This window comes from Glycine max, chromosome 19 (genome assembly GCF_000004515.6).
Source record: "Glycine max cultivar Williams 82 chromosome 19, Glycine_max_v4.0, whole genome shotgun sequence".
Classification (NCBI taxonomy): Eukaryota; Viridiplantae; Streptophyta; class Magnoliopsida; order Fabales; family Fabaceae; genus Glycine; species Glycine max.
Window position 1 is genome coordinate 30,385,435 of NC_038255.2, and position 72,089 is coordinate 30,457,523.

Below are 72,089 nucleotides of genomic sequence, written 5' to 3' on the forward strand. Positions count from 1 at the left end.
GTAGAAATCCTATTGTTTATAATTTTATTTCTAGAATAATTTTCTTTCTTAAAGTCTGAAAATTCTATTTTCAAAATAGTTTATACACAAGTCTTGCAAAAATTCTTGTAGCATAAACTACAGTGAGTCCTTAATGTTTTGTGGGGATATCGTTTACAGAAATAACATTCTTTATGATCTGGTCCTGTGTGGAATTGTATTTCATGTTCACAATCATTTATTTCTATTTTGAACATTAGGTTACATCCCAAATCATCAAGGATTTCTCCACAATGGTTATATTTGTCATCCACTGGGTATAGATTTGTATATTCATTTCTAGTGAATTCGTTTAATATTTTATAGTCTTTGTTAGACTCTTCTTCTTCAGAAGTATAATCGGACCATCTAAATATTGAATATATTTCAGAATCAGTAGAAACTGTTTTGTCTATAGGAATGAGGTTCATCCTACAACTTCAATATGGGTTTGCCATTGGTTGTTTTGGTTTCTAGAGGAATCAAAGACTTTAGGTAGCAAAAATTGGATTCCATCAGATGATAAGGCTGTTACTAATGGATTAGTATTTATCTTGTATCTGGGGGATATTTGATCACTTTTCCTTCCAATGAAAGTAATATCTAAGTGTAAATTATGTCCCTCAAAATTTCTTCCAAATCCTATCCTCTGAATTTCTAGGTTTATGTTTTGTATGAAATCACTAAGATTCATTGTGTAATTGGGGACAATATAAATTAGGGAGACTTTTTGGTTTAAATCTACTTCTATCATCCCTATTATGGCTTGGGAATTGTTATCTCTAAACCTTTGATCAAAGAGTACTACAAAGGCTTTGGCTCCTACGAAGGATCTTGTTAGAGATCTTATGCCTTTGGCAATTAGTCCTAGGTGTACATATCTTCTATTTGTATTCAGGAGTTGTCATCCAATTTGTTCTGAGATTAATCTGATAATCTCGTGTCTTCCATCGGGGAGATGAAAATCATTTATCCTTCTGTATCTGTATAAACTAATTCTATCTGAAGCAAACCAGTTTAGGTTGCATAATTGTCTAGGATTAAGAGAATCTATCCTAGAGTTTGATCCAATGTCAATATTAGATTTTATATCTACTATTTGTTCCAGTTGTCTGGTCCTGGAGTTTGTTCTTCTAAAATTTTTATCTAAGAGTCCAGGATGTTGGTTTATGGATTCAGTAACAGGATTATGTCCTGAAACTGTTTGAGATGTTCCTGTAAAAGGTATGGTCCTCATTTTCTAGGTTTTGTCAAAACAAATTTAGTTGAGGTCTGACTTGTTGTCTTTCCTAAATCAAGTTTAGAAAGTTGTGTTGTGATTTTATCTAGTTCGTTTGTAGAAAAACGAATTTGTTGTTCTTTTGATTTAAGAATATTAAAAATTTCGTTAACTTTATTTTCTAAATTTTGTATTTTTTTAAACAACAAATTTTGTGTTTTTGCTAGACTATCTAGAGTTTCAGATATGTTCTCTAAAGATTTGATAGAGACTTTATTAGCAGTACTATTATTGTTAGTTATATCGCGATGTCTATCCAGAGCTAATATAAGCTCTGATACCAGTATCGTATGTTATGGTAAAACAAAGGAAGTAAAATTAGATAGAAGGTAAAACAAAGGAAGTAAAATCAGACATAACAGATTGAACAGATCAATTTAAATGTAATAACATTAATTGCGTTTCAACTAATTGCATATCTAAGAAAAGGTAAAATTAATAGGATCAGGGACGCCTTTAAAAATAATTAATTAGAGCAAGGACGCCTTTTGTGCGGAAAAAAAAGATATAATTTCATTAGGTAAATATAAAGGTTTATTTTGTTTAAATTATATTATTTTAGAAACTAAAAACAATAAACTGATTTTTGAATGCTTTTAAACATAAAGTAAAAATCATTAAGTAAAAAATCAAATATTTTTTTTATCATATAGGTAGTACGACATATCCACTAGTTTTTTTTTAAAGAGATGAAATCAAATACTACTCAAACCAATGACTTATTAAAAAAATATTTGATATTTTATTTAAAATTTTAAAAAGTATTTAGGACTTTATTTTTATAATAATTAGGATTTCAGTATTAATATGAGAAACATTTATACTCTTAAGTAGTATGTAGCATTGTCATTATAACTGGGTTAGAAACATTTTATGTTCCACAAGCATGAACACTTTGAATTTTTTTTAGATGGGACAAATCTAACATATAGGTAAGTGAGGAGTCGAATGCAACTTAATATCAGGGGTCTAAGTGGATTAGACTTAATTCATGAATCTGTCTAATCTAATCTAACTCAATTAATTTTGTGTGTATTGGATTGGATTGGTTTTAGTTTAATGAATCTAATTAAAATTAAATTAGGTGATGGGTTTGAAGTTTTGAATCTGAAAATTAATCTCAATCCAACTTGTATACAATTAAATTACTAATATAAAAACTCTAAACCAAGCATGTCTCATTCTCAAGATAATACATGTTTATCTTAAAGTAATGCATTGTTTTGAAGTTTATCTTTTTTTGGTTTATTTTATGGTAATTTTTATGAATGATATCGCGAGTATATATTTGTGGTTTATTTATTTATTTATTGTTTATCAAATGAATAGTATAATATTTTATGAATATTGGTTTTTAAAGATATCCTTGTTATTTTTGAATTTGAAGATTTAAAAAAATTCAAGACTTAAAGAAGTGATTTTTTTTAATGGCTCAATCTGATAACAAATTCAATTCATTCCAATTAAAGTTGAATTGAATTTAATTGGATTAACAAAATAAAAATGATAAACTCAATTCAATCTAAACCAATTAAATTTAATTGAATTACATAAAAAAATAGACAAAACTCAATCCAATCAAAATCAGCTACCCCTTAATATACATAATTATATTTTTCTAATATCTCTAAAATGTACCTCTAACTAATTATTATTTTAATAAAAGAATATAATTTCTTAGAGTAAATAATGACAATACCTATATAATAATGTTTTGTTTCAAAAAATTATATATTCAATCATCATATATCACATCCTATACATCACTTCGGCATGTCAAGTTTGACTATATGGAGAAAATATATTCTCTGATCGACAATGTTTACTCCTATATCTTAATTTAATGCTTAACTACAAAAAAGACTCAAAATGCAAAGGGCGCAAACTTGTATTATTGCAAAGAAACTTATTTGAGATTTGAAAAAATGAATTGTGCGAGGACCTATTAAACAATTGTCATTCATAATTAAACACCCGGTTGGCTATATAAAGCTTTTGGACACTTTGTGTGAAACGGATAACATCTATATAATTGACTAGTAAAACTTGGAAACAGCTTAAATCACTTTGAAAAAAATATTCTTTAAGCATGAAGATTCTCTTTATTAATATAATTTGTCTAACAAAATCGTAACAATAAAAATTACAGATCCACTAATCGCATGATATATTATACTAACCTTTGAATTATATTATATTACGGTTAATTTTTATACTAAAAACATTTATTATTTGTATAATGTATAATATTAATAGTTTAAACTTGCAATATCTATATTAATAACTAAGATTTCATTCAATAAAAATGATAGGAAATTAATCCAACACTAAGACGTTACAAAATTAAGTTCATGTTAAGAAAGATATTTCAGTTAATTTTTAATTTTTTTTATTTGTTGAAAAACTTGTTTGACTGTTCGGTAAATAAGTTTTTTTTATAGCGTTTTAAATACTTGAAGTAGTATTTTTTAATGCTAGTTTCTAGCTTTTATATTTTCTTCCATTTTCATCTTCAATATATTTATCTAATTTTCTAGTTATCATTTTTAAATAAATTATAAATTTTTTTTGTCATTTTACACTTTTCAACTGTTTGAACAATTGGTTTTACCGAACACATATAATTTAATAAGCTAGTTTCAACTACAAGCTAGCTTTACAGCTGTCAATTAGCTTTTTAGGTAGTTTTGTTGAACATATAAAATGCGAAAGTGAACTTACCCAATTGTTAATTGTAAAAATTGCATCTATTCCTTGAAAGGAAAATATTTTCAAAATAGCAAAATAATTTTCACTAAATGATTCTATTAAAATATAAATGTTTAAAGATGAGAAATAAAATCCATTTTCAATTATGAGTTCTTTTTTGTTAAACAAGCAAGTTCCTAATTTTTAACTTATCATAGAATTGTCTAATATTTAATGCAAATTACGATTATAATTTTGATAAACATATCCATTTTTCTTGCAATAGTATAATAGTTCATAGGATTAGTAATAAGGCAATTTTGATAAAATTGTTTTCGATTCAATGATTGGTTTTTTAAATAATTTCGATAATAATACGAAGTAGGGATTGGAAAACTATAGTTTTGAGAAGAAATGGGGATTGGAAAAAGTCAAGGGTTTAAAAATGTGCAATAAAATTAACATACATGAATTTATAAAAGATGAAAATTGAATACATACACGATGACCTATTAAACCTTTAGCCAATTTTCATTAGTAGGCGTTGTTGGTATTTGAGAAATTAAGTGATTGTGCTTCAACCCCCTGAAAATTGACAATCAACAATTTTATTTATAGACGTCTAACACTAACAGTCAAATTACATGATTTCAACGTGTACAAAGATATTCATAAATACATTGATATGATACTAATAAACTATCTTCGCATAACTTTTCCACAACCGTGCCAACTGGTATTTTGATTTGTTGAAAATATTTTGCTCTCTAGCGTTTTTCAATCACACGTGCATGAATGAAATTATCAAAATCAGCCCTCTCAATCAAAATTATTCACTTCGATTACACAGTCCCATTTCTCAAACTTTTGCCCATATTCCAATCGCTTTTGAAGGGATTCTCTTACTCATCTCAAGCCAAGTATATTGAAATTTGATTTTTATAACTTAATCAAATTTTACATAGCATAGGTAACAGATGCCCCCCAAAAATAATGTATTCAAGTAATATCTTCCCAAAATGAAATATTTTTGTAACAAATACTTAGATATTACTTTAATATCTTGTCTAATCAACATTTAATGTGTTGCAAACATCATCTAATCATGGTTGCGATTTTTATGCTAACCGATAAGAGATGATTACCTATTTCACAACTATAACTGCCTACCCTAATAATGTGTCATAAGATTATATCATCGGTTTAAAAGATATTTATTTTATTCAAATTTTGAAAATTTTTAATCTTTTAAACTCTATATATATAACCTAAACGTCAATTGCACTTCCACTACCTCCTTGCTATCCCTAATTTGCAAAATTGAGCTCTCTCCCCCTCATGACTACTCTTCCCTTTTCCTTCATCTTCCTATCAATAATGGTTGCTTCCTCTCACGCACCAACCTCATAGAGCAAGACGCTTATGCTAACACATGGAGGAGCACACCATTGCCAACACTGATGGTGTCTTTAACAAAATTAAACCAAGGCCTTGAGTTACTCTCAATTCCTAGGCATGCAAAAGAATGCAAGAAAGTATGGGAAACTCAGGTACTACTTTCAACTTTCTTGAATTCAAAAGAAATTTGCTTTGCAAGTCCATACTTCCCTGAGTTAGATTATGAAGTCATCAATTCTTGGTTCCCCACTTATGAAGACGAGTACCCTATAGTTCATAAGGAGACCATTAGGAGTGATTTCTTAAAGGAGAAAAGTGGGATTTTCAGGGCCTCTACTCCAAAGGATATGAAGACCTTCTTTAGTTGGCTTGCTGGGGTAGATGCCAAAAAAATCCCAACATTGGAAGAACATAGGCATCTACAACTTATCTAATTAAGCAAATATGATATTGTAAGTTTGCATATGCCTATGTTGATTGCCTCATTCCTTTTCTGGAATCACATTTTACATGCATTGGAACTCCCTTGTGGTCCAATTAGTTTAACTTTGTTAGATATAACTGCAATTAATGGCCTTAAACCCTTAGGCAAAACTTATGCTCTAGGTCTATTCAAAGATCAAATTGAAAGAAGCCAAATAGACATAGATTTTAGTGCTAAGTCTTATGGGGCTTTTATTAAGAAGAATGTGAAAGATACTAAAGAGATTTCTGATGCAGAACACACAGCCTTTCTGATGTATTGGGTGTCTTCACACCTTTTCTGTACATGTTCTCTTCAAATTGCCATGTATAGTTGTAACTTGGCACAACCTCTTCACTTTTGAGAGGATATATGCCTTAGTAAATTTCTATTAGCGTTAGTTTATAAGGTTATGGAAGAAGTTGTTGAAATTATGGACACTCCTAAAAAAATGAAGCCTATAGTTGGACCTTTGGGGATTGTTAAATTATGGTTAAATGCCATCTTAGCCAACCACATAACCCCTGAAATAGATATTCCTACTCACTTCAAACTTAAAATCAAAGGGGCTCGACTGACTTATTTGACTCCAAGCAAAGAATTTTGTACATATGAATGCTACACCAAGTATATCAAAGCTTTCTTGAATTTTGCTCAGTTTGATAACACCTTGGCTCTATTTTGGACTGCAAATTCGGTAGGCCCTGAATGGCTAAACTTAAGATTCCCTCTTGACACTCCTAGCCAACAAGCTAAATTAGTCAAAATCTGGAGTAGTTTTCTCAGTTGGGGCATCATTTATATTGGAACCACTTCGAAAGACCTCAAATTCTATCTATATCAACCTCATATTTTCACAAGGCAGTTTGGTTTGTGCCAACTTCCTCCAATTCCCATATACAAGAAAAGGATTCACTACTACAAAATTACCTTTCTACATCGGTTAAAAGCGCCTTTCTACATTAGTTATCACGCGTCATTGTAATCAACATCGTTGAAACACCTACATGTTTCTACATCGATTGCCCGACCGTCTTAGAATGGTGCGGTTCAAAGACGGGTCTCGAGGAACACCCGTCATAGAATTCTAACCATTCTACATCGGTTGTCCTAATAACCGATGTAGAATGCCCGGAATTCTACATCGGTCATGGCCATGAAAACGTCGTAGAATGCTATCCCATGGTAAAGTAGTCTACATCGGTTGTCCTAATAACCGATGTAGAATTATTAAATTTTTTTTAAAAAAATTCCTTTTTGTTCATGAATGGCAATAACAACGCAAATATAATTGGAACATTCATTTAATGATTCCTCAAAATCCAAACACAGATTTCTCTTAAACCTTGTCCTTCAATTCAAATATTCAACATTCTCTTAAAAATAATTTGGACTAAAAGCCAATCTAAACACGAAAATTAAAGTTAATAGAACATCACAAGCTCATCCAATCCAAGTTGGCAAAAGCAAAAACCCTGCATAAGACCCTCCCAAGAAACAATCTTTCACTAGTTTACATTAAACTCATAGCATAAAAAAGCCTTAGCTTTGAACAATGTAACATTCCAATTTTTGTAATCTAAATTAAAAGGATTGTTATTTATAAATAAATAGAGTTTTAGAAAAATGATGAGATTTTATAAATAAATAAATAAGGAGATACAATTATTAATTAAAATAATGATTTGAGAGAAAATAAAAAGGGTATTTCATTTATTTGTTTGATAGAAAATAAAATAGAGTTTGTTTATATAAAATAAATAAATATAGAGAAAATAATAGGCTGAATACCCTAGGTATAAATAGTTATGTTAAGTCAGGTGTCTCTTTTTGGCCTCATTTTCGTTTTCCCCCTTCTCCTCTCAAAACCTTTTCTTTTTCCCGCAGCCCACCAAACCTATCTCAGAAAAATGAAGATCTCGGACTCGTTCACCGTTGGATCGTCATAAAATTTGAGTACCACGTTCGCAACCCAATTTCTAACATTTTCACCGTTGGGAATTTTAAAAACATATCTAAGATTAGAGGAAAACCCTTCGCATTGTAGCATTTTAATTTCCCGCAAAAACCCAAAACTGTCTCGGTAAAACTACGATCCCGGTTTCGTTAACCGTTGGATTCTCATGAAATTTGGATATGCTGTTCGAAATTCAATTGTGCATACTTTCACCGTTGGGATTTTCGAGATAATATTAGTGGAGGGAGAAAAAGGAATCGCATGAAGACAGTACAAGTGGAGGTTTCGATTTCTTCTCCGTCTCTCTGACGTTCGGGAATTCTATCGGAGCAGTCGGAGGAATAATTGAAGGAATCTCAGGGAACCGCTAGAGATGTTACTATCGCTGGCTGAAGACACGTGAGTCCGCTCAGAGGTAAGCGATGAGTTATTCACAATTGGGGGTTAGTGAGAACATGTGTAGGGATCCTTAGAGAACTAAATTTGGGTTTATTTTAGGATGTTTAGTGAATTATAATTTTTCTTTATGATTATGAATGCAATATTATTGTGTTCTATGTACCAATTGATGTCCTGATGAGAATTGATTGATAAACTTGAGTGCTCTTAATGTCTTTGTGTTTAACCCATGATTTTGATTAATTGATTTTGATACAATTGTGAGAAACTATTTTAGAGGCTTTACATCCCATGTTGTGATAAAATCTTTTGTATAAATTGTTATGTTGAGGTTATGAAATGATGATTCAAACTGTGAGTATGTGATAAATTGAACATATGACGGATGATGAAATACATGTGTATTGAGATGAGATGTGTGTATGGAGTTGTGAACTATGAACTGTGCAATCACACAATTGTAAGACCCTTTAAGGGCGACGAGTATTGTGATGGGATCCACTGTGGGAACCCGACGAGTTAAAATGATTTTGAAAACAATTGAGTAAATGTGTGTATTGCATAGTTCATAGATAAAGTGTATATGATTCATGAGGTGTGATAACATGTTAAATTGATATTATACCATTGTGATTGAGATTAAGTGTATGTGATAAATTGAGTATGTATATGATTGAGATATATATGTGCATTGAAGTGTTGTGTGCATTGAGTTGTGAACTATGAATTGTACAATCACACGATCATAAGTCCCTTCAAGGGTGACGAGTTAATGCTAAGTCCCTTTTAGGGTGACGAGTTGATGCTAAGTCCCTTTTAGGGCGACGAGTTGATGTTAAGTCCCTTTATGGGCGACGAGTTAATGATAAGACCCTTAAAGGGCGACGGGTTAAAATTATTTTTGAGAACAATTGAGGAGTTGTGTGTTTTGTATAGTTCATAGATAAAGTCTGTGTGCTAAAATGTTTTCTGGGTTGGACCTGAATCAGGAGGGAGAGGCCCTGACGGACTCTTCGGAGTGTAGGCCTTGGGGTCACACGGTTTGAGTGCTCCTTTAAGCCTATGTTGATCTCATATGGTTAGAGCATTCTCGCAAAACACTGTGACCCTAACTGGTCTCCCTATGATATTACCTAGTGAGAGTGACTTGATTTATTATTGTGTGGTTTGTCTTGTCATGTACTCCTAGGCGCCCGCCGAGGTTTTTCACTGACATGGTACCACATTGCATATAGGCTTGAGTCTTAGCATATCTGTCGCATACACTTGCTAATTGTTTATTATGAAATTGATGTGTTATTATGTCTTGATCGGAGTGTGTGATTCTTGTGTATTGTGATTGATGATTGAAAGGTGTGATTGATGGATGAAAAATGTGATTGATGAATGACAAAGTGATGAAATAATGTGAGATATGATAAGTAAATTGTATTTGGCTACTATATGTTGTGTTGTTTCTCTCTAGTAGTTAGAAATGTGATAACTCACTCCCGGTTTGTTGTTTGTGTTTGGATCATGTAATGATCTTGAACTTTGTGTTCGGGGGAGCAGATGAATAGGTGGATGACTATGAAGAACCTCATGCTAGAGGACACAGGAACACCATGCTCTGATAGGATGTGACATTAGGATATAAGTTCTATATTAATTGTATGAAACTTAGATGACCTTCTTTGTGTCGAGATGACTTTATTATTTATTTGGACAAGTTTGAATATGATGTAGAAGAAAGTGAATGTGAGCCTTTTACCCATTTAAAAAGCTTGTATTTAAAAATGTTTTAAAAATACTTTTAATTAATATTTGAATTTTTATTCCTTTATTAATATATATGTGAGGGGTAGGGTGTCACAAACAACATGCAACAATAAAACATAACATAATCTCAAACTGTAGAGAAACACCAACAACCAAAAGAACAAGTTAAACACACAACACCATAGAACAAGTCATTGAAGTGGTACACCAATAAAAATCTAAACAGAGAAATAAATCATTTTTACTATAGCAGATAGTGCATCATCAAACCTCTTTTTTTTCAACCTATTTCAGAACATTTTATTTAGTAGCTTAATTCAATATTAACAATAAATATAATGTTGTCTAACAGTGTCTAGTGTTACTGGGAGAAAGATAAAGATAAAGTTTGCAAAATTGTTAATGATTGTAAATAAAATTGGTTTGTTGCAACTTGTAAATTAGTGATCTGGTCATTAGAGTTGAAACTATAGTATAAAGTCACCAACACTAGTTAATCACATCAAAATTAGAAAGACACTGATAAAACTGGCATCATAACAGTACCTAACACACTTAGGCTTTAAACAACAATTTAATCTTTAACTACTCTATACGAACCTCAATTTTTTCAAGTGCATTTGTTGGTTCTGGAGGTGGGGTCCATAGCTTGGACTGCCCTTTGGGTGCAAAAGTCAATCCCAACTTGTCTCTCTACTCTAAGTGATTGTCCTTTCTCCTGACCGGATCATCTCCATAAAACAAACTGCGTTATGCCACTTTAGGACCAAGTTTACACAAAATAGGATAAACTTAAAACATAGCACAAGACTAGATTCATATTAAACATCAGATATCAGTAGGCTTAAAAAGTTTTGTTAATGTTGAAGTTGAATGTCATTCAAATTTAGGAAACAAACAAAAAAAGCACCAATGGTACCTCAACAAGTGCAGTCAATCCGAGTAATTTGCATATCTTAATCATGTATTTGATGTCAAGATCAGGTAAAACAACAGCAATTAAAAGGACTACATCTGCACCTTTAGTTCGAGCATAGTAGAGTTGCCATGCATCTATGATGAATTCTTTGCACAACAAAGGGCACTGCATATTCACAAAACATTTGATGGTATAATAAATTCAATATCCGGGACTATGCAATTCTCAAAACAAACCTTTATGCCAGTCTTTCTTATTGCCTCAACATTTTCAAAGCTTCCCTGGACCAATATTAAGTTAACGTTAATTTTGTTGCAATATCACCTAGTACTGAATCAGCCAAATATTATCTAGCAGTACACACATAACAAATTCCAGGTTTTTTGGTTTATCTTAAAATACTTTTCATCTGTCAAAGGGGTAGAAAATTAATTCAAAGAAGCAAAATGCTTAAGATGCAAAGAAGAAATTGATATGCATCATAAAACAATTTAAGACATATCTCTACAAACATGACTCAGATCAAGCACTTATTCTATAACAAGAAGATTCAGGAAGCCAAATAAAATTGAATAGACTAATTTTAACCAACTAGATACAATAGGTTGTCAATCAGGAAGCCAAATAAAATTGAAATATTTTTTTATAAGCAAAGTAATTTATGGATATAAGAATGCTTGCAATGAGAACAAGAGGTGCCCAAAACAATACTCAATACAAAAAATGATGCTACATAATATAAAGCTCAACAGCAAGCTAGCCTAAAACAGAACTTCAAGTATATGGAATATCTACATGTGGAAGTTCCCAATCATCAATATCATCATCAGCAGCATCTTTTTTCTTCTTTACAGAACCGTGTTTATTCTGTGCTCAAGCTCTTGATTGTGGCTTCTTGACATAACATCAATCAGAAAAATTAAATAAAACTAAATAAATATGGGAAATATAAAGTTGGTTGCGTGATTGAAAAAGAAAGGAAGGAAAAAAGATCGTAGGTCCGAACCCTTTTCCCGCAGAAACAAAAATATCAAACTAATTTGTCAATAAAAAAAATATAAATTCATTTTTATTTTGATAGGGAAAGGAAAGTAAACAACCTCTTTCGGTTCCTTATAGAAGCTTCGCAGGCCTTCCTCTTGATCTTATCATGTTTGTTCTCAAAGAACCTTCTGCGTTTGCACTCCTAAAGCACACCGGCTTTGAGGACCTCCTTCTTAAAGCGGTTGATGATTCTATCCTCGGGCTCGTCCTTGCCCACCACGATTTGCACATTGAAGTGAAGAATGTTGGAAAGGGAGAGTGCAGGGTATAATATACTCTTAACTGAGGAATCCTTATCGATTCCAATTGCACGCGCAGATGCTGATGTTGTGATGGCAACCGCTGAAAACCGTGACAAGGTTTTGGGAAATTGATCTTCTCTCTCAGCGCCATCTTCTGCTTCTCCATCGTCTGCGGCAACACCTCCCTGTCTCCTTCAACCAGGCCATCAGTGCAATGACGTCGTTCTTCACCGTGATTTTTATGTTTTTGATCACATGCAAGAAGGAGACTGGGGAGGTTTACCTCGCGCTGTTGTCGATGGTGTTTGGTATCGTCGTGGCGAGCAACAGTGAAGCGGAGAAGACATCACCGCCTCTCTCTCTGGCGCGATGGAGACAACGAAGGGCTTGGGAGCGACGTTAGGGTTGTTGTTGGCTGCATTTTGTATAATATATTTATTTCAAAGGGAAAACCGAAATAAATAAAATAATTAAAGATTTTATAACTTCAAGCAAAGGCGGTTTTTAAAAACCGTAGTAGGTAGGTCAACTAACAAAGACGATTTTTATAAAACCGCCTTCGTAACGTTCACATCGAAGGCGGTTGTATAAAAACCATTGTAACTGGATTAAAAAAGTTTGCTTTATTTTCAAAAATGCCACCGTATCATTTAGTACATTGGTTTTTTATAACTGATGTAGATACAGCGACGTGAAAAGGCACTTTTCTAATGGTGATTAGACCTAATCAACTTTTGGGAGGAGAATCATTAATCCCTAAAGTCATCAGAAATGGGATCCCAAAAGTGAAGCTGCATTTTCAACCCTCTTCTTTCGAGAATTGTTATCTAAGCACGCAAGATTTCCACTCACAGTGGCCAAATTATTATTCTAAAAGACCCATTTCGATTGAGATTTTCTCAGATAAACTAATTAAATCTCATGGTTTTGTGTAGGACATAAGCAAACAGAGTAAAGGTAAACACGAATTATCTGTCAAAATTACCTTCACTACCCAAAAGGATTTTTACCACCACAATGTAGAAATTGAAACTAAACAATTAAATGGTAAATTTTGTATTTTACTATGTTAAGGCACTTAAAACACCCTTTACTGAATATTTTAAAAGTTTTCAATTTCAATTTTGAGTTGTTCCCTTCAAGGAGAAAATGAGGATTGGGACGATGACGATCAGGGGTCCTCAAAGAAATTTTTCGAAAAAGAAAAACTCCTTCTTTAAGCAACACTAGACAATAGGTATTTTGAATTCTTTAGTACTCTTGGCTTTATTTTTTATGACTTTTCTAAACATGATTGACCCTTTTGTAGGGATCGAAGAAAACTAGTAAAGCAAAGACTAATGACCAAGTTAGACTTCCACCAAAACCACCTAAATTTCAAGAATCATCCAAGGTTCAAAACTTTCTGTCTAACTTAATTTATTTCCATGATTTTCATAATTTAACCAATTTCCTTGTCCTTTTAGTGTACTACCTCTCAACCATTAAAGATTAATGTCTCGAAAGGATTGGATAATTTTGATGAGGACATACCTGTCAGTTCCTCCTTCAAAGCCACCTCTTTCACTACAACAAAGCAAAAGGTATTCCAAGAAACTTTGAAGAAAATTCATTTCACAAGATCTATATCTAGAGAGTTTCTTGAAACATATCTTTTGAAGGGAATACTGAGGGATAGATCCTGGCTTTCTACCTTACAGGCTAACAAAATAGTGGATCTTTCATCATCTCAAGATCCTTCTCTAAACTGGTGATGACGAGGTAAATTTCTATGCATTCATAAATTCTTTCCATTGCTAAGTTCTTTTTGAGAATTATAAGATTGAACTCATTACCTTTCGATAGGAAAAAAAATCAAGATACCTCTGTCGTTAGTTCAAGTGCTAAAAGCATAAAAAAGGAAACAATTGGTAAACGCTTCAAACTCAATTTTTTTAACTCTTTCAATTTGAATTTCAAGAAATCAAAATTAATAAATGTATTTCTATCCAAATAGATTCAAATATACCAGCTTCAACAACTTATGCCCACAACGCTGGAGAAACAGAAGGCCCGAAAGGACAAGATGCTCAAAGTCATAGTGTGTCTTCCCCCTCAAAGGCAATGTCAATTCTAGATCTCATAATCGAGGAAAATGCCATCAAGGTGGATTCAACTCTTGACCAACTTCTAAATATTGGAATTGAACAGAACACTCCAGCTATTGAGGAGCAAGTTGGGATCAAAGTTCCTGTTTATATTTCTGCTCCCATTCCAGTCATTGAAACAAATAAACCTATACTTGAACAAAGCATGTAATAACAAAGATCCCTCATTTTCTTTAATTTATATCAACAATGAAGCTGAATTATTTTTCTTTAATTGCAGATGTTGTCGAAGAATCACCCATGATGGATGCAAAGGATCTTCAAAGGGAAACAGATCCATTGGATGTTGACCCTTTCGCTTTTATTAACATCTAGTCTTCCGATTTGGTGCCATCAAAAGCTTCTGAATCTATCTACAACAAGCCATTCATACATTTCAATGAAGCTGTTGCAAATTTTCAAAGACTAGCATTCTATCAATCTCTCAAAGATTCCCTCTCTAATCCAGATTATAAGTCTTAACTTCAGCAATCCATAAATGAAGTTTTTAAATTTAATGACTTAGTGGTTGATGAAATACGTAAGGAAATTGAATATTTCCTTAATATCTTCAGCAATGCCTTCCTAGCTCATCAACTACATAGTCAGCATACTGCTTATATTACTGAGATAGAATCTTCAACAGAACAGGGTCGAAACAAGATGATCTAGGCCAGAGAAGGATTCCAAAAAGCCAAAGAAAAGATTATGTTGATTCAAAGGCCAATCAAGAAAACTGAAGAAGCTGAAGCAGAGTTGATGAACAAAGAATAAGAACTTATGGTGCTCCTTAGGCCAATTCAAGAAGAACTTCATTCTACTCACCTCAAGCTTCAAGAGTTTCGATCTGGCAAGAAGATTAATGAGTAGAACAAAGATTCTTTATATTCAACTACTAAAGAAATAATGCAAGAGTTGAAAGGCCCTCTTGAGAAGTGCAGGCAACTCGAGCATGCTCAAAAGGAGTCAATGAATGCACTGTATGGTTCAAAGCATTCAATGAACTGAAATGAAGTCATTTTATTCGACCCACCGAATCTTCTTTTGTTGTATATTCTTGAACAGATTTTCAATTTGTTGATATATTTTGGCATTCATGTAATTTCCTTTTGAAAAATTTGCACTTTAATTATCTAAGTTATGGGAATGTTTATTTCAGTTATCATTGGTCTATATATTTTTAAGTATTTTCCATTTATCGAACCAATGTAATTGTTTGTGTTTACTTCTCGAATTGCATAAGCATTTCCAAATAAAACCTTTTCAATAACATAGGGTTCATCCCAATTTGGTGACCACTTACCAAGAACTTTTGAGTTCTTGTCCATGGGTAATATAACTTTCCAAATTAAATCTCCAATTCGAAAAGATTTTTTTCTTAACCTTTTTGTTATAATGTTTTGCCACCTTTTCTTTTTGACGAATAATATTTTCTAAAGCAACTAAATGTTCTTTGTCTAAAACATTCAACTCATCATGCATCATATCTCAATAGTCTTAGACAGGAGTCTCATTTTGTCTCTGAATTCAAATCGAACTTAAATTTATTTCAATAGGAAAAACTGCATCATGCCCATAAACCAACTTAAACGGGGTAACACCAGTAGCCCCTTTTGGTGAATTTAAATAGGCCCAAAGAACTTGGTTTAAACTTTCATGCCAACTTCTAGGTTTTTGGCTAACATGTTTTTGATTAAGCTTATTAAAATCTTATTTATTGCTTCAACTTGGCCATTGTCTTGAGCATAATAATGGGTAGAGATTACTAACTTAATCTTTCAAGAATTGGCATATTGAACCACTTTTCGACCAATAAAAATAGTACCTTAATTTGTTGTTAGTGTTTTAGGGATACCAAATTGAAAACTAATGTTTTGTTCTATGAAATTAATTATATCCCCTTGATCAACATTTTTTAAGGGGATTGCCTCTATGCACTTTGTAAAATAATCAACAGCAACTAAAACGTACCTATGCCCTTTCGAAGAAGGTGGATGGATTTCACCTATTAAATCTAATGCCCATCCTCAAAAGGCCAAGGTTTTATTGTCGAATGTAACCCACTTTCTGGAACTTGTTGTATGAGACCATGTTTTTCGCACTCTTCACATGATTTCGCATAATTAATGCAATCCTTCAAAATAGTTGGCCAATAATATCCTTGTCGAAATAGCATTCACTTCATCTTTTCACCAGTTTGGTGAGAACCACAAATTTCTTCATGGGTTTCAGCTAAAGCTATATAAGCTTTTGATTCCCTCAAACATTTTAATAAGACTACATCCAAACTCTTTTTATACAACTCATCTCCAAGTATGACATAATTGACAACTTTATAGTTTGTCTTTCGATCAACAGATAGATTGGGATTTTGAAGATATTATACCAAAGGTTTTCTCTAATCTTGAGTTGTCACCAAATCAATATTTAAAATTTCTACTTCTTCATGCAATTTTTCTTTGACAATTATCAATACTTCGATATTTTGTTAACTCAGCTTATAACCAGATGCAATTTGAGCCAAATGATTAGGCTCTTTATTTTGTTCCCCAAACACATTTTGAATTCAACCTCTTCGAATTGAGCCAATAACTTAGATGCATATGAAAAATACTTTGGTAAATTACTTTTAATGCATTTAAATTTATGAGTTAATTGATTGATGACTAACTCAGAATCTCCTCTAATTAGAACATGTTTTGCACCTAAATTCAGTAATGTTTCCAAACCAATTATTAAAATCTCATATTATGCTTCATTGTTGGAACACATGTTGTATTTCGAATAGGATCTTCACAGGTGTATTACTTGGAGAAATCAAAACAACACCAATTCCTACCCCCTTACATGTTTCAATCCATCAAAATATAATACCTAAGGTTTAATTCCTATATAGCATTCTAATATTTCAATGTTCGAATGATCAACCAAAAAATTTTCTACAACTTGGCCTTTAATAGATTTTAATGACACAAAAGTAAGAGAAAATTTAGTTAATGAAAGGGTTTATTTCCCTATTCCATTGTGCAGAATAGATTTAGACAACATAAATTTAATAACATTGTTATAAGAAAGTACTTGACATTGAAAGATTTTATATAATACTGAGTTTAGTACAAGAATAATACAAGCATAAGCACAATTTTTCTATTACATTATATCTAATTTCAACATCATTAAGAATTCGACTTAGATAATAAACAACATGTTTTATGCCATTATCATCATCTTGCACTAGCATGCTTTCATTAGTTGAATTTGATGCTGCAATGTAGAATCTCAAGTATTTTCCTTTCGCGGGAGGCACTAGAATTGGTGGATTCGCAAGATATCTCTTATTGTCATTAAAAGCTTCTTGGTGTTCCTTTTCCCATCGAAATTCAACTTTATTCTTTAATCATAGTAAAGGTGAAACCACTTTAGTTTTTCCTGACAGATTAGAAATGGATGTTCTAAGAAAATTCACCTTACCTAATAATGATTGAAGTTGTTTTTCTCTACTTCAATTCCCTTTTGATGGATAATGAAACCCAAGAAATCACATGCAGATACACCAAAAGCACATTTTAATTGATCCATCTTTAGTCTATGTGGTCAAGATGATTATCTTTCGATTTTGATTTTACAACAACATCATCTATATAAACATGCATGAATTTTCTAATCAAATCAAGAAAGATAAGATTCGTTGCTCTTTGATATGTTGCACTAGCATTTTTCAAACCAAATGATATTATTATCCATTCATATGTTCCTAATGCCCATGGGCATCGAAAAGCAGTTTTAAATATATCATTTTCAACAATGTATATTTGATTATATCCTAAATAACCGTCTAATAAACTTAAAATTTCATTGTCTGTTGTTGAATCAATTAACATATCAGCAATTGGCATGGGGTATTCATCTTTAGGGATTGTTTCCTTTAAATCTCTAAAATCTATACATACATGCATTTTCCCATTCTTTTTAATCACAAGAACAATATTAGAGATTCAATCAACATATTTTGTAGTTCGAATAAACTTGGCCTTCAGTAGCCTTTCGATTTCTGCTTTGATAGCCTCTAAAACAATAGGAGCAAATCTTCTTAGTACTTGTTTCACTGTTTTTTCCCTTCACAAATAGGCAATCTATGCTCCAATGGTTCTCTACTGAGTCCAAGCATATCTTCATATTCTCATGTGAAACAAACCTTTAACTTATGTCATAGTGAAATTATTTTTTCTCGAAGCCCAAAATCTAACTTACTTACGTAAGTAGGCTTTCAATTTTCTTCCGTCCCCAGGTTAATCTCTTCTAAAGGATCCTGAGATTCCATCTTTTTCAACGTTGAGGACATTGATTTCTCAAAGCCTAAAGGTGAATTATCGTAAATACAATCCAAGTTCAAATTCTCACCTTTTCGCTAAGAAACATCTTGCGATTTCTCTTTTACTTCGATGACATCAATATCCACCATTCTCTTTTATTCCTTGATGGCATTAATATCCATCATTCTCTTTTCTACCTCGATGGCATCAGTATCCATCATGTTCTCTTCTATGGCCATAGTAGCCATTGTTTTGCTTTTGACGATCGTAGTAGCCGTTTTTTCTGATTTTGATGGCCGTAGTAGCCGTGTTTTCTTTTTCGACAACTGCAGTAGCTGGTTTCTCATTTTCGACGATTGTAGTAGCCATTTGCTTTTATTTTCAGCTATGTAAGCCGATAAGCGAGCCACGAATCTCGCATATGCTTCTTATGAAGTCATGATTCTTCAACTTTGGTCGTTTTCTCAACAACCTTCTTAATCAACAGAAAACCTATATTCGCATCCCAGCAAAAGAATTTTCCCTTTTTGTCACCTGATTTGTTGTTCACATAGAATGAATCTTCAATTTCGAACGAAGCAGTCCTCACCATTGCTTGATCGCCTTCACTTGCAAAGGCAATGTAAATTTCATATGATGATTAATTTGCTTCAACCATCTTGAGTTTGCAATCTTCATTCCAAAAGAACAGCTTTTGATGAATTATCGAAGGAACAACACCAACTCCATAAATCCATTCCCTTCCCGACAACATATTGAAATTGTGTTGTGACCAAATTACCAAAAACATTGTAGGACTCCTTCTATTTCCTACTGAAACATCCAAGCAAATCGCTTCCTCAGAATCTGAAGGTTTTCCATAAAAGTCAGATACCACTATATTGTGAAGAATTGAATCCTCAATTGTCCTTCCAAACCTGCACAGCATAGACCTTGGCAAGATATTAAATGCATCCCCTCCATAGACCAAGATCTTATTAATAATTTGGTCCTCCACCATAGCAATCAAATGGAGTGGCTTCATATGGCATCTCATATCCTTAGTGGGTAGATTGAAAATTGCAGCATTTTGATGTGGTGTGAAACAAGAGACTTGTGTAACCCAAACAACCTTGGGACTCAGAAAAGGATCATCAAAATAATCCTCTCTTGTATAATCGCTCAAAATATTCATGTTCTGATAATCTTTTGTGTATTCCACAGGTAAGATCGAGATGACTCCACATATGGCTTCCAATGAGTCCTCAAACCTAAACTCGAAAGAGTCCGCTATCATTTCTTTTTGAATCCAGGATGTGGACCTTCACTAATTCTATCAAAGACTAAAGGTCTTGCAACATTTTTATGTTGCATTGCCAATATCACATCTCTCCTCATCCTTTAATGCCTTCTCCATGGGTTTTTGACATATTTCAATTCACCCAAGGAGGATTTTGATAGCTATAATATCCCTTCCTCGAACCTTCAGTTGTTCCTCCCCTTCGAAGTGCCAAACTACTCCCTTCAAACTCCTTAAAACGTGAACTGGATCCTTCGTTCCGTGGTTAAAACCACTTGTTTGTTGGAACATTTTCTTTAGGGACGCACGACTTCCTCTGAGACACACTATAGGGACTTACTTTGATTTTCTTTTTCCTTAACCTCTACTTACTGTACTTTCTTGAAACTCTTTTGAATTTTCGAAGCCTCGAATGCTTTAGCCGCCGACGTATCAAACATGGCGCTACAACAAGGACATAGCATAACCTATTTCACATATTTTTGTTTTTTCGATAGAAAATCAACCAGTGATTCTCCTGTAAGTGGAAAAACTGACTCTTCCTCTTTTTCAAACTCCTCTAGGGCTTGATTTATCTCCTCTTCAGACAGAGGGGTGCTTACTTTCAATGTCCAAATCAAGGCCCCAATCATCTTGATTTGCATGGGCTCTACATAGTTAGCTTGAATGTGAAATGGGTCAGTGTCCACTTTCATTGGTTTTTCCTCGAACTTCAGTCTCCCTTCATCAATAGTTGTTTGGACCATGTCTCTAAAATGTAAACAATTGTTAGTCCAATGTCCAAAAATATTATGAAATTTGCAATATCTTTTTCCTTTTCTTTTTTCAAAAGTAGGTATTTTATTATCATCACTAAGGACAATTTGTTTGTCTTTCAACAATACATCAAATATTTTACTTGCCTTAATAATATCAAAATTATATTTCAAGTTAGGCAATTTTTGTTTTTCATCTAACTTTAGCATTTGACAAGTATAAGGAGGTTCAGCCTATAATTCTTCCACATATTTCATCTCATCCTCCTCCTGATTAACAAATATGCAATTTTCTCCCTTCTAATTTTGTCAAATCTTTTACGCCTTTTTTCATATTTTATTTTCTCAATTATCCTTATTCTTGTTACTAATTGTGCCACATCTTTAACCTGTTGATTCACCAACTTCTTTCAAATTGAAAAATTTAAACCTACAACTACTATCCTGACTAGTTCATATTCAAGAATTTGAGTATGGCATCGAGCCTCCATTTGTTGAAATCTATTTAAATAATATTCAATTGTTTCATTACTGAAACATTTAGTAGTTTTCATATCTATGAGACTAACCTTAGTCTCTCCACTAAAGAAATGTTCATGGAACACTCTTTTGAGTTGTGCCCAAGCATACATCGAATTTGGAGGCAATGTGGTGAACCAAGTAAAATCATTTTTCATTAAAGAACTAGGAAAAATTTTCATTTTTAGGAATTCATCAATGGTTAAATCACCACATTTTGTTTGAAAATAGGCTACATATTTTACAATAGATTCTTGTAATTCTACCGCAAATGTCAAAAACTTAGGCACCTTATAACATCTTGGCAACTCAGATTGTAAAATATAATCAGGGAAAACAAAAACAAAGTAAGGTGGTTGTGCATTTCCTACTTTGAAGCCATGTTTATTCAAAACCTCTTCAATCATTTGATTGATCTGAGGATTTTGAATTACTTTGAGGCCTAAACCTTTTTTTGGACCATTTTGTCCTTAAAGCATTTGATTTCATTGCATATTGGCTAAGACTTCATCTGCATTCTGATTTCTATTAACCAAAACTAGATTTGATTGTTATCTATCATTCACTATTCGAGCTAGGATATTAACATTGTTTTTAGGATTATTATTATTAATATGTCCCTTTTGTATTGGTATTTCCCGAATTACATGTCTATTCTCAAGTTGGTTTCTAAGAATGGCCAAAGCATCTCCTATTCGAGTTAAGATACCATTCATTTGCTGATAACTTTTGTTGGTAGTTCTTAACATAGGATTTAAGATCGAGGCCATATGATTCGTTAAAGTGTTAACTATTTCATGATTACTATGGTTTATTTGTTGTCAAAACACTATTGATGTTTCATTGGAAACACCTATAGAGATCATGCTTCTATCTCCTGTTATCCTATCCTCAATGGAAACTCTTATATTTTTTAATTGGTCACCATCATAAGAATGACTATTGCCACCAAGTTCTAAAAGTCTGTTAGTTCATCTAGTGACCACAATTGGTGGTACTGGATTTTGACTCTGAGGCATAGGAAGACTCAATTGTGGCATGTTCATTTCATTACACACCGGTGGCATACCCCATGGTCTTGTGGTAGAAAATGGTGGAGTGTTTGTAGTTGAGATTACATTATTTTGTGGCAACGAAGTTTCAATGACACTTGTCTAAACTTGTGAGCGCATCACGTCTTCACCACTTACATGTATAGGGTCATTGTTTGCATGACTAGTACCTACAACCATTTCATTATTCACCCCAGAAGGTATATTTGTTTGATTTTGTTCATTGCTACCACTACTATTGGTAGAAGTGTTTGCAACTTTATTATTACTATTGTTGTTATTATATGGTTTCTTTGACTATTGTTTGTCATTCTACCACTTCTTAACAACATGCAATTCTCATTAAGATTTGTTCTTAAGATTGAATTTTTGGCAAACTATTCCCATTAGGCGTGTCAATTTGTTGATCATGAAAATTGTATTTATTCCTTGAAAGGAAAATATTTTCAAAATAGCAAAAGAATTTTCATTAAATGATTATATTAACAAATAAGTGTTTAAAGATGAGACCTAGAATCCATTTTTGATTATGAGTTCTTTTTGGTTAAACAAGAAAGTTCATAGTTTACAACTTATCAGAGAATTGTCTAATATTTAATGCAAAGTATGATTATAATTTCAATAAACATATCCATTTTTGTTATAATAGTATAATAGTTCATAGGATTAATAATAAGGAAATTTTGATAAAAATTGTTTTCGATTCAATGATTAGTTTTTTAAAGATTTCGATAATAATAATAGTAATAAGTAGGCATTGGAAAAGTAAAGTTTTGAGAAGAAATGAAGATTGTAAAAGGTCAAGGGTTTAGAATTGTGCAATAAAATAAACAAACATGAATTCACAAAACATGGAAATTAAATACATACATGATGACTTGCTGAACCGTTAGCCAATTTTTTATGGTTGGCGTTGTTAGTGTTTGAGGAATTAAGTGATTGTGTTTCAACCCCCCAAAAATTGGCAGTAAATAGTTTTATTTATAGACTTCTAATATTAACGATCAAATTACATGATATCAACACGTGTATAAAGATATTCTTAAATACATTGATTTGATACTAATAATTGTTTTCACATAACTTTTTTGCAACAACGCCAACTGATACTTCGATTTGTCAAAAAATATTTTGCTCTCTAGCGCTTTCCAATCACATATGCATGAATGAAATTATCAAAATCAGCAATCTCAATCAAAATTATTCACTTCGGTCTCGTTTCTCGAACTTTTGCTTATATTCCAATTGCTTTTAAAGGGATTCTCTTACTTATCTTGAGTCAAGTATATTGAAATTAAATAATAAAATTTTTATTATTGTTGTATTGAATTTTTATTATAATATTTTGAATATATAAATCCAAAAATATATATTAAATATTTAAAATATTCAGTACATATTAATAGAATAATGAATAATATTTAATCTTGTAAAGTAATGAAAGGTCAAAATACTAAACTTTAAAATTGGAGGAATCGCCTTTTAAAAAAAAAAAGAACTAGAGTAATTGAATTCGTAACTCTACGCCTGATTGTTTTATCGTTGAACAAACACAAACTAACAGTCCGACTTTGAAAGAGAGGTGAAGTTTTCCTTTCCATCTACTATGCATAAGATGTGTGCTGAAATAAATTACAATCATCTACAATACTCTTTCCCGAAAATATAAGTAACAAAAAAATCAAGAGCAAATTACACCCGCATCCTTGTGTTTTTCTCAAATTGCACCCTATACCCCTCCTTTTTTTACATTACTTTTACCCCCTTTTGTTAACATCGTTAACTAATGTCAATTGAAATTTGTGAGCAGAAGAAATTCCTCTAACATCTTTATACTCAATGACAAATCAATGTTTTTAACTGCTCCTGCATTTGTGGTTTTAACTGTTTTCTTTGAAATATTTCTTTTTTATGGCTAGATGTTTAACATAATATCTCAATCAAGAGTTGCATCTTCTTCAAGTGTTAACAATGAATGGACCTTTCATAAGGCAATAACAATTTTTCCTTTAATAGTTAACTCTTAATTCATTATTGCTAACACTTGAAAAAGATGCAACTCTTGATTGAGAGATTATGTCAAACACCTAGCCATCAAAAAGAAATATTCCAAAGAAAGTAGCTAAAAACACAAATACAGGAGCAAAACACTAAAATTTGAAGCAAAGGATCATATCCAATCAATAAGCATTGTTGGGAACACATCCAACAAAAGCCTATCAACCAAACAACGCAATATGCACCAAAAAATTGAACGAAGAAGAAGAAGAAAAGTGTTAACACATGCGTACAAACAAGGTGGGTTTACGTCCAATTAGAGAAAAAAGAAAAAGAAGGAAGAGTGTTAAAATATTTTCAAGTTGAAAATGATGTCATGTCTTTTATGGAGTTAAGAGGAAGAAGATAAGAGTATTTTAAACATAAATTTTCATATTAAAAGTCATGTGACCAATATGTGGTTATTTTTTATTAAATTATTAAATGGTGTTTAAGAGGAAAGGAGTCTAGATGTAATATGAACTAAACAATTAAAGAATTTTTTGTAGGGTGCAAAAAAATAGGGATGTCAGGTGCAATTAAAAAAAAACATAAGGAGTGCGAGTATAATTTACTCAAAAATCAATGTGTTAAATTAGTAAGTAAATTTTAATTAATTCTCTCATATCTAATGACAGTATCTCTGAAATATTTTCATTTAATTATAAATTTATTTTTAATAGCTTTTTTTTCATATGTAATTCATGTAAAGGATATTTTAAAAAATGAATTAACTTTTTTTATTGAGACTATCAATATTAAATAATGTTGATTAATTTTTTTTATAGGTGTTAATTAATTTTTTTTCCTTATATTTCAAAATCCGGAAGAGGAGTAATATTTAAGGAAATATGTGCGACAGCCACCAAACTAATAAGTGAATTAATAAGGATATAATAAATTTATGAGAAAAAACATGTTTTAGGTTCTTCAAGTTTTGATTAAAATTGCAGTCAAAAGTTTTGATTACAATTGATTTTATTCCTTATATTTTAAAAATAATGATTTTGGCTTTTGTACTTTTTGAATGTGGTATATTTGATTTTTTGTTAGGTCCTAAAAACAGAATCAAGGATGAAATCTACCATATTTTAGCAATATCAGGCCTAATTTTTTTTTAAAAAAAATACATAGAAACTAAAATCAATTTTACTAAATTTTAAGGAAGCTAAAACTCATTTTACTCCAAAATTAAGTGCTGTGCATTAAAAAAAAATGCGTGGATAAGCATCACTCACGTGGACCTACCATGTGACAAGTAGCAAATTTGTTTTTTTTTTTAAAGGACTAGTACAAAATTGTTAAAAACTAAAGAAAAGGGTACAAGCCCCTTTCTGAACTTGCATTTGACATTTAAAATTTGTTAATAAGATATATTTAATTTTAAAAAAAGTATTTTTTTTTTTTTTTTACTTATTAGACCACTTGTATCCTCTACAAGTTCATTAGAGACAATCTTTCTGGAACTGAATAGATCATTATAAATTATACGGTTCTCCCTTAGTATTTGTTTAGGATTCAGGGTTTAAATTATGAAAATTATATATAAATTAGAACATGAAATTTATCCACTAATAATAAAAAGAATATGAACATTATTTTAATCCAACATTTTGTTCATTTTATTAAAAATTATCAAATTAAAATATTTCTTAGAAAAAAAATTGTACCTTTTAACACTTTATTCGTAAGCATACCCTTAAACTTATGTGACAATAAATAAAATAACCTAAAAAATAAAATCCCTTGCTAGTCTAGCCAAAAAACAAAACCAGATTTTTTTAGTTCAGGAATTGCCTCGTAGGTAGCTTCACCTTCTTATTAAGAAGGTATATGCAAGAAGGAATTAATTGGAGAAAATGGGCCATAGGGGAATTGAAGCTGGAGTTGGGCCTGGGCCTTCTATTGTAACTGATAAAATACATTGGTTGGGGCTGTTGCTTCCTGCACTCTTTCCAGAATTTTTTTTTTTTTTTAGCTTCCAGATTTGGCCATTCCAGAAGCCGAAATCTGTAATCAATCCAGAATAAAATTTTACATTTCAGATTTGGAGGTGCAGGAAACAACAGCCAGTAGGTTGGTTGATTGGGGGCACAGGGAATAAAAAGGGAAATTGTATAGTAAATGGGGGTAATCAGAAAATTAGTGGAAAAATAGGAGTCTACAGGTCTCTGGAATACCAGTGTTTATTGATAATTGAATCCAATTTTTCCCATAATTTTCGTATCCCTAATTTTCAATTGTAAAATTCTCATTCTCACAATAAACAAGTTTCTGTTTTCTTCTAGTTGTTTCTCTCTGATCCACTCTACCATTCAACTATATAACTTGTAAATGCAATCTATGGTTAAAAAAAATAAAAGACAGAAATATTAATAAGCAAACAACACTACCGCGATGCTTGCATCAAAGAAATTTTCTACAGCTATGATGTAACATTGAAACAACACATACAACCGCTCTGAGACGGTTGCATTCACCAAGAGAATCTTATCCAACATTTTCAAACATTATCTACAAATTCATGTAAAGCAGAAGGAAGAAAAGGAAGCAAGGGTGAGGAAGAGAAAAGGCAACTATGATGTGTTCTTGTGGACATTGCCATGATACATTGAACTAAGATGTAATGTCAACCCACAAGAATAGTGACCTCAATGAGCCATTTATATGTATGAATGTAAAGAGAGCCCAAGTGAAGCTCCTTTGCTGCAACAATATGATCACTGGACGTCTAAGAAAGTGAAATCACATTTTTAGCCACTTTGGTTTAACAACCTTTTTCTCAGCAGGTTTGCGTTCTTCGACGGGATGGGGATGAGTTGCCACTGCAGGTTCTGGTTCTGACTGTACTACAGGCTCAGATTGCTGGCCTTGATCAATTGCATCGTGCAAATCCTTCAAAGACAATATCTCTTCTTGGAGGTAAGGACTAGTATGGTCACCCACTGTGCTATCACCTACACAACACATTAAATAAGACAGGAAAATATAAGAGAGCTGGTCGTCACTAAATCCCAAACAAGGTGAGAGATAACTTATCACAACCTCTTTAACAGTGTCTAATTAATTAAAAATACACATCAATGGTATTGTATTATATTATGTGAAAAATAAGTGAAGCTACTGTCATTTATATATTGATCAATGCTATACACGTAACTGCATTTGCTTGATTAAGTAGTACAATGTTAATGATAGATTTGAAGGGATACACATGTTCACAACAATATAGATGCATCAACAGTGCCAAAAGAGAACATATAAATATAAAAACTGAATTTCTGCAGATCGGTTGCAAAATAAAATAACAAGAGTACAACTGCACACTTGAAGGATTTGAACATTAAATGGGCTTCAAAACCGACCATACAAATACTCAAAAAAGTCTTCAAAAAAAAAGGTCTCATGGAGAAATAGTGGAATTTATATAAATATCAAGCAGGTCAATTCGACTGTATCACATAACATGAAAAATTGGGAAGTGGGGGGGGGGGGGGGGGGGGAATTTTTGGGAAAATACTATCCCACAAACCCCCAAAGGGGGAAAAAATCCAACCCCAAAACATGGAGGGGTGATATTATAATCACATGATAAATTAGTTATGTCACAACATTAATTCTCCAGATATTTTTGTCATCAAATTAGTTATGTGAAGATATAAAACAGTTGCCAAGTATGTCCTTTTTAATTGCTACTTCAGTCTCCATTAGAACAAATATGAAGACATTTTAGATAGTTAACGGACTAATTTGGAAACAATTCTGGCACTAATCTTTGGAGGATTTAGGTATTTACTTCTGCAAAAAGGATTCTTATGACAGAACTTACCTTTTGGGACATTGTATGAGAAGTACACAATGGCACCAGGACAAAAGCCAGCAGTGTAAAAATCCCGAGACATGTCATTGATCACCTTCTTAGGCGGAGTAGTGTCTGCATTATAAAAGTACATGTGATTTATTTTTCAAATCATACCCAAAGAAACCCTCTATTGGTTAGTAATTTATAATCCTTCTCAAGAGAAGTTGAGATTCATCATGGACCATGCTTACTAATGTATGAGTTAAGGGAATTTGAATTATACTATAAAAAGTCGGTACAAATTCTAAACACCATAACATGCTTACATATATAAAATGGTTGCTCTGGCTGTGCAATAACTTTAGTGAGGAGATCAATTAAACTCTGGATTGTTTCGGATGGGTGGAAGGTAACCTCCAACGTGTGATTATCGGGGAAGCGAACTCTAATTACAGCCTGCAAGCAATCATAGTATATAATTAGCAAAATATTGTCCATATTTAGGTCGATTTGTTTTCTGATTGTTCCTAATTATTTTCATAAATAGGTTGATTCTAAATTTCTAGTCCCTATTCATGAGACTGATTATCTCATGTATATATATTAATTAAATATTGTAATGTTATCATGGAAACACAACAACAGACACTATTCACTATTTTCAGTCTCAACTGCAACTATAATAATAATATTAAGAACAACAAAGAGAAGGAGCCAGACATTACTTTGGTTATTCTTGACCTACGAGCTGCCTCTTCTGCTTCTCGGATTTTTCGAGTCTTCAAGAATTTATCTAAGTAAATTGAATACATTTAAATTTCAATGTCATGGAGTGATAATTTTGTCGAAGTATTCTAACAGTTAAAAAAAACTAATTCTGTTTAGCATCACCCTTTCAGTGAGTATTATCACCCATCAGTTGTAAATAAATAAATAAAACACATATATACAATTGCATTTAAAAAGCCAAAACGTGGGAGAAAATAATATATTTAGTAGAGGACAGTATAAACAGTGTAGAGTATGATATGGCACTTCTAAATGCTGCAAACAAATGGTTAATTGACATTGGCCATTGACTAAATAATCGTTTTTGTCCTCGTTATTTAACTTTTTGTTTTCTCAACCTCATTAGATTATCAGTTTTTAAAATAAATAAAAAATAACAACATATTTTTATGACTGGTAATGAGCGGAACGGAAAGGAAATGAGGGGAAGAGGATAAAATCCCCCTGTTTGAGAATTTAAAATAGATTGGAGGGCAAAAGAATGGAAACGAAACAATTCTCCATAATTTCCCCGCAAAGATAAAAATATCACTTCCCCATAATTGGGGTGGAATGGGGGGAACACACAAGGACAATGGAATTCGGTTTTGTTGCTTTATTAATCTTCCAAACAAGCAGAATGGTAACTTTGTCCCATTCCTACACTTCCCATCCAAGCCTATTCCCTCTTGTTATGTTTGTCCAATAAATGAAAAAAAATCTGAACAAAGAGTAAAATGGAGAAAGTGTACATCAATGCAGATGCATAAGTTTATATGACTTGTAATCTTATTTAGGTAATTGTTCAAATTAGAAAATTTGGCATATTCCCCATATGAAACAGGGCCTGAAAATAGGTGACAATGTGGTTAATAAATTTTACTCCTTTGCTCATGGAATGATTAGTATCATCATTACCTTCCTTTTTAGTAGCCAAAAGCCTGTAATAATCTTCAGCAGTAAACTCATAGAAGTCATCAGTCTCCTCTCCTACATACCAACAAGAAATATAAGTTTAATCAGGATATTTGAGAGAAAAACAATATCAACAATTGAAATTTTACAAGCAAACATTTTCAAGGGCCTTGGAATTGTCTAAGATAAGGTGCTATTACCATTGGATAATGCAGCCTTTGAAGATAAAGAAACAACTGATGTTTCAAAAACATGGATCTCTCGTCCAAATCTTTCTTTCACAGCAGCAAGCTTGGCCTGGTTCAACAAAATATAAGGGTAAACGAAAGATCATTGAATAAATAGTTCATTGAAGTGCAGAAGCAGTAAACCTGAACTAGGAAAAGTTGGTAGCAGTACAAATAAATAAATTAATAATACATATGCATTAGAGAAAAATCCAATGTCTCATGGAAGATCAAAGATAACAATCATTTCAGAGGACAGAGAGAGGACTTCCTATTTCGATTTAACAAGTCCAAATATCCAAGAGTGTTTGCATCTCAAATGAAAGGCTCAACAAGCCCATTTGTAGTTTCAGACTGTTATTAAAATTGAAAAATCACGATTAGATACATCATACATGCAATTCTCCCAGCGATGTGCTGAATTGAACCTTGAATTGCAATAAATTTCTGCATCACACAACTCAGTTCGCAACTGGGTCAGACATGTAACCATGTCAGGTCATGCATATCCAGCTTCTGAAAAACACTAAAAATACATACAAAATAATTGGGCCAAAAGGGAGGGAAACAGCCACTCTAAACTCTCCAATGTGATCCACACGAAACATTTTAGAAAGAAACCCTATTTTTCTTTTCTGTCCTCTGCATCTCCCCAGTCCCCACACACTACAGTGGTACATGTGCTTCATATATTCTGTCTCCAACTATTTTATTTCTGGTAGCATTCAATATTGGAGGTTTTTCTAGTTGTGGTTCCTTACCTCTGTTTTGGTATTTCTATACTTCTTGTTTTTCCTCTTTGTTGCTGTCTTTATACTCATGTTGGGCTTTGTGCAGTTAAGCATCTTGGGTGAAAAATGGGTCACACAAAAAAGGAAGAGACTAATATTACTTTATTAACTATATAGTGAGCAATTTGACTTCACAATGCTAATATATAGATGTTTTGATATGTTTCTTCCATGTTAAAATGCTCTCAGATTTATGTATTTTAGTTATTTATCATGAATTGGTGCTTTTATATGACTTTGATAGCATGTATATATTATTTTTAATTACTGATCATGAATCTTACAATTGACAATATGGTACATTTTGCAATTCAAAAAGTAGGTCTTCTAATTCACTATTTGATTCGCAGTTTGAAAACCATCATTTCAAAAACCAAATACAAAAGGAAAAGATAAGCAGAGCTTGTTCAGTCAGCCCTGGCTCCAAGAACAGAAAGCTGAGCATGACACAAATTAAAAACAAGCTTCAGCCAGACCAAAGAACTCCATGAGAAAGCTCCAATACAGATAACAAAGAAGTCGCATCGAAATCGGAACAGAGAACACAAACAGATAGAAGAGATGAGTTTGAACAAGATTGAAAAGTTGGAAGAATCGGATTCAAATGGTGTCACATGAGAGAAGACTTTGGTTTTTTTTTTTTAACTCAGATCACAAAACCTGACTCCGAACCCATTTGCAACAACAGTGTTTGACTCAGAAAATTGCAGATCTCACGATCTTGTAAGATCGACTATCTCAGTGCTGTTAGACCAAATCACAATCTTAACTCCAATCCAGCACAGAGATGGCTGCAAAAATCATGAAATCATGCAATCTCACACAGTCTATGTTGCAATTTTGATAACACTGATAATGAGAATTATGATAACAATAATGCACATTCTGCACTCAGGAAATCTTTGTAAATTTAACTACACAATGCCACTCATAGACATCATTTGAAAAGAGCCAGTTTGAATTCCAGCATTTATTATTTAAGCATGAATCAAATTATGGATGAGATAGCCATCACTCATCACTGATGAATCAAGAAAAGGAGTAAATTTTAAAGTTAGTTGTGGGGAGAGGTTTTGGAATCAACCGATTTCTCATTGTGTAGGAATAAGACAGAATATACAAAATACAAATTCACTAAGACGCAAGATAACAACATCTCATAGGTGATAACAGGAGATCACGCCATATCACAAGTTACACTTACACAGCTTAGGTATCTTGCAACCCATATTACAAAGTGATGGGAAGATTGATGAGAATGTCAAACATAGATTTAAAAGGGGTAGGGGAAAACCCTTTATGAAAAGTTGAACAAAGGGAAGATAGTCAGTCTTGTTAAAAGGGATAGAGAAAGACTACTGAAAACACTGTGAAACTTCAATGAAGACCTTGATTTAAATGGTTTTTACAGAAACTTTAGTACTACCTTCGTTCCTATATACAAAAAACAAATGGGAACATTTTTTTGTTCCTAAATATAAGAAACATATGACCAACTTTAAATGCAGTAATTGCTAATTTCCTTCTATACCCTTATTTATTGTAAAGACTACTAATGAGATAAGTCATACTCATTGGTGGAAAAAGTTATCCCTTAAAAAATGAGTAGTGTCATTAAATGCAACCACCACTTAAACCATTTGATTCAATGGGTACTTTTGGAATAAAATTCAAATTTATGATATTAGTAATTAAAGTTAACCAAATTAACTACTTTTATTGGTCTTGATGAACTGGTATTCATTTCTTATATATAGGAATGGAGGTAGTATTTGATAGGACCCAATGACTTTTATAGATCCATGTAGGCAACCCTGCTTAGTGGGATTGTTTCTGTTGTTAATGGGCATGAAATATCAATCAGTGTTGAAAGTGCATAGTCTAATTAGTAACCTCTAGAATACCTTCTTGCAATTAAGAGTAAAATAATTATAAGACAAGGTTGATTGAACAGTGAAAGAATCTAGAAAAGGTTGTGGATTAATCTACCATACTAACAATCAAATTCTGAGAAAAGGGTAGCAAAAGAAACACAACTAATATTTTCCAATTTGCCCACAACATGAAGAACAGAACTAGATGCTCTAAATCATAATATAGTCATTCAAGATGGGAGTTGTCCCAAACAATATCTAAATGATAATTTGAGATGAATTAGACGAGCTAAATATCATTAACAGACTAGTTCTATATTAAACCAGACGCTAGCACCACAAAATTAAAACTTTACAACACCCATGTCAATGACAAATCATATTGCACACGGAATGGGTATATATAATGCACTTTCTTCCCGCTTTTGAGTAGCACAAATTAATTGTTTAGTTCTTGTGTTTTTCATCCTTAAAATTTGAATATTTGCTTTTTTATTGGGTACCTAGTTAGTACATATCAATGTCAATTAAAAAAACACTGGGAAAACATAAAGACAACGCTAAGAACAAAAATTCTTTGCTTTCCAAGGAAGTCAAAAACCCAATAATGAAAAAAGAAAACTTGCAAGAAACCCACAACAGGAATCTTCAAATAATCAAGAGAAAAGGAAAATATAAACCAAACCCAGATCGGAAACGAAGATGAAAAGATTAACAAAGGGATGGGGATAAATCAAAAGACCCAGAAATCGCACTAAAAACAAAAATATTAAAACAAGAAAAAAGAACAAGAATTAGTGTAGTGCCAGAAGAGAGAAACCTTAGCAGTTTCAGCATCCATGTCGGTGGAACAAAAGCTGGTGACCCTTCTCCGCTTCGAAGTTAGTGGGAAGGAACCACTCACGACCATCAGACGAGAAACGAAACACTCTTCTTAATTCTGTTCAGCCTCGTATCAATTTTTGTATCTTCTCTGCGCTGTTTCACTCTCACACACACATACCTTTTATACTACTCTCTTTGGAGCATCATTTAATTTTTAATTTTTTTACCGTTTTATAATTTTTAATTTTTTACCGTTTTATAATTTTGCTATTCTTTGTCTCCATTTATTTTTTATTTACTTTATGATCAAATGTATATTTTAATTTCATATGTTAAAAAAGATGTAATAATATTATTAAAACATATTATTATTATTATTATGTTACAAAAAAATTGGCAATATTATTTTATATTAATGCTAAATAGAAGTAAAAATAATAATTTTTAACTAAAATATGTTAAATAAAATTTAATAAAAATAAATTCATTTTTAAAATTATATAGTATATATAATAATGCTGTAAGTTTAATTAATAAATTTAAATTTGGTTTGATTTGAATTTAATGTTATATTTAATCTAACTAAACCAAAAAAATATTTTTATTTTATGTTTGATACTTTTTGTCTAAAAATCAAACTAAACCACACTACAAATACATATTTATGCAAGGTAAGGGTTGCAAGTGATTCTTGGAGTTGCTAACCTACTTTTGTTTTACATCTATTATATAATATTATTTATATTATTCATTATAGATTTATTTTTTTTATTTTACTTGGAAGATGAGTATTTGTTTAAAGGGTGAGGTTGGGGGAGTGAGAACCTGTTTTAGAGCATTTAAATTTATTTATGGTTTAAATATGTTTTTAGGCTTTCAAGCTTTGGTAATAATTTTTTAATCTTAAAAATATTTGTTTTTTATTAGTTCTTTAAATTTTTGAAAAATTGATTTTAGTCTCTTTCATTATTTGTATAAGTGGTGTTATAATTTGTGATGATTTGTTACTATCAATTTTTTAATTTAGTTTTTTTTAAATGATTTATGATAATTCAAAATAGTATATAAAATATCGTGACAATTCTACATCTATATATATTTTTTTAAAACCAACCTAAAAAATGACTATCAAACCATATGAGCTAAATATGTTGGTGATTTAAAATAATTAGAAATAATTTTTTAAAAGAAAATTTTTAAATAAATTTTGACATTTATAAATCATCACAAATTGTGAAATCATAAATACCTTGAATAAAGAAGAACTAAAAGTAACTTTTCAAAAAATTGAGAGACTAATAAAAGCAAATAATTTTTTTAAGTACTAAAAAATAATTATCCAAATTTAAAGAATTAAAAATATATTCAATCCATTTATTTTATTTTTAAATTGACATTAATTTTTTTTCTTTTTCTATTTTTTCCTTTAACCTTTCCTCCTCCTCCTCCCTCCGTTGAACACCACTATCTCTGCCGACCGTCGGCTGCCGCAACCTACGTCCTCTCCCTCAGTTGGGCGTTGGGCGTTGGCGTGGTCCTCCTCTTGTCCCTTTTCTGAAAGGGGCCTCTTATCCAAACAATAATGGGCCAGGCCCATCACGTTCGCGCCCGCTTTCATTTACACACAGGAAAAGCCAACTTGTGTTGTTTCCTTAGTTCTCCTCTCTTCTTTCTGGAGTTCTCGCCATTCATCACCCCCACCAATCTCCTCCTCCTCCGTACACATGGTTTGTTTCACTCCCATGCTATTTTTGCATGTGTTTCAATTTTAACATTTTCAATTTTCGATTTGGGGTTTCTTATTTTTGTGAAAGTTTGATTCCAGGCCACGCTTGCCGATTCTTTTCTCGCCGACCTCGATGAACTCTCTGATAACGAGGCTGAAATTCCCGTCAGTATATAATAACCTTCTTCATTTTTCCCTCTTTTTTTAAATTTTATTTATTTAACCTGCAAATTTTGAAGGAAAAATGGTTTTGTTACGAAGAAGGTGGTTGGCTCTAATTTTGTTTTGTTTCAGGAGGATAACGATGTGGATGCCGCAGACATGGAAGAGGATGTCGATGGCGACCTTGCCGACCTAGAAAACCTAAACTATGATGACTTGGACAGTGTTTCCAAGTTGCAGAAAACCCAGAGGTACACTGATGTTATCCAGGTTAGTTACTCATCACGTTCTTGTAAGCCGTTTTAAATTGTGGCCACGTTGTTGTCGTTGCCATTGTTGTGTTATTTATTGACTTTGGTAGAATCTAGAATCTGTCTGACTAAGCTGGGTAGTAGTTGCAACCAGAGTTTTAAAATGCTGTCGCGGTTGCAGTTTCAATGTGATCCTTGATGTTGTGGGAAATTGTGGGCAAATGTGGTCAATGTCATTGTGTGCAATTGCGGTCACAGTGACTCCAAAAAACTTGGTTTTGTGGATGAAATCGTGGTTTTATTTTAAAAACCTTGGTTGCAACAAGAGGTCCCTCTCATTGTTTTATGTTGTGACAATGTTGTTTTTTGTCTTTTGAGTTTCATTTTTTCTGATATCTAGAGTGTTTTATTTATTCAGACATATATATTGACATGGGTGTGTTAATAAGGGCAAATGTTATTTTTTATGGCAGAAAGTGGAAGAGGCACTTAATAAAAAGGAGTCTGAGGTCTTGTTTCAGGTAGTGGATATAGAAGATGATCCTGAATACCAACTGATTGTGGATTGCAATGCACTGTCAGTTGATATTGAAAATGAAATTGTTATTATTCACAACTTTATTCGTGATAAGTATCGGTTGAAATTTCCGGAGCTTGAGTCACTGGTGCATCACCCGATTGATTATGCTCGTGTTGTTAAGAAGATAGGAAATGAAATGGATCTGACTCTTGTGGATTTAGAAGGGCTTTTACCCTCGGCTATTATTATGGTTGTCTCTGTTACAGCATCAACTACAACTGGAAAGCCTCTCCCAGAAGAAGTGCTTAGTAAGACAGTTGAGGCCTGTGATCGAGCTCTTGATCTTGACTCAGCAAAGAAGAAAGTTCTTGATTTCGTTGAGAGTAGAATGGGCTACATTGCACCTAATCTTTCTGCTATAGTTGGGAGTGCTGTTGCAGCTAAACTCATGGGGACAGCTGGTGGTCTAGCATCTCTTGCAAAGATGCCTGCTTGTAATGTTCAGCTTCTTGGTGCCAAGAAAAAGAATCTTGCTGGGTTCTCCACAGCAACATCTCAATTTCGTGTAGGTTACCTTGAGCAAACAGAAATATTTCAGACTACTCCTCCTTCTCTAAGGATGCGAGCATGCCGACTCCTGGCTGCAAAGTCTACACTTGCAGCCCGAGTAGATTCAATACGTGGGGATCCATCTGGAAAGACTGGAAGGGCTTTCAAGGATGAGATTCACAAAAAAATTGAGAAGTGGCAGGAGCCCCCTCCTGCTAAGCAACCAAAACCGCTTCCAGTTCCAGATTCTGAGCCTAAAAAGAAGAGAGGTGGTCGTCGTCTTAGGAAGATGAAGGAAAGGTTAGCATTCTTTAAACTTATTTGTACTGTATTTTTTAGTTGCAGGGTTGAGGGTATGTTTTCTTTATGCCTTTTGCTTTTGTTTTTTTTTTTCATGACCTGTTGATTCTTTTGTCAGGTATGCAATAACAGACATGAGGAAGTTAGCCAATAGGATGCAATTTGGAGTCCCAGAAGAGAGTTCATTAGGTAATTTTACCAGATTTCACTTGTCCTGGTCTGATTTACATTTCGCAATTCATTTTTTTGCTGCGTGCATTCATATTTATTATTGTGAATATGCAGTAATAATAATTATTATTGTGATTTATATTTATTATATTAAAAATATAGGGAATTAGGAATTGGATGGATGGGGAAAAAGAGAATATACAGTAGTGAGAATTTGAATAATTATGATGTTGTGAGAGTGATACAAAACTATGTTATGAACCAATAAGCTGGACCACATGAGGAATGTGAAGGATTAGAGGGGTAAAAGGAATGCGATGTTCTGTTAGGATGTTAGTAAAGAAGAGGAGTGGAGAATCTCTGATATGTAGTTCCGCTAGTTATCTTCTGTGATTTGTTTTATCTGTATTACACATCAGAGATTCCATTGATCTTTATATTTACTCTGATATTGAATCAGCACAGAAGATAACTAGCTGTTTCTATTTTTGTTCTGGTAATTCTGGTCTGTTTCTTAACAATTATTGCTCCTACTATACTAATAATTGATGCACCAAATATACATGAGCGAAATTAACGATGCAAAGGTTAAGAAATTCTGATATTTTATATTCAAGTGGAAATTATCAAAATGTTTCAAACGGGTGGAATGTAAAGGCAGCCAAAGGCAGCCAACCCTAGGTTGGGCTGCCTTTACAAATGAAAAATAGTGAAAAATAAGATGAAAATTAGAAACATGTTGAAATAGCAATTTTTGGTTTTGGAAGTACAAGTATAAAAACTAGTACAATAGGACAATAGGTAGGATATTCTGCTTCTAAATTATAATAGTCCATGTCTATAATCCAGGTCAAATTACAAGGGTAGTAAGAGGGTAAAGCAATTACAAGCCTAGTCAAATTGCTCTTCTAACATAATAAGTTCCTTAAGTATGAAATCCTTGGGAAACTTAAATGTAAAAATGTCAATCTCCTTATTTTCTTATATTTTTATGCTTTTGAATTATAGGAGATGGTCTGGGTGAGGGCTATGGAATGCTTGGTCAGGCTGGCAGTGGCAAGCTTCGTGTGTCTGTTGGTCAAAGCAAACTTGCAGCAAAAGTTGCTAAAAAGTAAGTGCTTCTTGTTGCTTTTAGTCAATTAGTTCTATATATCTTATTGTTTTCTAGTTATTTGATTGTGTTGCAAGATGCTAAATTATCATTCTTGTCTATATCATATTATTTATCTTACTGATCAGAATGACAATTCTGATGGACTATTTTCATTTGTCAGATTCAAGGAAAAGAATTATGGTAGCAGTGGTGCTACCTCTGGTTTGACATCAAGTCTTGCATTCACACCAGTGCAGGTTAGTGCACTTTGTTTCTGTAGATTTTCTCCTGCTCTTTAGGACCATAATTAGTATAAAAGTTGTCAATTTTGCACAAGATGGTTATGGGAAGCTGTGAATGGAACCATTGTAAAAGCATGAGAAGCTAAAAAGGAAATTTAGCGACAGAAACCAGTGGGTTACTTCCCTACTGCTATTGCTACAGATTTATAAGACAGCTACAAGGTGGGCAAGAAGATATATAGGTGTTTGACTATTACTGGAGCTGGGAGAGAGGATTGTTATAAACTTTGCATTGACATGCATATTTCTAGTTTTCTTAGGTTGCATAAACACAGTCTGTACCTCTTGTGTATTTCTCATCACTTCATTTATTTTTATTCCTCCCCATTTTTTGGCAGCATATTTTTAGCTGGATAACCTCTTAATTTAATGGAAATCATTATTAATTTGATATGGTGAACTCCTGTTATGAACATCAAAGATAAAAGCACAGAATACAGAAGGAGGAAGAAGCTTAAGATAGTGGGGGAGGAATTTCCTTATAATTTTGCATATCCCTTCTGTTAATACACCTCCAGTATATATAGTCATATGCGTTTGCTACAAGACAAAAGCTAATAACAGAATCTCTAAGGCACTAATAGAGAGCACTATAGGACTAACAGAATTACATAAGCATAGAGCACTACTGCTCATAACAGAATAGAGCACTGCTGCAGAAACCCACTAATGGAATTGGTGCCAAAATCACTAAACATAATCTTTCAAGTGTTGAGTCATTATCTTCCTCTTCCTATCAACTCCTGTCCTTTGCTCCTCTGTTTATCTTTCAGTAAGTCGGTGGGGATGTAGTTGAACCAATTTTTTCATATGGGATGTATCTGTGTGAGAACGGAGGATCATGTGTGGATGGGTTAGATAACATTGTAAGTTTAATAGAAAAAGCTCTTTGATATGGCAGAAAATCAGACACTACAAAAACTGAAAATGGAAAATTGCAGAACCTGCTAGCTTCCTGCCAAATCCCACTCCTCAACTGAAATCTTGCATACCCCTCTCATCTCATTGCTCCTCTATTATATTCCCCTTTTCTCTAACAGAATGCCATTATCACTTTCTCCTCTCCCTTGCTGCTACAAGACTAGGAAGTTACAAGAAAATACCCAATGCATGTTCCTTTCTCATGTGAATCATTAACACCCTGTGTTTCTGTTCATTTTCATTCATTCAATCAATGGAAACTGGGTTTGTTGCACCATATTACGGGTTAATTGATAAAACAGTTCACATTGCCCTTGCTGCACCTTCATTGAGAGTATGACATATAGTAGTCAATAGCGTGCTATAGTGGTGTTGTGGAGTATAACAGAGTGGTTTTCAGTAGCTTCCATAGTGGCTGCAATTGTGGCACTATAGCAGCACAACTGTGATGAGTTTTAGAAACCTTGTTCAATTTTTTATTCATGCAACATGCATTTCTCTCACCTGTCTCAACAGACCATCAACTCTCAGTTCTTGCCAGTGCTGTTTCCAGTCAAGTCCAGGCACACACTATGTATTGTCCTGTCAATTGTTGCACATCCTCTACCCTTTCAGTTCTCATAAAAGTCTTTAGATAGGCCTGTGCCCTTCCTCTGCTCTTGTTCTGTTGCTCTTCTGTTTCTTTTTTCTTTTGTGTGAATGTGACCTAAGTCCTCATTCTATTGCCCGCCCCCTCAGTATGTTCTGTTTGGATTGCCTTTTCTTTTTTTAATAATTAACATCAATGGTCATCCTTGAAGCAGTTGTAGCTTCATTCACTTGGAGGCTTACACTTATTTAATTTCTTGAATTTTGTTGTTATTGACTAACGTGTTAAGCTTTAAGAATGTGATTTCTGATTATTTATGTAATTTTAGGAGAAGAAAACGATCTTTTTTTGTACATTGATCGTAATTACATGAGGGATTTATATAGACAGAGATGGCTAGGTGATATCCTTACCACCCTGATTACAAAATAAATACAATGATAGAAAGAAAATAAAGGAGAATCAAATCAGATTTCCATAATCTGATCTTGATGTCAACTAACTAAATCTTCAAGAGTAAAGGAGAATAAAATCAAATCATATTTGGATAATCTGATTTTGATTTTAACTGCCTAAATCTTCTAGGATCCTTGTTTGAAATTTAAATTTACATACAGCTGTCAACAATTAACTTCAGATGTTATCAGAATTCTGAGATGAGATGCTTTGATGAAAAATAGTTGTAACTAGTGTTTTGGGGCTGGATGCTATCCAGGATTGATAGTATTATGACTTACCTTCACCCCATTTCCTAGCACATGCTGAATTGAACGCTTTTTATGATTACTTGATTTGTGAAAAGTAATTTACCCATTTGCGCAACTCCTTCGGTCTCCCCTTGAGTGTTTTGAATGGCACTTTGCCCATTTACCCAACTCCATAAACCTTGTAACCCTCTCCTTTTAAAAGCCAATTTGTAATGAAACTCTCATTTTGTGTGATTAGAGAAAAGAGATGCCGCGTGACAGATTGACTGCACAGTGCACAATGATCAAGCAAATCTAGTGGTTTCCCTTCACCATTAACCTAAGGCATCTTATAACTCTACAGGGCCTGCTCAGTAAATTGAGGTTGAAATTGGAAATATCTGTTTTAGTATGTGAGATATAATTTAAACATGAGAAGCACCAAGTAATTCACAAGGCAAGAGAGTAATCTTAAACACATTAGTTCTCGATGAAATCCTATTATAAAATAGTGACCAACATGTATGGGGATAAGTGTTTGCTTTCTGGTAGAAGCAGACATTTCTTAACCTTGCTTTGGGGTAGGTTAGGTTCCTGAGTAATCACAATATGCTATCTAATGGATGTTTGCATAATTATTTGCTATTCGTTGTTGTTATGGTGCAATTTTTTCGACTTTGACTAAAAACTACGACTTTTTGTGACTTTTTCCTGTCTCTTTTTTCATCCCTGAAATGCGTTGTTATATTTCAATATGCTTTCACAGGATTTATATTGGATAGCACATAGATATGTTCTTTCTTATTTAATGCATATCATTCATTTAACTGATATTTATCATGGATGATGGAATATTTTATTTTGATAACACTTTTAGCACAATAACCATAATTAGTTTTTCTTTTGTTGTAGTTTTGCATTCTTTTTGAATTATTTATATATTCTTTTTCAGGGGATTGAGCTGTCAAATCCACAGGCTCATGCACACCAACTTGGTAGTGGAACTCAAAGCACGTATTTCTCTGAAACTGGAACATTTTCAAAGATCAAGAGGACATGAAACCATACATGAATGCAAATTCTTGTTCAGTCCCCTGGATTATTCTTGGTGGACATGCCTAGAAATTGTTGATGCTGATGGATATTACTTGATAGTTTTATGGTAGATTTTTGAAGAGTAGCCATGTTTGTTGTTGATTATGATGTTGATACCTTCCATTGTATATGACTTCTGCAGTGCCTTATTCCAGTTTCCTTTCCGTAGTAACAAAGAAATGTTGATCAATATAGTGGCAATTTTCATGGCCTAGCTTGAGAACAAATTGTCAATGTAGAATTGTAGACCAAGCTCGTGTCAATTGAGACCAAGTTTCTTTGCGAGCCATTTTAAGAACTACTATTTTCATTGGCCATGTACATTCAGGGGAAATAATTCCCCTACGTGTTTGGGCTAATGATTGAACATGAATGGCACGCTACTTTTAAGGACAGCTAGACAAACCCCTTTGGTTAGTTAGTGCCATGTCTAATTAAGAATGTCAATAAGTTGTGGAAAGTCTAACCGTGGTAAATAGAATGGTAGTAAATTTGGCTACGTTACTTTAAGGGCAGTGTAACATTGTACATATATTTAGAAGTTAGGTAACACTTTTAGTTGTTGGTCAAGAAAATGAATCTTAAAAATTTGGTATATTTTTAGTACCTTAAATTAGGTCTGTTTTCAGTCTTCCAAATCAAAATTTGTATTTTTTAGTCTTTTAAATTTTGGTGGAGGTACTAAAAAGAGTTGCAAATTTTTATTTTAAAGGACTAAAAAAATAGATCCCATAATTTGAGAGACTAAAAAATAGTTAAGCCTAGAAATTTCTTTACAAAATTTAAGATATAATTTTAGCAAAATAAAGCATATTTCTATTAGTATCATTTTAAAATTTCATTCAAATTTAGAATGGAAATTGAAAGTGTAGAAGTCATAAAGTGCTCTATAATATTTCGTGATTATAAAATAAATACATTAAAAAACTTTCGGAAATTTGATGAGGGTTTTATTTTTTTTTGCACGATTTGTCAATCAATTAGAAATTATTTTAGGTATGATTTCTAAAATAGTTGTAAATTTATCATAATTTGTGATAGAATAACAATGCCAAAAACATTTTTTATTGACAGTATATTTTAATTAAATTCATGTGATAATATAAAAATTTAATCAATTGTAATTGTGAAAAAAAAAACTTGATAGCAACCCAACTTAACTTTGATCTTAACTAGATTAAAAATCACATTAAAAACTTGAAAATGTTAAAATTCCAAGGAAAACATGAGATTAAATTATAGTAGCAATGAAAGGTTTCTAAAAAATATTGAATTATGAAAAATTGAGTCATACTATGTATAAAAACTCACTCCCTTTTGAAAAGCATTTTCTTTCATGGCTATGTTGTGGATCATAACTAATTATGAAAGAAAAAAAGATGTTACATGTACATAAATTTTTAAAACAATTTATACAACATCTTTCTATGTGTTTATCTCTTTCTACCTTATCATTTATTACATTTTAATTTTTCTATGTCCTCTCACTTTTCTTCTTCTTTTTCTTTGTGGTAAGATTTGTTGTTTGTTGTACAAGTATCATTTCCCATATTTTTGTATGTCACGGTCCGCTAACATCACCTAGCGTTAACTAACGGTAAATATGGAAGATTTAATTTTAATCAAAATTAAATTAATTTTGGTTAAGAAAATATAAATACATTTTTCTTAATGTGGAGAATAAAACATTACACATGGACGATTTCAAACAAATAAATAAGTAAATAACTACAACTAAAAATAAGATGTTGCTTAATGTACTCCCACTATTGCTTCTTGTTGTGCCCCATTGCATTCCGGAATGTCCAATCCAGAATGCAATTGTCCCAGTAGGAAGCAGAGTGTGAGTGCAGGAAGTTTTAGCTCTAAAAATATCTAGATAACATCGTTCCAACCCAGTGATTTGCAAACTCAAAAGAGAGCATGCCCATGTGTTGTCTTCCCTTAATCTCTTGAAGGGCATTGCTATTGGCCCCTACCATTTGCTATTGACCCCTACAACAATTGCAAAATTATCTTCCTACCCTCCTTGGTTTCCTACACCCGCAAGCCCTCCCCTTCGTCTCACACTTCCCCACTCACGATACCCCAATCCTCCAACTATTTTAACACAACAAAATCATAATTCTATTGTATTGATCACAAAATAAAGTAATGATTATGTTTTTTTTTGGCATTTTGTAAACAAGGGAATTGTAATTTCTTTGTTTGGTTTGCAACACATAAAGAAATTATGATTTTGTTGTAGTTTGGATTTTGACACACAACGAAATCATATTTCTATTGTTATGTTTGACAAAAATCTTTCTTTTGACATGAGACTTGGAAAATTCCTTCAAAATCAATTTTTTGTTTGCAGAAAAGGTTTTTATTTGGCAAATATGTTGGACCTTGAGTTCCATTCAAAGTTGCATGAAATAGACAAATTATACATTAAAATTGAACATATGAGTAAAAAGTTATGCCCTTTCAAAATTCAACACAAATATACAATGTTGGTTTGGTGAGGATGTTTGGTTTGGATATGAGTGTTACGGAGTGGTGGAGTCAGAGTTTGGTGGTGGTTTGCCGTGGTGTTGGGTCACGCAGTGGTGGTTGGTCACGGTGATGTGCGCGCTAGAGAAAGGAGTTATGGGAGATGGAGGACAAAGTGGGAAAAGGAGGAAAGAAAAGAAAAAAAATGAAAAATTCTTGGCCTTTTGATTTAAAAAGTAACATCAGTGATTTAGAAAAACTTTTGTACTGTGTAATTTTTTTTTTTACTTTTGCACGGACGGTAGAATCTATCTAGTTCTAGACGTGAGCAAATGACACATTGGGATAAGTTTATGTTTGTCCTTATTTGGTCCAAATGTTTTTTTGGGGTCATTTACTTATACGTAAACCGAGTCTAATTGAGACACAAAATATATAGAATAAGATCAGGTCAACTGACTTTAAAACATGATATATCAATTTTAGAATTATCTATAGTTAAATTATGAAATAAAAGAAACTAGTGTGTGAACTCCATGCGATGCACGAGATTAAATTTTGATGAAAAATGTAATAATTTTTTTAATTTGTATGTAACAGTATAAAAACAAATTTATATCCGTAGTATAAAAATATTTAATATATGAATCATATTTTAAGAAATTGATTATTAATAATAATATTTATCATTACTAATTTAATTCCAACTATTCTTAGTTTCACAAAAATATTACAATATTGTTAAAAATTTAAAATTCCAAGAAGTCGGATATCAAATTTTTTAATTAATTAACATTAGTAAATATAAATTTAATTATTTAACCCCAAATATTATCACTTTCAGAAAGAGAATTTATGACATTTTAAAAAAATTAAGAATACATTTATAATAATTTAGTAATTAAAATTAGTAAACTTGAAATTCAAATTATTAATTTAACCCAAATAAGATTTTTATTTTTTTTTAAAATGTTTAAGATTTCAAGAAAATACTTATAATAAATTTAAATAATCACAAGATGAAAGCTTTATGTATTAACATAAACATCTATGCATATATGGATATTTTATAAACTCAAACTCACAAAGAACATACTTTTAAATATCAAATCAACCATAAAACAGCCCAAGAAGTAGCATACCAAGAAAATAATAGTTTTAGGGTACACATGCCTTTGAAGCATTCTAGAAAGAAGAAAAGGAGTAACTTGAGAAAGTTTGAATCTTTTAATACCCAAAAGACTTTCTTCTTGAGCAAATCACCACCACCACTTCTTGGACCAAAGAATTATGGAAGAAAATGAGAAAAATGATGACAAGATGGAAAAGTGCAAGAACTTACCAACTATTTGAGACAATGGTGAAGAGAATAGATAAAGTCTTGGTCTTGCAAGTGAGTAGCAATTAAGAGCTTGAGGAATGTGGTATCATAGTGAAAGGAAGGAGAGAATGGGGATTGCTTCCACATGATTTTGGGAGGGAGAGTTTAAGAACCTTGTTCCTTTTTCAAATCTTTTGAACCTTTTCACTCCCTCTTTAGATTGGATCAATCAAGAATCAATATATCAGAAAATATAGATTGAAATACACTTGAAAAACTCTTTTTTAGTTATATAATATATGATTAAGTGAACAAAGATTAAATCATACATATAACATGAAGCACTAATGGAGATTAGGGGAGAAAGATTAATGACAAAAGCGATTTATATTGGTTCAGTCATTTCTAACCTACATCTAGTTAGATTTGACAATCCTAGTCAAATCTTTCCACTAATATCCTTTAATTTACAAACACAATTCACACAAAAAAAAACAAACTCAAACCATTGTTGAACCCTACAACAATGTGAGAGAAAACCCTTTACTAAACCCTACAACAAAACCCTAAAAAACCCTTTTTCAAAATTCGACCACTAATAAAAAAAAGAGTATAAGGAAAGAGTTCACCAAATTCTAAAGATTCAAATCTTCTTAGCACGTGGTTGAACATGATCCATAGTCTCATCTCCAATCTTTTTGAACAAAGATGTGAATCTTATTGATCTCCATCACTTCAGCACAAAAACCCTCTTGATAACTTCCCTTGATCGAGTCTTACAATTTTAAAACAATTTGGAAGCTTAAAGACTCAATGATGGGTCAATTATTTATAAAGGTTATATTAAATATAAACTTTAATTTATTAAATCCAGTGAATAATCGATTAAACTATTCTTATCATACTTGGGTTCTCTATGAAAAACAAATTCATCGGATAAAGAAACTTGCAATCAATTAAATCAATCTTACAAAGCCATAAGTGGAATTTTGGAAGCAATGTAATCGATTATCATAAGCCTGTAATCAATCAAATTGACATTATAATGTATTCCTTCTAAAAGAACAAGCATTTTAATCAATTACGAAAAAGTTGTAATCAGTTAAATCAAAAAACTTGGTTGTATTAGAAACAAGTCTCTTGAAACAATCTTGCCTTGTGTAATCAATTACACTCAAGTCATAATTGATTACCAAGTGTTAATTGTTCAATATAATTCTAAAATTTATAGACAACTAACTTGGTGAATCTAGTGATCGATCAATTAAGCATGAACTGAATAAACTAGTTCTATAATACACATGCTAGTTCTAAAACAAACAATACAATGCACACCTATTAAAATGTGTTTTAGCATGTAACATGATCAAAATCAAAACCTAATACTAAGTTGTTGAACCTTCAATCAACAAATGTGAAAATGGAAAATGAGTGAAGCGAGCACAAAGTTAAGTCTTTTAGGGCTTTAGGTCTTTAAAAAAAAGGGGATCTTCCCTCAAGGAGAGACCAATGAAAAAAGAGTATTCACATTAATTTCTCACTTGTGTATATGCTATGAAGCACCGACACGGACACGGACACGTGGACACCTGTAATGTCCAAAATGTAGGACATAGACACGGCTATATATATATATATATATATATATATATATATATATATATATAATTAAATAAAATAAAATTACATAAAATTAAATATGAGCGATATGTATAAAAGATCAAAATTGAAAATCAAGATTTATATATTCATCATCATCTCAAAAGAACTTTTCTTATGATAATGAGTCACAAAAAATACTAAGAGATCTCATTATACAATTTGTACGCTTTGTTTCTTTACAAAAATAATTATAAAGCAAGATGATGAATTAGCAACTTCAAGTCTTCAACAATTCCACAAAATAGCAATCATCATTGAAAAAGACACCCTTTAACTCTGGTTCATCTAAAGACAAACTAGCAATTTCAAGTATACCACAATCATCAAGTGATCCAAAATCATCTCCAACTACATCCCACATTTTAGTTTTCTCTTGATGATATTGTGGAGTATTCCTTGAGAGAAGTCGTAGGTTGCTATGAACAAATACTAAATATTCAGCTCTATGTTGTGCCATCTTGTTTCTCTTTAAAGAATGGATAAATGAATATGTACTCCAATTCCTTTCACAACATGAAGATGAACAAGGTTGCTCAAGTAGCTTAAGGGCAACCTTTTGAAGTATTGGAGCATTAATGCCATGAACTAGCCACCAAGCTTTTGGATCCATTTGACCTCTATCATTTAAAGAATCAAGATCATCAAAACCTTCTCTTCCATTCGAGAAGTTGACAAACTCAATATTCACTTTCCTCTTTACATCCACATCAAGAAAGAACCTCTTGAAGCATTTTAATCTTTCACGAGTGAGTTCCATGTCTTGATGTGGAGGAACTCAATTAGAATCTTCACTTAGTCATTCATGACTATAATATCTACAATTAAAAAGAAATATATACATGATTAAAATTTATGTAATTCTAAAAAAAGTATAAGTAAAAAAGTATAGAGTTAATTACCTAGGATTTAAGGAATGAGCTAAACAATGGAGAGGAGTGCTACTCTTAGTCCAACGATCAATTAATATGGAGTGCACTACCTCATAAAAAGTTGATCCTTCACTCTCCTCCTTTCTCTCATATTGATATATGACATTCTTCACCTTTTCAATCATTGAATCCCACATCTCATATACTAGATGGAGAGATGAAGCTTATGTATCAATTCTTCTAAGAACATCATAGATAGGGCTAGTGAAAGAAAGAATATAATCAACCTTATCCCACCATTTATCATCCAACAAAGTATCTTTCACAAATTTAGCCTTGGCAACATCATCTTCCTTATAAGAAGACCATTGATCACTAATGACCATCTCTTGGAGTCCTTTCTTCAATTGCTTGAATCTCTTAAGCGTTACAATAGTGGAGGAAAATCTTGTTGGAGAAATGGATAGTAATTTCAATGAATTAAAAATTGATAGTCTCATAGAGTGACTCATGACAAAGTTTTTCACAAACATTGCATCATCCGCAATTTGGGTAATCCAAGAACATTCTTCATAAACAACATTGTTTTTTTTCTGTATTCTTGGTTGCACATATGTTCTTCAAAACAAGATTTAATGTATGGATAACACATGGAGTCCAATAGATGGAAGGAAAACTCAGCCTCAATTATTAAACCTACTGCTTTACAAACGGCTGCATTATCCATCACTATTTGCACAATATTCGAGTGCCCAACCTCCATAATTACCTCCCTCATATGTTTGGCAATGAAATCTTTGTCTTTGATCTCATTCGAACAATCGATGGCCTTTAAAAACATAGGTCCACTCTCCGTGACAGTCATGAAATTAATAAGAGATCTTCTTTGCGGGTCACTCCATCCATCACTAACAATGCTCACACCCTTCTAGTTCCATGCATTTTAATTGGTTGTAACAAGTTCTCCACATGTCTCCTCTCATTTTGAAGTAATTTTGTCCTTAATTTATTATAACCTGGAGGTTGGTAACCACTGATCTGATTGTTGGCAGCATAGGCAAACGCCTTCCTATAATGAGGATTTCTTGCTAAATGAAAAGGCAGCCCCGAAGAGTAAAACATCCTAGCAATTTCATGATCAAGTGTCTCTCCAGGTTGCAAATTAAAGGCATTTTATACAGTTGATGTCTTTCTCTTTTTTGGATCAACACCAAGAGTGTTTGTATCCATTTGGTGTTGAGTAGAAACCGGAGGCAATGACACAGATTTTGTTTTTGACTTCTCCACCCTCAATGTAGCCTCATTGTTTATCTTCTTCAAATCTATAAGTTTGGCAATTGTTACCTTTTGACAAACTCTAACTCCCTTTCTAGTCATCTTCAACAAGTGTGCCCTCACTCTAGTGTAAGACCCATTAAAGGTAAAATCACAAATATTGCATGTTATCTCATAATTTCCACCACCACCTACACTTTTTATCTTTGTAACATAGGTCCATAAAGGTTTGGTATCATCATCTTGTTCTTTAGCTTGACTAGGACTAGAAGCACTCATCTCTACAACAATTTAAAAAAAATTAAAAATCAATGTAAACAATTTCTAAGAAAAAAACAAACAACAAAAAGCAATTTCTAATCAATGTTGTTCTTGTCTTACTGACCATGTTGTAGCTTAATTTTATTCAAAACAGGATATGATTAGAGGTAGGCAGTAATTTAAATTCTAAACCAAAAAACTATGCAAGAGCTACGAGCTTATCAACCAAATGCCACCAAATTAAGGAATGTTTGGTATTATAAGAGAAATCACCTTGTTTTTTACTAATACAAATAAAAAGCTTTTCATAAAAAAATGAATAAAAAACCTTTTAAAAATTAAATACTTAAAAGAGTAGTAAAAGTGTAAAATATTAGTGACCTTTCAAAAAGGCAATAACACGACAGCGAGAAAAACCAAAAAATAAGGCCTGTCATACAGCCATACCTGCTTTCGATAAATAAGGCCTGCCATACCAATACTGTTGTATTCATAGTAATGACAATAACACGACATCGAGAAAAACCAAAAAACAATAACACGGCAGCGAGAATAATGCTTGTTTGTTATGAAGAAACTAGAAACGATAGCGAGAAAAATCGAAAAAAGAAACAGGGAGCAGATGAGAAAAGAAACAAGGGCCTACCTGTGCAGGGAAATGGAGGCGACGACGTGAAACAATGGAGGCGTTTGGTTCGCTTGCGGGAAACGGCAAGGAGAAGACAAAGAAGAACCGTTTTTGTATTTGGTAAGTATTTTTTAAATAAATAATAAAAATAGTTGAGGCTTGTTGGGCCGCATCCAATCGTGCGTGTCTTGCTGTCCTATCGTGTCTAGTGACGGCGGAAGCAACGGACACCGCGTCGTACCGGAGTCGTACCCGCATGTGTGTCCGGTGCGAGTCCGATGTGGGACACGCCGCTAAAGTGCCGCGCCCGTGCTTCTTAGTGTATATGTAATTGCATAGAATGCACAAAAAATGCTACTTTCAAGCCTTATTTGCGGTAGATTTTAGTTTTATGTTTATAATTTTTTAAAAATCAAAAAAAGTTTCTGTTTTTAATTTATAATTTTTAGTTTTCTTTGTTCTCAATTTTAAAAAATTATTGCCAATTTTATCATTTTCCTTTTAACTTTATAGTTGTGGCACCTCTAAAGCCCCTCTCCCATCTGTCTCATAGCAACTACAATTGAGCTCTCCTCTACCACCATGTTAAATTTCAACTCTAGCACCAGAACAACGTCGTCGTCCCCTTTAAAACCTCAAATTAAGCATGAATAGATCAAACCTAGAAATGTAACTCTGTTTGTTTTCCCTTTTCTGAGAAAGGGATAGAAAAAGGGAAAAAGAAAAAGTTCCTTTTAAGGTATTGTTTATTTGTTCTTTTGAAAATTTGATTCATCAACATGGAGTTAGAAAACATAAAAATAATTTTTTGAGGCGGGACTTGGATACCCAATTGGCATTTTCATGAAATGTGCGAAGGGGGGTGAGTGGAATTTCTAGTGTTGTAGGTGTATTGGAATTAGATTCACGCATTTGTTGCAATGCACTAAGGCGAATCTCAAAGAACAATTCAGCGTTGTCGATATTGAAGTGAGAGAGGAAGGCAAGAACAAAAACAATGATGTTTTTCTCAACGCCTGAAAATGCTAGTGGCTTCATCAAAGGAGGGAGAGGAGAGGCCTTCACAGATTACGAGAGGGATGAGGGGTGCACTTAGAACAATTATAAAAATCTCACAACTTTGTATAAAAACCTCTTTTTCTGGTTTTTAAAACTAACATAAAAGCATTTGAAATTGGGTTCAAAATAATTTCAACATCAATTTTGTGAAACACGTTTTATTTGCAAAATTATATTTTAAAACCAAAAACTGGAAACCACCTTAAATGTGATCTCAATTTTGGTGCAAGTTTTAAAATTTATTTAGATTAATATATCTAATGGTCTAATTAGTATGTTTATGACTAATTAGTTTGTAGTTTCAATTTTTTCTCCAATTTTAAAAACTTGTTAATCTTATAATTGTTTTCCATTTACCTATGAAATAATACTTGATTGATAAAAAGGTTGAGATTGAGAGCTAAGGATGGGGAAAGTGTAATTGTATTATTAGTGGGAGTATGGCGGCCAACGAGAGAGTGTAAGGGCATTATTGGTGGGAGTGTGGTGGTAAGCAGAGGAGAATGAATGGGTAAAGGGGAAAACTATAGGTGGAAAAAAGCACTGCTTGATCCGATGAAGGTTAAAGTTATAGCATGTTGGAAAAAAAAAGTTTGATTCAATTCGTGTTTCTAAAATGATACCTGCTCTGACACCCTCTACCCCGACATATATATAAATAAATAAAATATATTGGTAAACAAAAATCAAATGGGTAAAAGGTTCACATTCATTTCAATTACCAAATAAACTCATTAAAAATATATTCGACTCAAAATAAGGCCGTCAAATTTACAAAAATATTTTGTTAAATTAGTGAGGTGAAATAAAATAGACTAACATCATAAAATTAACATAAAAACTTATATCCCAATGTCACATCTTATCAGAGCGTTGTGTCCCGACGTCCTTCAGCACAATATTCCTTAAAGCAATTCACCTAGTCATCTGCTCCCCCGAACACAAAGTTTAAGATCATCACAGGATCCAAACACAAACAGCAAACTGGGAGTGAGTTATCACATTCCTAACTAATAGAGAAACAAGACAACTAGATATACATATCATATAAACCAAATAAAACTTACTTACATGTAATTCACGTAATTCCACCACTTTGTCATTCAAAGTTCACTTTTCATCCATCAATCATACTTTTCAATCATCAATCACATTACACAAGAATCACACGCTTTGATCAAGACATAATAACACCTCAATTTCATAATAAACAATTAGCAAGCGCATGAGACAATTATGCTAAGACTCAAGCCTACATGCAATGTGGTACCATGTCAGTGAAAAACCACCCTGGGGCGCTTAGGAGTACATAACAAGACACACCACACAATGGGTTTGCCAGGTCACTCTCACTAAGTAAAATCATAGGGAGACCAGTCAGGGTCACGATGTTTTGCGAGAATGCTCCAACCATATGGGATCAACATAGGCTTAAAGGAGCACTCAAACCCGATGACCCCCAAGGCCTACACTCCGAAGAGTCCGTCAGGGCCTCTCCCTCCTGATTTAGGTCCAACCCCTAAAATCATTTTAGCACACAGACACTGCTAGTGAATTATACAATACCCACGACCTCACACTCGTGTCTTAAACACGTACAACATATTGCGCTACAATTTAACACTGATTCCTAAATAGGAACCTACACTTTCTCTTTAACACTAGTTCCTAAATAGGAAACCTACACTTCTCTTTAACACTGCGCATTTACACTTTTCTCAATATAACACTGGTCGGGTTATTGTACAATTCACAGCTTACAACACAAATAATGTCACATCAAGAATTAATCACACATTTATTCACAACCAAAACTCATTCACAATTTCACATCTCATAATGTCACAATCCACCATTACATGTTTTCACGTATCTCACAATTCAACACCTGCTCTACTTTACACTTTTACTCAATCTCAATAACAATATTATAATCTCAAGGCAACATATTATTCCACAATTCATCACATATTTCATTTATAAGCACTGCTCATGAATTATACAATACCACGACCTCACACTCATGTTTCAAACATGTTTAACACAATTGTGCTACAATTTAACATTGGAACCTAACTAGGAACCTACACTTTCTCTTTAACACTGCGCATAAACACTGGTCGGGTTATTGTATAATTCATAGCTCACGATATAATTAATGTAACATCAAGTGTTAAACACATTCATTTATTTACAATCGAATATCATGTCCACGCTTTAACATCTCATAACATCACATCAACCATCTCATAACATTCCTAATGATATTCATAAGGTACAACATACACATGTTCATCAAATTTAACCATAATATTCTCAAACTCCAACACTTAATAATTTTTGGAATCATACTATAACACTCTACAATATTATTTACATAAATTATTAATATAAATAACAACCTCTCTATATATATAAGCTAGCATACATCATATTGAATCACAAATTACAAAGTAAGCTTTCAATGCACAAATTCTAAATAATTATATGAACACTTTGGTCAATTTCAATTATGATATTAACTTTTTAAATTATATATAAAAACCTAAACAACAAGAAAAAGAGAAAATACAAAATCAATATCTCTCTCTAAATTTCTCCTTTATTTCAACAATTCATATTAATTAGAAAAAGTACTCGATTTATAGGGTTCACGCTCAACACAATAGCATATCAATTCCACAACAATTGGTCTGTCAAACATATATAATTCACTGTAATAATTATAAGGATAAAATGAAAATTGCAAAAATACCTCAAAACTCATTCCAATTGATATCTCTAAGGATCCCTACACATATTCCCACTAATTCCCAATTGTGAATAACTCATCCCTTACCTCTAAGCGGACTCACGTGTCTTCAGCCAGCGATAGCAGCATCTCTAGCGGTTCTCTGAGATTCCTCCAATTTTTTTTTTCCTCTAACTGCTCCGATAAAATTCCTAAACGTCAAAGAGACAGAGAAGGGATTGAAGCCTCCACTTGTACTATCACCATGCGATTTACTTTTCTACCTCCACAAATATTATCTCGCAAATCCCAACGGTGAAAGCGTGAGAAATTGAATTTCAAACAACATATCCAAATTTCACAAAAATCCAACGGTTAACAAAACCGGGATCGTAGTTTTACCGAGACAGCTCTGGGTTTCTGCGGGAAAGGAAAATGCTACAATGTGAGGGGTATTTCTCTTAGCTCAGACATAATATCGAAATTCCCAACGGTGAGAATTCTCTTAATTGGGTTGCGAACGTGATGCTCAAATTTCACGACGATCCAACGGTGAACGAGTCCGAGATCATCGTTTTTCTGAGACAGGTTAGGTGGCCTGCGAGAAAAAGAGAGGGTTTTGGGAGAAGAGAGAAGAAACAACATTGTGAGACAGAGGAGGTTGAGGAGTCAGTCTGAAGACTGACCTAGCATGTTGTTATTTATAGCTAGGGACATTTACAACCTATTTTTTACTCTATTTATTTATTTATTATTTTATAAAAACAAACTTTATTTTATTTTCTATCAAACAAATAAATAAAATATCCTTTTTATTTTCTCTCAAATCATTATTTTAATTAATAATTATATCTCCTTATTTATTTATTTATAAAATCTCATCATTTATTTTAAACTCTATTTATTTATAAATAACAATCCTTTTTAATCTAGTTTACGAAAATTGGGATGTTACATCGATAAAAGCTAGATATTTATGGATTTTTACTGATTTGACCAAGGTTGTCAGACTCGCGATTCTACGTAGAATCGTGGAGGCTTTGTAAACTCAATTCGTAGAATTGTAAGAGTTTACTCAAATAAAAAAATATATTAATATTCTTTTATATAAAATCATAAGGAAATATTTCAACCCTAAAATAAATGAAAATAATAAACTAACATAGTCCACAATCCACACTCAATCTAACATAAATTCATACAATACAAAACATAAGTTCTTAAAATAAAAACACTTAAAAAAAATAATTCAAATGTTCATCAATCCTCTAATAAAATCATCTCCAATATCACCATCATCATCTTCAAGCTCTTCCTCAGTTGAGAAATGATCTTCCACATTGTCATTCAATACTAAATTGTCAATATCAAATGCATCCAAAGTTGGATCAGTTAAACTTCCTCCAACCAAGTCAATATTACTTCCGCTACCACTTTCCCCTAAAGGTTGCTCTTGCTCAACTTGGAGATTGTCTTCATCAAATATATCATCTCCTTCTTCTGTTATCCACTCATCATCAAATTCCATATCTTCAAATGGAAGAGCAACCGTTTTTCTTGTTTGTCTACTTTTGAGCTTCAAGTTGTACATGACATAAACTAAGTCATTCATTTTCTTTTGATGCTAACAATTTCTCCTTTTTGTATGAACCTATAAATAATAAAAAAAGTCAAAGTTTATAACTTAACTAAAGTCTAGAGTGCAAACTAAACAAAAACAAATATTAAGAAACACAAATAAAGTCATGAAGTTCAATTACCATTTCAAATGAGCTCCAATTAGGCTCACATCCAGAAGAAGTGCAAGTTAAGCTCAAAACACAAATAGCAAACCACTTTAATTCTGCACATTCATCCCCAAACATTTCCCACCATTCTGTAGGTGGCATAGTCTTCCTAGAGTTTATTGCATTCTCCATAGAAAAAAGACCTTTGGCAAAATGAAATTCAAGAAGCTGTCCATTAATTTTGTTCCTTACCCCAACATCCTTTACCAATCTCATCATACAAATAAACAATCCTTCTTTCACTTCTCCATTATCTTTTTTAAAATCATCTTCAAAATGCAATTGAGGATTAAGATAATATGTAGCTGCATGCAAAGGCCTATAAAGTTGGTTCTCCCACCTCTTATCAATAATTTCCCAAACAAGTTCATAACTACACAGATAAATAAAATAAAATATATTTAGAATTAGGCATAGTCACATAGATAAATAAAGTAAATTATATTTTTAATTTAAAAAACTTACTTTTTCTTCACATTATTGAAGTTACTTTTAATCCTTTCATTTGCACGATCCATCTCAACATATATGAAACCCATGGCGGGTTGTTGATCAGAATCCACTAATCGATGGACTACCATAAGAGGGGCAGCAACTTTGAGGCATATGGATACATTCTTCCAAAATCTATTATCCAAAACCGAATCTTCTACTTTTCTCCCCTCCTGCGAAGTTCCAAACTTACTTTTTTTCCACTCCTCAGAACTGAACAACCTCATCAAAGATGCTTTCATTTCATGGAGACAAACTAAAGTCAAGTAAGCAGTTGCAAATCTAGTCATACCTGGTCTAACCAGGTCCCTACCATTTGTGTACTTCTTGAGCATGCTAATAAGCATTGTTCTACCATATATATAAGTTGTTATCTTTCTTCCCTTCTTTATAGTAACTTCATGAACCTTCAAATGTTTCTCCAAGTCCTCAAGTATCAGATCAATGCAATAGGTAGCACATGGAGTCCAATACATATGCGGCCAAGTATGCATAAAAAATTCTCCTGCTGCTTTGAAATTCGCAGCATTATCAGTAATCACTTGAACTACATTCTCTTCTCCAACAAATTTGACAACATCATCTAACATGTTAAAAAACTTTGTCAGTTGTTTTTGAGATGTCAAAAGTGTCTAAGGAATACAGAAATACTGTTCCTTTTGGACTGTTCACCAAAAAATTACAAATTGAACGTCTTTTTTTATCTGTCCACCCATCAGACATTATTGAACAACCAGTTCTCTTCCACTCATCCCTAAACTCTTGCAAACTATCATCAATTTTCTGCACTGCTTGTTTCAACAGCTTCTCTCTAACATCATGATAAGATAAAGGTCTATAGCCAGGTCCATATTTCCCGATCATCCCCACAACCGCCAATTTAATATAATTGACTGTTTGATGCTTTTGATTTTCAAATTTCAGCTCATGATTTCATTCAGAAGTTGGAAAATGGAAACTAGAAAAGGAAGCAAGCTCGTATATAAAAATAATTAGACTTCAAAATTGCCAAAGTGTGTTCCAGCTTCTATTGTATATTTGTATTGAATGAAAATAAAAATAAAATACAAGTGTGTTCCTGCTTGTATTGAAATACAAGTGTGTTCAAAATTACCAAAATTCAATTAGACTTCAAAATTGCCAAAGTGTGTTCCAACTTCAAAATTGCCTAAGTTGACAACTAGTCCATGTTTCTTGTGCAGAAAAAACATGCTTACAAGCTTCTATTGCAAAATAACAACACAGCAACAATAAAATCAGCATCATAAAGCAAAACAAGAAATAAGCAATGGATCAAAGTTGACAATCTTCTTAATGAAATTAAACATCAATTTACACAACCTATACGACAAATAGATATGAGATTAAACATCAATTGTTTAATTTCATGGATTGATCAATGAGCAATCTAAATCAAGCAACAACATTATTTAGCCCACAAACACGAAACCAAATACTAGACCAATAACCAAAACAGACGTAAAAGAACTAGCAATACTCAATGAAATGCCAAAATTGGATCAACTAATAAACAATAATGAAAAAGATAATAGCAGTAATATCAGGATCCTAAATTTTTTATGTTTCAGATCAATAATAGAGACTTGTTTCTGTAAGATCAAAGTATCAGACCTAAAACTTAGAAGTATGCAGATTTTATAATACCCACACTAGGTCAACCATATGTCTGCTCAATCGTGCCCACAAAGTGCCAAAATTGAATTTAAAGCATGAATTCAAACACAAAATCAATCCCATAGGCACATGCAAATAAATTCCTGCACTTATCTAGTCAATGATCATGAGCTATGCTTAAATTTTAAAATAAAATAATAAAACTCTTCATTTAGAACATAATAACTCAAAGATAATCACCTACAATTCTGCTACAAGCAAAGCAACGAGCTCAAAAAATGCTGCTGGGAGCAATGGAGCTGAATAGCATATTATCACTTCGTGTGTATCTCTTTTCTACTGAGACTATTCAGCACTAAAAATATTACACACTCTTCTCATTGAGATTTCTTGTGTTGAATAGCATATTATCAAATCATTTTATTAATTCCTCGGATACAACGACAAAGTTTACACCATTTCAATTCAATCCTTTAGTAAGAACAATACATACTTCTCCCACCCCCACCCCAACTCTCATATCCTTCAATGTGTAAATATGCAACACAAAGCTTTACCTGAGTCCAGGTAACATGACTTTCATCTCTTTACGGGTCAAAATACAGAAATGGGAAAAAATGAAAATCCAAATTGCTCGTATTAGGCCAAAGCAGAAGTGAAAAATGCAAAATGGCACTTCTTATTTACAATTGCCAATCAATCTCTTTCTCTTATGGTCCCTTGCATACCTTTCAGTTGGGGTAATCAGAGAGAGTTATTTGCAATTGGGAATTTTTAGGCTCAGTTGAATACTTTCTGATGAAAGCCCTTTTCCACCAAATCTCAAATGCCTTCTGAATATTAGGGAAGTCATCTCCTTTACTAAGAAATCTAACAAACCAATTCAACAACATAGACTGTTGTTGGAGTAAAGGAAGTGTCAATATAGTTTGGCTTAGTCCATCCTCAACCAATTTCCCAGCAGCATTTCAACTGCATAGTGTTGAAGTGATAATATGCTATCATCATTCAGAACATAAAAACTCTTCATTTTGAACATGATGTGGGTAGTAATGGAGCTGCCTTCGGCAAAGAAACAAGCTTAAAAAATGTTGTTGGGAGCAGTAAGGGGAGATCTAGAAGAGGAAAGGGAACTTTTCGAAGCAGCATGTCCAGCAAAATGAATGATGATAGTCACACAAAAATCATTAAAATCGAATGCATCTAAGCAGTGGAAGATGCACAATTAAAATCGAATCACACAGAGGAGAGTTAGGTCATGAAAGGAGAGAACTCAGAGGAGAAATTACCTTAGCATTGTGACGTGAAGCAAAGCTTGGAGCACGAGTGAGGACCAGTGAGGCAGCGTTGGTCGACGATGACGGAGGACGGAGGACCATGACTGAGGGCTAGCGATGACGATGCGAGTGAACAACGGTGAGTAGCAGCTTTAGCACATCACGGCCACAGAGTCGCGACTCGTGAGTAAGGGAGTAGCTCTACTTCAAAACGATGCCGTTTCGAAAATTTTGTGAACTCGCGGACTCGTTGCTGACTTGCGAGTCTACCTAAACTCGCCCGAGTCCATGCTAAATCGGACGAGTCTACTCTGGTTTCGATTCTACTTCTGATTCAAGTCGTTAACCCTTGGTGGAATCGTAAAATCGTACAATTTCATGAGTTAAAGTGCGATTTTAACAACCATGGATTTGACCATTATAGGATCAGGCTAAAAAGATCAAATTTTACTTAGACTCAAAATTTTAAGTTCAAGCTCTATATTTTCTGTAATTAGAAAGGTCTATATTTTATTAGTCTAGGTTGCACTGGGTTAGACATTTAGGCACTTCTAGAGAAAATTGAACATGTGAAAAAAAAGCACTAAATGACAAGTTAAAAAGATTAGTTAAAAGTAAAAAATTGCTGAAAGAAAATATAAAAAAGAGAATTTCTAAAAAGTTATAACTAAAATAAGACTTATTTTATTTTTAAAAATGAATTAAAATAATTTAAAAATCATTTTAGCCCTATTCAATCAAATAAATTGTTTTCAATTTTTTTTTTAAAATTAAACTTACTACCACCACAAAATGGGATGTAATTTTATTATTATTTTGATTTGCAATCTTAAAAAATAATTTGAATGAATATCATTGAAATTTAGGATCTGGTTTACATATAAATTTAATTAGGTTAGTGTCTCGTCTTGCACAGATATTACATTCATATTTTTATATTATTTTACATTTTTAATATATTATTAATTATTTAGTTTAAATTTTAATACATATATGTTAATAGATATATCATATATCAATAGATATTTAAATATATTTTTCTGTGCACACATATTTCAAAAAATTATTATTATTGGTGGTATTGTCTTATGTGGGATTTTCTTGACTCTAATGATGTTTTACATGCTCTTTTCTTATTTTCTTTTTAAAAAAATATTTAGTTTATTTTTTTAATTATGTTACTGATACGAAATATTTAGTGACTTTGTTAATGACTAATTTTATCAAAAAATGACATGTTAATCTGGAAAAATATTATTTTATAATAAATTTTTAGATTAAATTAATTAAATATGCTAAATTTATCATATATACAAAAATATCAATTTATTAAAAATAATAATAAAATTAATAAAATCATTTGGATGTATTTAGATATATTATAGGTATGACGTAATTTAATTTATTTTTTGTGTGATTGAAGTATTAATAATATAACTAGTAATTTAGAAATTTATTAAAATCAATGTTTATTCAATTTTTTTTAATGATAATAATAATATATTATTTAGAATACTTAAATTAAAGTTGTTAAAAATTTAAAAATATATTTTCAGAAGAAAAATGTATCAAATTAGAAAAATTTTGTATAGGGAAATAATTATATATCAGTGTTAGAAAAAAATTATCAAATTTTTAAATAATAATATACAACTTTATTACATCAAATAGTAATTGGATAATTATATTAAATATTGAAAATAATAAAATACATGCATTAGAACAAAAATGTATCAAATTTAAAATAATTGTATCCGGGTATATGTGTTAGCAAAAATGTATTAAATTTTTTAAATAATAATATAGAATTTTATTACATTAAATACTAATAGGATAATTATATCAAATATTTTTAAATACTTATATGCTTATGTTAGAAAAATATATCAAATTAGAAAATTTTGTATAGGGGATAATTATATACCTGTGTTAGGAAAAATATATCAAATTTTTAAATAATAATATATAATTTTATTTCACAAATACTATATTAAATATTGATAAATAATATATACGGGAACCCGTAAAGTATCGCAAAAAGAATTGTACCTCACAAAAAAAAGTTATATTCAATAAATTATAGAAAATCATGATAATTAATAAAAAAATTACCATAATTATAATACATTAAATAAATTAAATTTCATATAATATAAAATATTCAAAATCAATTTAAAATATAATGAATCAATTTAGTCTTAAATTATTTTTTTTAATCTCATACATCATTTAAATTAAATTAATGGTATCATGATCAGTTAATAAAATAAGTCTCATTAAAATGAATTTATTGATTTGAATAATGTTATTTAATAATTTTGAAGGAAATGAATATGAGATTGAGGCTTGATATTATTTTATAAAATTAAACCTTCTTTTTTATATATATATATATATATATATATATATATATATATATATATATATATATATATATATATATATAAAATGTATAACAATATATAAAAAGAATAAGGTCTTTTCGTGTACACATTTCTTTAGACGCTTTTACCCATCAATTGTTGAATTGCAACAACAATATATCTACTAGAGAAAGAATAAAAGGAGAACAATTGTGAATACAAAAAGTTAAAGTTTAACTAATACAAAAGGTGCATGTTCTCTTTCGAAATTATGTTACAAATATTTTTCTCCCACAAGTAACCACAGAGAAGTCTCCAAGTACAACCTTCAATCGTTGGTAACCACACACACTCTCCATCATGGTTCCTGAAAAAAATGACTCCTATTGAGACATTCTCACTTCCCTTCACATTTTTATCTTTGTTTGATCTTCTTCCTAGGTTTGGTTTTCACTCAAGTCAGTTATCTCTTTCTCTACCTTATGATATTTGGTGCCTTGTGATTGACTCCTAATCAGTAGGATTTTGTAGATTGGTTCCTAATCAATGAAGGCTCTAGATTGCATGGGGTGTCAGTTTGGTGTGTCCACCTTTTTGGTATAGTTGCAGCCACATTACTGGTAGACTATAGAGTTTACATCATGCTCTTTGGTGCATCTTATAGACTATTTTAGGAGGGTTTTGTTTTAAAACTTTGCACAAGGGGTTCCATTCTTTTGGTTGTTTTAAAAAAATGGTTATCACTTTTTTGGTATAATGATTTGTTATTGTGTTGTGTTGGCAATGTTGGCAGAATGGTGCAAAAATGCATGGTGATGTGTTGTCATGTACAAATCGAGCATTGGTATGAAATCTCACTTATCTTTCTACCTTTTGTTTCTTTTTAGGATTTGAAATGTCACTAATCAACCAATCTCCTTTCAAGTTATGAGAAAAAATGACCAAAAAAAGTTGCGAGCAACTGTTCTTTTGCACCAGAGCCAATTCCTAGGTCAATTCTTCGCGAAGAGGAGTTAAGATGCCACTAGGAACTATTTAATGAATATGCTTCATAACTATATCGTTATCATTCTAATTTTCTTAATTTGTACCATTATGTAAATTGGATATTGATTTTGTTAACGATTTTTTTATCTCCACTATTTTTGGAATTCTTTCCCTCACATCTACCCACACTTTCTCACTCATGGAAGCAATGAATTACTTATTTCATTCAAAATTTAACATCTATTATCACTACCCACTTATGTATTGAAGTTCTCATTGTTTGTATGACTCCATTGTTATCTCTTTCTTCACAAAAATTGGTGAATGAAACCTCCCCTCAGTAACGAGTGAAGGTATTATTCTGCACTTCAATTGATTATCCCTTTGCTTTGCTTTATTTTCTCTCCCATGGACTTAAAGAAATAGTGATTGCAAAACAATTGCTAACCATTTACATATTAAAAAAGGTCACATAAAATGATTTCAAACAAAAATACAAACAAGAATGCTAGGTGTACTACTTGGACTTGGCAAGCCTCCATACTCAATAGTCGGTCAAGTAGACTACTCGGATTTAGAGAATCTAGTAGATTTAATTAAGGTAAGAGGAAAACTCTATCTTCTAACAGAAACATAGAGATATCCCTTAAAATTGAAATTATCTATTATTAGAAAAAAGATAAGATAAACTCATATTTTTCCTATTTACATTATCTTAGAAGAAAAATTGAGATTTTATAATCTAATTTCACCTCTATAAAAGGGGATAATCAATGTTCAAGTAAACCAACTCTTAATCCAACTTATATTTTTATACATGTATACTTCTATGCCATTAACTCGAGCGTCAGAGTATTTTTGCAAGTACACCTTGCCAATGTTCATGGAGAAGCTCACGGAGGAACACCGTCGTGAAAATGTTCTATGAAATCCAATAAGAACATTTGGTGCCCACCATGGGATTGAAGGAAAACTTCTCCTTTGACCACTACATCATCATTGATTGCGAACAACGAAGACACCAACATTATCCTTCAAGGAAATCAACCATGTGAGCAGGAATCCACCATAAAGGGGATGCCTGTCGTGGGTGCCTCTGAAAAGGGGAACCCGACAAATGTGGCAAGTCCTTCGCATTAAGAGCTTGATGATCACTAGTTAATCATTGCCCTGCAAAGAGATGCACTCCTTGAAGCAAAGAAATGCCAAGGAGATGGAAGATCTTCGAAAGGAGAATGTCACTTGTAGAGAGAAATATCTAAAGATTCAAGAGGACCAAAACACAAACTCAATTGTGATAGCGACAACCCACTAGACCCATCCGGCTAGGACAAATGCGATTAATACAACGTGGCGAGAAGGAACCCCCTCTGTCACACAACTAGTCCAGAGAGTAGCAAATGATGACACTTGGCTGCATCCTTTTGTCGATGAGATTATGGAGGTCCAACTCCCACCTGCATGGAAGGAACATCGATTGTTACGATGGACTCTTAGACCCTGACAAACACATGGACACATTCATCACACAAATGAATTTGTTCACGAATGACGGCACAATCATGTGTCGAGTGTTTCCTACAATGTTGAAGGATGTAAAACTCCATTGGTATACTCGATTGTTGAAAAACTCCATTGACTCATCCGTACGTTTATAACATGTATTGGAGCATAGTATGTGACAAGCAGATCACATCATATGACAATTGTGGCACTCACCAACATTAGGCATGAAAAAGACGAATCACTTCACTAATTCATGCAGAGGTTCTCATTAGCCTCAGTTCGGATTCGGAACTTGAGCCTCAAAGTTGCGCTCACTTCAATGATTATGGCACTGAAGTCTAGTCCCTTCTCGAATAGCATATGCAAGAAACCGCCTGCAACATTAAACTAGTTGAGAGCAAGGGTTATCGAATTCATTCGTATGGAAAAGATGAGTGGGTTAAGAGAGAAAGTGTGTGGAGAATCCTCAAGGAAGCCAACGCATCGGGATGTGAAGATCGAAAGTGGTTGTAGTCGAGGAAGTCCAAAACTAACAAACCGCCTCGATCCAAATTCATCTACTACACTCCGCTGATGGAGAGTCGACGCCAATTCTAGAGGAAGCTTGCAATACCAAGTTGATCCAATTGTCGGCTAAGAATTGACCTCCACCAAGTGCTAACAAGTCCAAATATTGTCGATATCATCGAGTCGCTGGTCACAACACTAAAGATTGCACTACCCTTAAGGATAAAATAGAAAAAATAATCCAAATGAGGCATCCAAAAAAGTTCATAAAAGACCCATCACGTGATAAGGACTATGAAAAGGAGCAAGATAGAAGCTGAGAACGCGGTGGGACTTGTGAGACAACAAAAACTGTGCCAGGGCAAAAATCCCCTACCTGAAACTCGGCTTCGAGGTATAATCAACACAGTAGTTGGAGGATTCGTGGGGAAGGAAGTTTAAACTCGGAACATAAGTGTTATGTCCGTAACCTTAAGTCTATTGACTTGGTCACAGTCGAACAGAGGCCCACAAGGAGCCTACCTCCCATCACTTTCACAGATGAGGATTTTGAGGGATAGACCGATGTCGCAATGATCCCATGGTGGTCAAGATAGAGTTTCTAACTTCTTGGTATACAAAATTCTACTTGATAATGAGAGCTTTGCCAATGTCCTGTATTGGTCAACCTTTAAACAATTGGGCATACTAGAAAGCTAGATTGAGCCATTCCTAGAACAACTCATAGGTTTCATAGGAGAGACAATTGACACAATATGATATGTGCACTTGCTAACTACTTTGGGAGAGGAAAGAGGATCAAAGTCCATCGTGATCAAGTACCTCCTAGTCGACATCTTGACTTCTTACAATATATTGATAGGATGTCTTTCAATCAACGAGTTAGAGGCCATCATTTCGACTCCCCATTTGGCGATGAAGTTCTCGAGTAAGGATGAGAAAACTATCACTATCTAATCTTATCAAATGACTGTAAGGGAATGTCATGGTACAAGCCTTAGGATTTCTAAAGGGGAAAAGGTGGCAGAGCCCAAAGTATAATTGGTAACATGCACATCTCTTAACATCAACCTGGGAGAAGCCAAGCTCGATTTGAGAAAAGCATAGCCAAGAATGGAACCCATTGAAGAAGTAAAGTCCTTCTAACTCAGCAAAGATCCATCTTAGTACAGAAGACTTGGGTGACAGATAATTTAAGAATTAGAAGAATTCATAGCCCAAGTACTAACAAAGAATGTCGACCTCTTTGCATGGTCAGCATCAGACATGTTGGGAATCAACCCTAAGTTCCACTGTCATAGGCTAGCCATCTGTTCGAAGGCTAGACCAGTCGCAGAAAGAAAGAGGAAACTTGGCTCTGAAAGGGAAAAAGCTATGGATGAAGAAGCAAAGAAACTCTTAAGTGTAGGATTCATCAGAGAAGTACAATATACCACATGGTTAGCTAATGTGGTAATGGTAAAGAAGTCTAATGGGAAGTGGAAGATATGCACCGACTACACAAACCTAAACAAAGCCTTCCCTAAAGACTCGTACCCCATTTCGAGTATTGATTACCTAGTTGATGGGGCATCCATATTCCCCATGCTTAATTTCTTAGATGCATATTTTGGGTAAAATCAAATCCCAATGTTTAAGCTGGATAAAGAGAAAATTATGTGCATGACTGATACGACTAACTATTACTATTCAGTTTTAAGAATGCCGGAGCAACCTACCAAAGACTGATGGACAAGATATTTGTAAACCATCTCAGAAAGAATTTAGAAGTCTATGTAGATGACATAGTAGTCAAAGGCACAAACACCACCTCTCACACATAAGACTTAGTAGAGTTCTTTGCAAAAATAAGAAAGTACAATGTGAGGCTAAACTCGAAAAAATGCATATTCGGGGTAAAATGAGGAAAATTCCTTGGCTTTATGCATACCAATAGAGGGATTGAGGCCAACCTAGAGAAGTGTGCGACCATTATTGAAATGAGAAGTCTGAACACTCTGAAAGAAGTGCAAAGACTTACTGGTTGATTAGCAGCATTGTCCAAATTCCTGCTAAGAGCAGCTTACACGACCAAACCTTTCTTCAATCTACTGAAAAAGTAGGAGGGAACAAAGTGGAAGGAGGAATGGATGATTTTGAGACTTCCTAGAAAAAGGCTCACTTCCAAAAAATTCAATAGTTGCAAGAAAACTTAAGAGAAATGCCAACTATTATGTCATAGAATGAGGAAACCTGTAAAAAAAAAAAAGGCTTCACAACCCCTCTATTAAAATGCCTAACTCGGGATTAGGTCGAGTATGTGATGAACGAGATGCATAGAGGGATTTGCGAAATGCACTTGGGATCTTGATCCATGTCTACTCAAGTACTCAGAGCCGGATACTATTGGCCAGCAATGAGAAAAGACTGTACAAAATATGTGAAGAAGTGTGAAGAATGCCAAAAATTTGGCAACATATCCTACTATCGACTGAAGAGTTACGTAACATAGTTACTCCATGGCCCTTTTCCACTTGGGGGAGTAAACATACTTAGACCTTTTCCCCCTGTAAAAGGACAATTGAAGTTTCTCCTAGTTGGTATTGATCACTTCACAAAGTGGATCAAGGTCGAACTCGTAACAATTATCTCAACAACAAATGTCCAAAAGTTCATTTAGAAAAACATTATATGCTAATTCAGGATTCCCAACACTTTGATCTACGATAATGGAAAGTAATTCACTGACAAAGGGGTTGAGGAGTTCCTTGTAAACCTGGGAATTAAACATGGAGCAAATTCAATGGAACATCCACAAAGCAATGTGCAAACTAAAGCAGCCAACAAGGTCATACTCAGAGAAGTGAAGAAATGAGTTGGAAAGCCAAGGGTAACTAGTCCAAAGAACTCCCCACTATCCTTTAGGCTTATCGTTGCTCTTCATAGTCAACAACGAGTGAGATCCCTTTTCAACTCTCATATGGATCAAATGCCATGATACTAATAGAAGTCAAAGAACCATCTATCTGAAACATAAACTTTGTAGAGGAAGAAAACAATGAGATGCTTAATGAGACACTCAATTGACTAAAGAGACCATCAAAGAAGTCCATATATGAGCTAAGTTGTACCAGAGAAGGGTTAAGAAAAGATAAATAGCCAGGTCAAGCCAAGAAACTTCTAGGCAGGCGACTTGGTACTAAGAAAATATGGAGAAGCCCAAAAATATACTATAGAAAGAAAGCTTGCTGTAAACTGGGAATGCCTTTTCATAGTTACTGAATCACTCGGAAAATGGAGCCTACTGACTGGAGCATTTATTCGACAAGGCAATTATGAGAACTTGGAATGTTACATATCTCAAATGCTATTATAGTTGAGCTTGTAAGTAATGAGGTACTTTTTTGCCTACTTTAACATTTTTTCCCATGAGGTTTTTGTTAGAGAGGTTTTAATGAGGCACACTCAAATTTTGCATTGAATAATAACATTATAGATTCAAGAAGAATAACATTATAGATTCAAGAAGAATAACTCATCTCTCTGACTAAAGACCTAAACCAGGGCATAGACAAGACCAAATAAAGATTTGGCTTACTAAAAGACCGAAAACCACAGTCGACTAAAGATAGACCGCAAATAATTTAAACTATTTGGCTAAAAGAACATAAAAGTTAGGTTACTCGACTAAGAATAGACCGAAGATAACTTAGTCAATTGGCTAAAAATAAACCAAAAAAGGAAAAAATCACTCAACTAGAAAATACAATTATTTTGGCTAAAAAACAAACCAAAGAAACAAATTTATTTGACTGGAAAGTAGACTAAAATACTTGGCTAAAAAATAAACTAACTTACTTGGCTAAAAATTGAAACTGAAACCAAGAGATTTGGCTAAAATTTAATAGACCAATAAAAAATAGCTAAAAACTTCAAGTGATTATGTAACCAAGTAGTCCCTGATTAAGAATTAGAGAATGAAAAGAGAATAAAACTGAATGCAACACTTAGAATGAAAAGACACTTGACAAACGTAAAATTTATCAAATTTTTATATGCATTTTATGATGTTTATTTGACATTTTAGTTAACTTTAGACCTTGTTTTGAATCAAATTAGCTTTAAATTTAGTTTTTACTTTGTCTTAGGTAAAATTTTATGTTTTAGTTATTTTTAAGATTTAATTACCCATTTAGTACCTATAGTTTTCAAACTTATCCCTTTTAGTCCCTATAGTTAATAAGTGGATTTTTAGTCCATGAAGTTTAATAAGTGAATTTTTTTAGTCCCTAAAGCTTACATTTTAATTCCCAAAAGGTCACTAGCATTAAAAAATTTCAATTCCGTTAGTTAAAGAATTTTAATGACAAGGACCTTTTAGGAATTAAAATGTAAACTTTATGGAATAAAAAAAATCACTTATTACTATAGGGACTAAAAGTGATAAGTTTGGAAATTATAGGGACTAAATGGGTAATTGAACTTTTTAATGAATTTTTGATAATTTTTTTTAGCAAAAATAGGTCATTTTGGCCAGAGCTCCAGAGGTCCAAAATCAGTAGAAATTTCTAAAAGGAGAAATTGCGAAAATTGAAGATAAAAGTTAGGAAAATCAAGAGCAAGATATTTTTTAAAGATAAATCAGCTGAAGAAGATAATTACTTGAATTAATTAGAGATATTATTCATTTTTAATTTCTTATGATTATCTTCTTAATTAAACCTATCTACAATTCTATAAATAGGAGGCTAAACATTCATTGTAATAGTGCAAAAGTCCTGAGTAATTCTTAGAATTATATTTTAGACTTTCACCTACTAGATGCCTACATTATTTCATTAGATACTCTAGGTTTCATTGTATTTTTTTTTATGAGTGCAATTCCTTCCACATAGGAGAGAAAATAATGGACCTTGTCTTGCTTTAATTCTATCAATTCAATACTTCATTTTTAGTTTTTTATTTATTTTCAAGCTTAATTCTTTTATTTGATTGACCATCTTGTAGATGAATTTAGGAATTGACTTGATCAAGGTTGAGGTAATTCATCTTTGGAGATTACCATAATACAAAATTCCTAACCAAATTGGTAACATTGAAATATTTCTCCTTTATGAACAGGTTAGATTTTCAGTATAGAATATTTTTTTAAAATGTCATATTAAATAATTTAAATTAAAATTTATTTCAATTCTTAATGATTAGTTATGTTTATTGTTAACTTTTCTACAGGGTGGGAAGATTCATGCATGTGTAAGAAAGTAGATAAGTTCAAGAATACTCTTGAAGAGGGAAATCGTTATCTGATTAAGAACTTATTAGTTGCTCAAAATGATGTTAAATTCAGAACTAGAAATCACAAGTTGGAGCTTACTTTTATTAACAACACAATCTGCTCTAAAGTAGTCTCAACTGAGATTCCTGAACTGTTGGATCAAGTGGCCTTGGAATAATTAAGAAGGGAAGGTTGAATTAATTATAAATGTGTCTTAACTAATTAAAAATCTATCCTTCTTAATGTTACTAGATTCAATTAGGCTTTTACTATAATGTTAAGAAAGTAAAGAACAAAAATAGAAACTTAACCAAAAGTAAAAGCGATAATTAAAGTGCATAGCAGAAATTAAAGAGTGTAGGGAAGAAGAAGACAAACACAAGAATTTTATACTGGTTCGGCAACAACCCGTGCCTACATCCAGTCCCCAAGCGACCTACAGTCCTTGAGATTTCTTTTCAACCTTGTAAAAGCCCTTACAAACAAAGATCCACAAGGGATGTACCCTCCCTTGTTCTCTTTGAACAACCAAGTGGATGTACCCTCCACTTGAACTGATCCACAAGAGATGTACTATCTCTTGTTCTCAGTTACAACAACCCAAGTAGATGTACCCTCTACGTGTACCACAAAGGATGTACCCTCCAATGTGTTAAGACAAAGTTCTCAGGCGGTTAGTCCTTCGAAACTTTGTGAAGGGGAAATAAAAGATATCCCAGGCGGTTAGTCCTTTGAAATCTTTTGTTTAAGGGAAAGGGAAGAATCAAAAGAATTCTCAGACTGTGTCATTTTGAATTCTTTGAAAAGGTAGAAGGGAGACATAAAAGAATTCAGGCGGTTAGTCCTTTGTTCTTTTGGAAAAGGGAGAAGAGAGACACAAAAAGAATTCAGGCGGTTAGTCCTTGTCGAATTCTTTTTGGTAAAGGGAGAAGAGAATGAAAAAAATATAGCACACTTTTGTTTTCTGTGAAAGAACAAGGTTTGGAAACCAGAAAACTTAGAAAGCTTTTGGCAAAGGAAGATGCAAAAGAAGTTCAAGAAGATGCTCAAAAAGTTGTGTAAAAAGTTATATCAAGTACATAAAATGCAAGTCAAGGTGTTGCTTTTATAGACTCTTCATGTCTGGTCAAGAAAACCATTGGAAGAGTTATAACCTTGAGAAAATCTTGAGAAAACCATTGGAAGAGTTACATCTCTTGATTTTTATTCAAAACTTGTCACTGGTAATCGATTACCAAAACCATGTAATCGATTACACAAAGCATTTTATGAAAAGATGTGACTCTTCACAATTGAATTTGAATTTCAACGTTCAGATACACTGGTAATCGATTACCAATATATTGTAATCGATTACACCATTTAAAAAACAATTGGAACGTTGTAAATTCAGTTAAAAGCTTTTGAAACCAAACTTTGCCACTGGTAATCGATTACAAGAAACTGGTAATCGATTACCAGAGAGTAAAAACTCTGGTAACTTAGAAAATTTTGAGAAAAATTCTTTTGAAAAACAAAACTATGCTATGTTTGTTTTTTGAAAAATCTTTTCAATACTTCCTTTGTGAAGTCTTCTTGATTTCTTCTCTTGAATCTTGAATTCATCTTCTCTTGAATCTTGAAATCAAACTGCTCTTGATTCTTGAATCTTCTTGATTTCTTCTCATGAAACTTGAAATTAATCTTGATCTTGAACTTGTTGACTCAATCTTGAAATCATTCTTTGGACTTTTTGTCATCATCTTTGTTATCATCAAAACTACTTGAATCAACTTGATTCATCATCATGAAGCTTGCTTCTACATGAACATCATTTTAATTTCATGTCTTATTCAAACATCTTGGTATCAACTAGAGAAGACAATGTTTGGTTAGTTATGTTAACTTTTTTTTCTTTTATTTATAAGTTTTGGAAACAAAATATTTTTCAAATTCATGTATTTTTCATATGTCATTGGACATGCTGTGAAAAAAGACAACATAAAAGAAAATGCCAAAAATGGTCAGGAGAAAAAACTTATTCACACTGTTCTTCAAGAATTTAGAGCAAGTATTTCAATAAATAAAAGTATCATTTGTCATTTTTTATTTAATAATTCAAGTAGGAACAATTAGAAGTATCAATTTTTTTCATCTATATTGTTTTTAATTAATCACGTAGGAGCAATTCTGTTCATTATACTTTAT

General features: G+C 32.6%; 3 protein-coding genes across 3 annotated transcripts; 1 reads left to right on the forward strand and 2 right to left on the reverse strand.

Moving 5' to 3' along the window:
- Positions 1–26,618: 26,618 nt before the first annotated feature.
- LOC100818386 (plant UBX domain-containing protein 1) lies at positions 26,619–33,615 on the reverse strand. The gene is made up of 7 exons (XM_003553849.5): positions 33,444–33,615; positions 29,932–30,028; positions 29,735–29,806; positions 28,774–28,841; positions 28,375–28,504; positions 28,076–28,180; positions 26,619–27,203 (listed from the first exon to the last, which is right to left on the reverse strand). Exons 1-7 carry the CDS (start codon positions 33,531–33,533, stop codon positions 26,992–26,994), a joined length of 774 nt encoding a protein of 257 aa, XP_003553897.1. The 5' UTR covers positions 33,534–33,615; the 3' UTR covers positions 26,619–26,991.
- A 1,280-nt stretch (positions 33,616–34,895) lies between these two features.
- LOC100818919 (U4/U6 small nuclear ribonucleoprotein Prp31 homolog) lies at positions 34,896–42,027 on the forward strand. The gene is made up of 8 exons (XM_003553850.5): positions 34,896–35,175; positions 35,274–35,339; positions 35,469–35,606; positions 36,061–36,956; positions 37,075–37,145; positions 38,136–38,238; positions 38,402–38,477; positions 41,671–42,027. The coding sequence occupies exons 1-8, from the start codon at positions 35,173–35,175 to the stop codon at positions 41,776–41,778; spliced, it is 1,461 nt and encodes a 486-aa protein (XP_003553898.1). The 5' UTR covers positions 34,896–35,172; the 3' UTR covers positions 41,779–42,027.
- Positions 42,028–55,818: 13,791 nt separating this feature from the next.
- On the reverse strand, positions 55,819–56,963 carry LOC102659775 (uncharacterized). Its single transcript, XM_006605063.1, has 2 exons — positions 56,347–56,963; positions 55,819–56,254 (listed from the first exon to the last, which is right to left on the reverse strand). Exons 1-2 carry the CDS (start codon positions 56,961–56,963, stop codon positions 55,819–55,821), a joined length of 1,053 nt encoding a protein of 350 aa, XP_006605126.1.
- Between the last annotated feature and the right edge of the window lie 15,126 nt (positions 56,964–72,089).

Bases quoted from the DNA above. Each gene is read 5' to 3' on its own strand.
- LOC100818386 (XM_003553849.5), bottom strand. From the start codon at position 33,533: ATGGTCGTGAGTGGTTCCTTCCCACTAACTTCGAAGCGGAGAAGGGTC. The intron at 28,842-29,734 runs GTAATGATGATA...CAATTTACTTAG, and splicing joins TTTGGCTACTAAAAAGGAAG to ATAAATTCTTGAAGACTCGA. The intron at 27,204-28,075 runs GTAAGTTCTGTC...TGTGTTGTGTAG, and splicing joins CTCATACAATGTCCCAAAAG to GTGATAGCACAGTGGGTGAC.
- LOC100818919 (XM_003553850.5), top strand. The intron at 35,607-36,060 runs GTTAGTTACTCA...TTTTTATGGCAG, and splicing joins GGTACACTGATGTTATCCAG to AAAGTGGAAGAGGCACTTAA. The intron at 38,239-38,401 runs GTAAGTGCTTCT...TTCATTTGTCAG, and splicing joins GCAGCAAAAGTTGCTAAAAA to ATTCAAGGAAAAGAATTATG.
- LOC102659775 (XM_006605063.1), bottom strand. From the start codon at position 56,963: ATGTTAGATGATGTTGTCAAATTTGTTGGAGAAGAGAATGTAGTTCAA. The intron at 56,255-56,346 runs GTAAGTTTTTTA...TTATCTGTGTAG, and splicing joins TTCAATAATGTGAAGAAAAA to TTATGAACTTGTTTGGGAAA.